This window comes from Solanum lycopersicum, chromosome 7, assembly GCF_036512215.1.
Source record: "Solanum lycopersicum chromosome 7, SLM_r2.1".
Lineage (NCBI taxonomy): Eukaryota > Viridiplantae > Streptophyta > Magnoliopsida > Solanales > Solanaceae > Solanum > Solanum lycopersicum.
Window position 1 is genome coordinate 35,610,129 of NC_090806.1, and position 72,089 is coordinate 35,682,217.

General features: G+C 35.1%; 2 long non-coding RNA genes across 2 annotated transcripts; one reads left to right on the forward strand and one right to left on the reverse strand.

The window, feature by feature from the left end:
• Positions 1 to 12,504: 12,504 nt before the first annotated feature.
• LOC109120770 (uncharacterized) lies at positions 12,505 to 19,244 on the reverse strand. The gene is made up of 3 exons (XR_002028197.3): positions 19,111 to 19,244; positions 16,805 to 16,867; positions 12,505 to 12,725 (listed from the first exon to the last, which is right to left on the reverse strand). It is a non-coding gene; the product is annotated as an uncharacterized lncRNA (long non-coding RNA).
• Positions 19,245 to 23,393: 4,149 nt separating this feature from the next.
• On the forward strand, positions 23,394 to 45,542 carry LOC138337603 (uncharacterized). Its single transcript, XR_011210939.1, has 2 exons — positions 23,394 to 23,483; positions 45,299 to 45,542. It is a non-coding gene; the product is annotated as an uncharacterized lncRNA (long non-coding RNA).
• Positions 45,543 to 72,089: the final 26,547 nt, after the last annotated feature.

The window sequence follows — 72,089 nt, forward strand, 5'->3', positions numbered from 1 at the left end:
AGACATAATCACTAGGTAAAGATTCAAGCATAGCATATCAAAACCATACCACACAATTTAAAATACACAAAGATAAGATGAACATCAACACCACATAATCAAGAGACTCAAGACACTACAAGAAAGTAGGCATAACCTCTACATTCTTCTACCATTTGAGATGAACTTTCTTGTCTATACATTATTATGCTCATATACATCATTTATAAGCACATTATAAAAATTTCTCATGAAAACACCAATTATCAAAATTTTAAAATTCTTTACAGTGAAGTATGATCACAAATTAACCAAGTCTAAGAAATTTATTATCAAGGCATGCCAAAATGAGAGAAAAAATCATATAAACTCACTTAATCACATAAACATAACTTGATCAAATGCACAATGCAAGGAGATCAACTAAATTCATTATCAAATAGACTCCTAAACAACATGCAACATGCTACTATGACATTTCTCTCAAGCTATAATAGGATAGAAGCGAAGAGACAACAATATACAACTCAACTAGTCACCATACTCCCCCACCTAGAAGGAACACATAACAACTAAAGACGGAAAATCATAACCTAGCAATAGCATCACCCGAATTTTCCTTATATTGTAGAACATAAAAGAAATTCCTCTTTAGAGCACCACTATCTAGAATATTTGGAGGAACATACTTGAACTCTCTTTCTCTAGCCGCAATAGTAGGACAATCCCTCACCTTATGACCATCCTTACCACAACCAAAGTAACCACTGATACCGGCTAGACACTTCCCAAAGTGATTCTTCCAATACCTACACAAGTAGGCTTAAAACCTTGAGAACTACCACAACCCTTAATCTTGACCTTGAATGCATTAAAGTCATATTGGTTTGGAGCCCTCTTCTTAAGACTAGGTTGGTGTTGCTAATCAGACTTACCTCTCTCAAGATTTTTTGATATCCTATTACATTTGGATTCGTAAATGGATTGTGCATACACCCTGAGTCTAGACAAGTTCATGTCACCATGAAGCATGTTCGTACTACACTCTTCTTTCAAAAAGATGGCAATATCTATCACAAACCTACTCTTCTCATCGCTAGGGTTAGACACGAAGGATAGAGCATACCTAGACAAGAGAGCAATCTTCAAGTAACACTCTTCAACACTCATGTTACCTTCTCTAAGGTTAATGAACTCCTCAACCTTCACCTCTATCCTTTATAGGGGAAAATACTTTTTTAAGAAGACTTACTAAATCTCTTCCCACTCTATGGGACATGACTCAACCGGCCAATGGTCTTTCAAATGAGTGTACCATACTTGAGAAACTTCCCTAAATTGGTATGCAACCAACTCCTTCTTCTCCTAAGAAGTCACACCTATGGCACTCAATACCTAATACACACCATCTTGAAACCCTTAGGGATATTCTCCCACCTTAGATCCAAGAAATATAGAAGGATTTATCCTATATAATTTCCTCAACCAAGATGTTCTAATACTCTCCACAAGATTCATCTAATGCTCCATATCCCTATTCACATAAGTTATCCTGGCTCAGGCTAGGGCAAGGAGGACTCTCTAATCTCCCTATTAGTTATGCCCGGGGGAACCACCAGAATACATTACCTTCACCCACAATAAGGTCTTGATAAACTTGGCGAGAAACTTGGACACATTGTGGAACTTGTCAACCTTAGTGAACTCGCTCAATCACTTCTTCTTCTTCCACTTTTCTTATAATAGTAATATCATATAAACAAAAGTGAAGATAATAGGAATAAACACTTAGAACCTCAACTCTATGGCATGACACAAGAGTGACGAAGAAAATGAAACTTTATCATCTTGTAGACTCACGTTCATCGATTTGTCGCGACTCACATGAATGAAATAAATTCTACTAAATGTTAATTTAAAGAGACTTTGGATTTATAAAGACAACTTCATAACCTGGATCTGATGCCAAGCTTATTAATACCCGAGAATATACCCTAGAAGATATGGTATTCTCAAATTATGGCACGTCATATTTGTAACACTCCGAAAGTCTAAACCCTAATCTAGAGCCTAACATGACAGTATAAGAGTTGTAAAACTTTCTTAAGGTAAAAAATAATTTATATAGGTTATTTAGAAGGTGTTAGAGTAAAATCATCAAGGAACGTCCATGACGTTTGGAGACTAGTGCGAAAGGTGATAGCGTGCCTTAGCATATTAGGAAAGGATTTAAGAGTCGAAAAATGGTGAAATTGGGTGGTAAGGTGCCTAGATCGTATTTGAGTTAGTTTGTATTCAAAACATATAAGTATGACTCCCCAAGGACCAAAAAAAACGTCCTGGAGGAGGACCTTTGCATTTTGGCCAAAAGGTTATCATCGAGGCGATGTCTATCTACGTGTTGCAAGAGATGGGGCGTAGGTCAATTGACGGAGCTTCGATTTCCTCCACCGAAAAAAACATAGACATTTTTCAAATGGAAAATTTGAAAAATCTTTGACCAAAACGACGGTTGAGGAGGACGATTAGTCCGAGGCACCATCGACTGACGTATGGCCCACAGGTCCGAGTCTCGTAGGTCATGGTCCCTATTTTGCTTCTCTATTTTAATTAGTTAAATTAATTTATTAGGTTGTTTGTTAATTACATAGGGGTTAAGGAAGACCAAATTAAGTTAGTTAATGACCTATATAATGACCCAATCCTAATTAAACTAACCCAACACTCATAATTCCCAAAACATAATTGCTCTTCTTTCTCTGTTCTTTCTATCTCCGAAAGAAACTCCATAGAATACAAAGCAAATGTAGGTTCTAGGGAATAAAGAAAACTACTTTTATGCATCAACTAACAAGTTATCTGATCCTTTCACATTTGGGATTCCTTTCAACAAGGGGTTCTTCAAAAATTTACTTTAAAAAAATGAGTTTAAAGTAGGTCCTCTTCTATTAAGAATTCGATCTTCTAAATTTATTGTTTGTGGTTTCTTTTGATTACTATGATTAAAGTATGTTGCATTATTGTTCAATATCATTGGTTTGTGATAAATTAAACTAGTTTATGGAATAATTGACCCAAGTCCCTAACCCTAGGTTATGAATTAGTGATGATTTGATGCTTAGTTTTTAAATTGACTTTAATATTGTGTTAATTACCATTTATTGATGTTATTACCCCTATTATTGAATTTAATTGACTTGGTTGATAGTAAGACTATGATGATTGCTTGTGAAGGAGATTGGGGTAAGTCTTGTGATATCAAACCTTTACTTCAATAATGATTACTTGTGTTTAGTGATGAAGTTACATTTAAGTATACCTTAAGATGAGATTGATTAGGGTTTGTATGATGTTGAATTGAAATGTCTTGATTATATGATTTTGAGATTATTCTTAAGAAGTTTTGATATCAGGTTAGTGATGAAGTACCTTTGTGCCTTACTATAATTTAATGATATTAATGTTCTAATCTCACATATGAGTGTTGTAATGACAAGTCTTATAATGCAATTCCTATTGAGCTATGACTATGTGTATATAAAGGGTAGACCATATGACCTAAACTAAGTTACGAGTATCAATGAAAAATATTTCATAAGGGACTCTAGCTTAGAACCGAGTGAACTAGAAGTAAGGAGTGTCCCTTCCCACATAAGGAAGGTAGGTTCACAATTGTACTCATGAGATTGGAGACGATAATACATGTATAATAAAGAGGGTCCTCAATATATCTCCTCGTTCCTTATCTATGTTGCCTTTATAGGAATACTAGCTAGTGGATCCACATAAATACTATGTTCATGTTTTGATACTACCTTGACAAGTAGTCCACCTTCTTTTGGTGTAGGTTCCATGAAAACGATTTCCACATTGGCTCATGTGGTCTATGTCAGTTAAGGAAAGATGTTCTCAAAAGTAAAATGGAGTAATAAAGTGGACTCTAACTAGTATGACTTGATGGGTTTGACTTAGTCTGGGTAGGGGTATGGTACTCTACCTATACATTGCACTTGTTGTCCTTGAGGGAAGACTAAGGAGGATGTTCTTATGTTTAATGCTCTTATACAGTTAATGAAATATATATGTTAACTATACACGTTGGTTTCTTGTATGCACATGTTATTGTTCTATATTGATGTATCATGATAATGACTACTCCTAATGTTATGTTATGTGATGTTACATATTACTTGTGATTCCTTATTTAGTTTGGTTGTAAGTTTATGGGGCTTTACTTGGTCATTGAACTTGTAGACTTAATTGGAGGTTTATTAGCATGATTGTTGCTTAGGTTATGATTTCATGAACTCTTATGCATGCTTTGTTGTGGTAAACATGATGTTAGGGTTACACTGATTATAAATTCTATTACGATATGAATATATTGACATTGGCTTAACTTGAGTCTGATGGTCTTGTGTTGAATATGTTATGATCTTAAATAATATATGATTATTGTCTTATATATGTTCTTTATTCTGTGTAAGGCGTTTCAAAGTAACATGGCATGGTTTTGAAGAAATGTCTTTTTTAGCATGAATTCTATGTTGTGTGCATATGATTCCATACATATTACAAGTTATATGCTAACCCCATTTCTCCCTTTTTTCCAAAATATTTAGGTTCTGATCGTTGAAGGTACGTGACAATTTTGAAGGAAGGCTTGGATCATTTCTCCAATTGTTGGTATGTCCTCATGTTCCAAGAATGATGCCTTTCTATTACTCTTCCAATGTTATATTGATATAGTCTAAAGACACTCGTTTCACTCATGTTGTTTCAAGGTTTTGTCGTAATGCCTAAGTGAAAATTATACTTTTGTGTAAGGGCTATGCCCGTATTGTTCTATTCCATTTTGACGGTTTAATATAAGACATCCCTTTAAAGACTATAAGATATATGTTGTCTACATGTGGAATAAAAGTAGAAGACTATCTAATCTTCTTATACGAGGAGTATATGTATACTCGCTATAAATATAAATTTTGTTTGAGGGAGAGGTATAAGTAAACCTTATAAAGTAGATGTAGATAAAAAAAATTAACCTATGAATTGTAATGACGAATGCTAGGAGGTTAGTCTTACTCTTTTATAAGGACGACGACACCTGTTATTTCTAGAGGGTGATCCCTGAATGTGACAAACTTTGTATCAGAGCATGAGGTTGAATATGCCTAGAAATGATGTCTTATTAAGCATTGTCAATGTAGGTTTTTATTCATAATTGTGAAGCGCGTCACACTTATACATGACAAACTATATGATGATTAGAAAATCTCATCTCTTTGTATTTCTATGTTGTGTCTCTAGAGTCATATTACGTTCTTTCACCTAAACCCTATATCATGGTTATAGGTACGAATACTCGAAGAGCAGCTGCTAAAATGGCCGAGGAAGATATGGAAAATATGGGAGCACAATACAACCAAGTGCCTCCATTCAAAGAAGTTTTTATGGGTGATCAAGTTCCGATTTTTCCTCCACCAATGATCGATGGAGAGATAGGGGAACCCTTTCTCACCTTAACCCAAGCCATGACCTCTCAAACTAATGCAGTCACTTTACAAGTCCAAGCCATGACAGACCAAATAAATTGGGATGCCCCCGAAGAACATAGGTGGACCTCGAGTGCCTCAACATGCTAAAAATATGTCCTCACATTTTAGACATTTTACTAAAATAAATCCACCTATGTTCTTCGGGTCGAAATTGGATGAAGACATACATATTTTCTCGATGAGGTCTATAAGATTCTCCATGCTATTGGTGTAACCTTAATTGAGATGGCCGAGTTTGCAGCCTACCAACTCAAAGATATATGACCCAAACATGGTATATTAAGTGGAGGCATAATTGGGTACTAAGAGGTGGTCCGGTGACTTGGGAGACCTTAAAGAGGAATTTCCTTTAAAGGTTCTTTACTAGAGCGATTTGGAAATCTAAGGTGGAATAATTCATCAACCTTCATCAAGGAGTTATGAGTGTATGTGCCTACTCTTTAATGTTTACTAAACATTCCAAGTATGCTCCATCCTTGGTTTAAACTCCAAGGAATTATATGAATAATTTTCTAACTGGGGTGTCCGATGACTTGATTGAAGATTGTCGTTCGGATATGCTTCATTATAATATGAATATCTCTCGCATCATGGTTCATGCTCAACAATGGAAGAAACTACGTTAAGGAGAAAGAGTAGGGATACCAAGAAGTCGAAGTCATATAAAGGTGGTTCCTCTAAGGGTAGGCTTGACATTCAAGACAATCCCATGTTCAAGAAGAGGTTTTCTAATCAAGTTCCTTCCATATTTTGCAAGGCCCGTGATGATAGAGAGTTTATCCCTAAGTCTCAAAATGAAAGAGGTACCAGTTCACAAACTAAGAAGCCAACTTGTGGAAAGTGTGGCTAGAAAAATTATAGTGATTGCCTTGTTCGGACGGACAATTGCTTTGGGTTTGGCAAGAGTGGTCACAAGGTTAAGGATTGCCCTGATTTGAAGGGGAAAGAAAGAGAAAGCAGGCAAGCTCAATCTAGTGGTTCTAATGTGGCTGATCCAAAGAATAATCACTTTTATGATTTTCGCTCTAGGGGTGAAAATGAGAATTCTCCCAATGTGGTGATTTGTATGTTACAATTCTTCTCTATTGATGTTTATGATTTAATTTATTCGGGTGACACATTATCTTTTCTTACTCCCTTGGTAGCTATAAAGTTTGATATTTTTGCCAATATCCTAAATGAACCTTTCATGGTAATCACCCTTGTAGGTGAGTCTATGGTTGCAAGAAGGGTATATAGAAATTGTCCTCTAATGTTTCCCAATAGATTTACTCATGTTGAATAAGTAGAACTTGATATAGTCGATCTCGAGGTAATTTTGTGGATTGATTTCTTGCAAGATTATTTTGCTTCAATTGATTGTAGAACAAGAATTGTCAAGTTCAATTTTCCAAATGAACCAATCTTAAAGTGGAGGGGGGGGGGGAATTCTATTCCTAGAGGTCGTATTATCTCGTCTTAAGCCTTGTAAAATGATATCAAAAGGGTTTTTATACTATATTGTAAGACTAAAACATTTAGACTCCGAAAATCCTCCCGTTGAGTTAGTCGACATAGTGAGGGAATTTCCGAAGCTTTTCCCTAATAATATTCCCAAAATCCCTCCCGAATGGGAATTTGATTTTGGTATTGACTTGTTACCACATACAAACCCCATTTTAATTCCTTTTTATCAGATGCCTCTGGCCGAATTGAACGAGATGAAAGCTAAACTTGATTACTTACTAGACAAACTCTTCATTAGACTTTGTATTTCTTCATGGGGTGCACCAGTGTTGTTTGTGGAAAATAAGGATGGGTCCTCAGAATATGCATTGAATATCGCCAACTTAATAAAGTTACTACTAAGAACAAGTACCTCGGAATGACGACTTGTTTGATAATCTCAAAGGGGAAATCTACTTTTCTAAGATTGACTTGATATTAAGGTATCACCAACTTAGGGTGAGAGGTGAGGATATACATCAAAACGACATTTCATACTAGATATGGCCATTATGAGTTCTTAGTAATGTCTTTTGGTCTCACTAATATCCCGACAGCATTTATAGATCTCATGAATAGGGTGTTTTGAAGTTACCTAGATTCATTTGTTATTGTCTTGATTGACGACATCATGGTATATTCGAATAACAAGGTTTAACACATGGACCATTAAAGGGTTGTATTGCAAATGCTTCAGGAGAAATAACTATTTACCAAGTAAAGAAAATGTGAGTTTTTGTTGAGATCGGTGGCATTTCTTGGTCATATCATCTTTAGTGAGAGAGTTGAGGTTGATCCAAGAAAAACTGAAGCGGCCAAGAATTGGCCTAGACCATTGACTCCAACTAACATTAGGAGTTTTTTGGGTCTAGCGGGATATTATAGGAGGTATGTGGATGGTTTTGCATCCATTGCATCTCCTTGACTACCTTGGCCCAAAAGAGTGAAAATTGAGTGGTCGGAGGCAGGTGAAAGAAGCTTCCAAATCTTAAAGGAGTAGCTTACCTCTTCTCCGGTGTTGACTTTAATAGAGGGTACAAAGGTCTTCATTATATATTGTGATGCATCTTGAGTGGGCTTCGTGTGTGTTCTTATGCAACATGGAAAAGTAGTATCTTATGCTTATATAACTTATGGTGCATGAGAACAGTTATCCGACTCATGATCTCGAGTTAGCGGTCGTGGTATTTGCTATGAAAATATGAAGGGGTTATTTGTATGGTGTCCATGTGGATGAATATACCGACCACAAGAGTCTTCAATATGTATTTACTCAAAAGGAGTTAAATCTCTGACAAAGAAGGTGGCTGGAATTATTGAAGTATAACGACATGAGTGTTCTCTCCCACCCTGGAAAAGCCAATGTAGTTGTGGATGATACAATTCATATGACTCTGGGTAGTGTTTCTCATGTAGAAGAAGCCAAGAAAGGCCTGTAAAATATGTTCATAGGTTTACTAGATTGGGTGTTAGGTTAGAAGGTTCTCCAAACTGTGGTTTTATGGTCCATCATAATTCTAAATCGTCTTTAGTTGTTGAGATGATGTCTAAACAACACCTTGATCAACCATTGATGGAGTTAAAAGGGTCGATTCTTGGTAAGCATATTGAGTCATTCTCCTTGGGGGGGATGGTGTATTTAGGTACCAAAGAAGGTTATGTGTGCCTAATGGTGATGACTTGAAAAATTGGGTTCTTGAGGAAACTTTTGGTTCCTATTATTCTATTTATCTGGGTTCCACAATGATGTATCATGACCTTATAGAAGTGTTATGGGGGCATAGCGGAATTTGTTAAAAATGTCCAAATTTCTAAAAGGTGAAAGCCAAACACTGAAGCTGGGTGGTTTACTCTAAGAAATCAAAGTTTTAACTTGGATTTGAGAAGATATTAATATGGACTTCGTGGTAGGTTTGCCTCAGACGCAAAAGCAACATGACTCCATATGGGTGGTTGTGTATAGATTGACCAAATCCACTCATTTTATTCCCGCCATGTCCACATACTCGACAGAGGGTTATGTAAGGATCTTCATAGATGAGATTGTGTGTCGCCATGGTATTCCGTTATCCATCAGATTTGATAGGGGTGCAAAATTTACATCTAGGTTTTGGAGGTCGTTTTAATAAGTGTATGGTACCAATGTAAACCTAAGCGTTGTTTTTCATCCCCAAATGGATGGTCAAGAGGACCGTACTATTCAAACCCTTGAGGATATTATTAGAGCTTGTATAATTGACTTCAAGAAAAATTAGGATAAACACTTGCCTTTGGTTGAGTTTTCCTACAATAATATTTACCAATCATGTATATCTATGGCTCATTTTGAGGCTTTCTATGGTAGGACATGTAGGTCTCCAATTTGATTGTTTGAAGTGGTCGAGTCTTCACTCTCCAGTCCAAAGTTAATTTATAAGAAGTTGGAGAAACTTCATCTGATAAGGAACCGATCGAAAACAGCCTATAATTGGCAAAAGTCTTATGCTTACCATAGGAGAAGGAATTTAGAGTTTGAAGAACGTGATAAGGTCTTTAAGGAAGACCCTTGCATTTTGGCCAAAAAGTTGTCGTTGAGGCAATGTCTATCTACGTTTTGCAGGCGACGGGGTGCCCATTGCCTCCACCGACCAACACTTATCCATTTTCCAAAATTTACAATTGGAAAACTCTCTTACCAAAACAACGGTTGTGCAGGACGGTTGGTCCAAGGCACCATCGATAGACCTATGGCCCGTAGGTTGGGGTTTCGTAGATCAGGTCCCTATTTTGCTGCTATGTTTTAATTAGTTCAATTAATTAATTAGATGGTTATTTAATTAGTTATGGGTTAAATGAGGTCTAATTAAGTTAGTTAATGACCTATATAAATACCAAATCCTAATTAAATTAACCCAAAACTCATATTTCTTAAAACCCAATTACTTTCTTTCTCTCTGCTTTCTCTCTCCCAAAGAAACTCCATAGAATACCAAGCAAATATGGGTTATAGGACATGAAGAAGACTACTTTTATCCATCAATATTAATCATTTAACAAGGTATGGAGTCCTTTCACCTCCAGGATTCCATTCCTCAAGGGAATCTTCAAAAATTGATTTCAAAAGATGAGTTTCAAGTGGCTCTTCTTCTATAAAAAATTTGATCTTCCAAATTGTATTTTTTATGGTTTATTTTTATTAATATGATCAGATTATGTTTTATTATGGTTCAATTGCATTATTTCATAATGAATTAACCATGTTTGTGGAATAAATCATGAAATTGACCCAAGTCTCAAAACCTAGGTTATGAACTATTGATGAATTGAGTGTAGTGATTCAATTGACTTTATTATTGTGTTAATTACCATTTATTTATGTTATTACACCAATTGTTGGATTGAATTGACTTGGTTTATTGTAAGACTATGATGATGGCTTGTGATGGAGATTGGGGTAAGTCTTGTGATATCAAATCTTTACTTCAATTATGATTACATTTGTTTAGTGATGAGGTTATTTTAAAGTATACCTTATGATGATATTGATTAAGGTTGGTTAACTTTTAATTCAGATACCTTGATTATATGATTGTAACATTATGCTTAAGATGTAATGATGTAAGGTTGGTGATGAAGTTCCTATGTGCCTTCATATGATATAATGATGTTAATGTTCAAATGTCACATATGAGGGTTGAAATAAATGGTTTTCTCATGCAATTCCTATTGATCGATGACTATGACTATATATTGGGTAGACCCTATGACCTAAACTAAGTTATGAATATTAATGAAAGACTTTTCAAAATGGACTCTAGCTTAGCACCGATTGAACTAAAAGTGGGGAGTGTCTCTTCCCTAATAGGGAGGGTAGGTTCACTATTGTACTCATGATATTAGATTCTATAATCCATGTAGCATAAAGAGTTTCCAAACTATATCTCCTAGTTCTTGAACTATGTTTCCCCCATAGGAATACTAGATAATGGATCCACAGAGATGTTATGTTCATGTTTTGGTACAACCTTGGCAAGTAGTCCACCTTCTTTCGGTGTAGGGTTCCATGACACCGGATTCCACATTGGCTAATGTGGTCTACGTTGATGAAAGATGTTCCCAAAAGTAAAATAATGTAATAAAATTGACACTAACTAGAATGACTTGAGGGGTTTGACATAGTCTAGGTAGGGGTATTGAACTCTACATATACATTGAACTAGTTTTCCTTGAGGGAAGTCTTAGGAGGATGTTCTTATGTTTTATGCTCTTATAAAGTGAATGATATATATGTTTTGACTAAACATGTTGGTTTCATTTATTCTTATGGTATTGTATATATTTATATAGTATATGATGCTTACTACTCTTAATGTTAAGTTATGTAATGTTAAGCATTGCTTGTGATTCCTTATTTGGTTTTCTTGATTGTGTAAGGTTATGGGTATTTAATTGGTCATTGCCTTTGTAGACTTAATGGTGGGTTTATGACTAATGGTCTTGCTTAATTTATGATGTCATTAACTCTTATTCATGCTTTGTTGTTGTAAATATTATGTTAGGGTTATATTGATTATGAACTCTATTAGCATATGAAATGTTGACATTGGCTTAACATGAGTATTATGGTCTTGTGTTCAATATGATATGGTCTTAATGAATATGTGATTATTTTCTTATATGTTTTCTTGATTGTTCATAAGGCTTTTAAAAGTAACTTGGCATTGTTTTGAACAAATGTCCTTTTTAGCATGAATTCTATGTTGTGTGTGTAAATGATTCCATACTTAGTACAAGTGATGTGCTAACCCTATTTCTCCCCTTTTCCCCAACATTTTAGGTTACGGTCATTGAAGGTTTGTGACAACTTTTAAGGAAGGCTTGCATAATTTCTCCAAGTTTGGTTGGAGGATGATGCCTTTCTATCACTCTACCTATGTTACATTGTTATAGTCTAAAGACACTCGTTTCACTCATGTTGTTTAAAGATATTGCGGCAAGAACTATGTGGCAATTATACATTTGTGTAAGGGATATGACCATATTGTTCTATTCCTTTTAGATGGTTTAACATGAGACATCCCTTTTAACACAATTATGTATGTTGTATATATGTGGCATAAAAGTAGAAGACTATGTTATCTTCTTATAAGAGGAGTCTATGTATACTAACTATGAATTTAAATTATGTGTAAGCGAGAGGTCTAAGTTAACGTCATGAAGCAGATGTAGCTATGAATTGTATTGACGAATTATAGGAGGTTAGTATTAGTCCTCTTGAAGGAAGACGACACCGGTTAATTCTATGGGGTGCTCCCAAATTTGACAGTATTCAACCTCTCAAAGGTCTTATAAAAGTCTTTGACATTATGCGTATATATATATATATATATATATATATATATATATATATATTAAAAGTAGTGCGGAATTAAAACTTTTTAGAACATCATATAAAATCTCTTTATAGATAAACATAAGAAATTCTAAGTCTCTTTCTCTCAATCTTAGACACATGAATATCTCTTTCTCTCCATCTTAGACACATGAATATCTTTGGTCACGGCTCATACATCAACAAATAGAAATAACAAAGTCTAATACAATGTCTTTGAGAGGAAAAGCTAAACATATTTATGTCCTCTAATTAATCGAGGACATACCACAACTTTCTTGAAAGATTGATAAAATCCAAGTTCACTTCAAATAACTCCTCGCAATTGTCACCTACATATTTAGAGATAAGATAATATATATGGAATTATCACATTAGAATTGTAACACCTTGAATTCTTATGAACAAGACTAGAGACTAATCTATTAAATGATCGCAAAAATGATGTTTCAAGACATATAATAACATAATAAAGTTTGTTTGGAAGTATTAGAGCCTAAACGTCGAAGGAAGACCCTGACGTCCAGAAACTAGCAAAATTGAACTACTAGACATCCTTCTGTTTAGTGAGTGTTTGGTGGTATCATTTTAGTTCTTAATTATGTAAAAATACTTTAAGTAGGTAAAATAATGATTATAGGGTTAGAACGTCTAGTCACAACTCCCCAAGGACTACCCACAGAGTCTTTGAGGAGGACCCAAACATTGGCAAACAGGCTTCCAAACTAGTTTGTGACAGCGAAGATTTGAAGACATCCACGCATCGCACCCTCAACACTAAAGAGGCAAAAATTGCCTCACGACGCGGGGCCTTCACAAAACTCACTGCCTCAAAGTGAATTTCCAAAAAAAATGGAATAGCTCCAGCGAAACGCAGCCACTTCTCAGATTCGTTTGCGTCGTTTTTAAGTAAATTTGACTTCACAAAAACAGCCAATTAAGTGAAGGATACTTTGGGTAATATAGGGGGCGAATATATATATTTATTTAGGGTAAGTTTTAAGACATTTTTACCCATTCAATAAATTTCCCAAAAACAATCTCACTTCTTTCTAAATTTTCTCTCAACTCAACCTCTATTGAAGAGATTCGGAAGCATGAAGAAGGAGACCCATTTCTCAAGCTACTCACTTTAGTTTCATGGGAAATCATCAATTAAGATATGGGGATGTTTATTTATGGATTATTTTCTCCATGAATCCCTTCAAAACTTTTATTTTCAAATTCTATATTGTGACAAAAAACTAGGCCTTTTGATCTATTCATGGGTCCAATACAAAATATTTTTCGTTGTTTTATATGCCTTGAGTTATGAATGTTTTGGGATTTATTGTTGATTTCTATTGTGAAAATATTCCAAGAACTCATGTGCACCCTATGACCATATCTCTTGAATGTTTATAAATGAATTGAGTATATAGGAACATGATGCATTGTAATTGATGATTATCTAGTCATAGAATCTTGTTTTCATGCCTATTGTGAGGTAGATGGGGGTGATCATGATGCTTGATTCCTAACCTTTAAAAAAGGATAAATTCTAGGGTTTTTATATATGATGAAGATTATTGTGCATACACTTAGAATTTGCTTGCAAGGTACATAGCTTATGAAAGGATGCAAGAAAGGTAATTGGATTGTAAAATATAAAATAGGACTAACTATTAAGACTTTTCTACCAACTTATATTCTCATTTTTATAAGTTCTAAAACTATGTAACCTTGTCTTCAAGGTATTGAATTTTAATATATGACTTGCAATACTTCAAAGCCCATAAACGTGATGTTTTAATCTGCAATTTTTTTAGCTAAATAAAACTGCATCTTTAATTTCAGAAATTTGAACTTTTTTGCTCAAGTCATACACATTTTGAGCTAAAACTCGACACTCTTTTGGGCTCAAAATTACAATACTTTTGGTGCTCAAAAGATTACACTCTTTGAGCTTAAAACTCTGCATTTTTCCAAGTTAATATCTGCACTTTTTACGCATAGAAGAGCATGTGTAAGCCTCATTTCCACACTAAAACATCTGCAACTTTTAAGCTAAAATATGTAATTTTAAGACCAAAAATCTGCATTTTGTCTAAAAATCTGCACTTCCCTCAGCATCAAAGTGTGCACTCGTAGGCTATCAAAACCACACTTTAAACACTTCATTATGAAAAAGAATCTAAAAATAAGTTTGCGGTAAAAGAATTATTCCTAAAGTTGAATTTCTTTAAAAGCTAAGTTCTCATAGACACCAAAATGTGTCATGAAATAAATAAATCTTAGTTGAAAAACAATGTCCTTCTAAACTAAATAACTATAATAGACCTAATATTTAAAGGAATGTGGAGGTGAATACTTTACAATCGTTCTTTGTTGTTACAAAACAAACAAAATAAAAGAAAGCATAATATAAGCACGAAACATTAATATTAAAAAGGTTAGTCAAAAACAGCAACACATTTAATATGATTAAAAAGCACATGTTTTTGAAGAAAGAAGAAAGTGTTGGACGCTATTGACGCGAAAATGGGCTGCTAGACATGAGCTTAGGCGACAATTAGCCGAGCAAATCAAAGGTGTGTAAGCACGAGTGATTTTTATGTCATTTTACTAGTACTAATGTTCTTTATTGTTTTTGTTGAGTTGTCTTATTGCTAGGTACCATGAGAACTGGAAGTGAAACCCAACCACCTAGAGGAGGGTTACTTTGGAATCTATAATAGAGAATATGGATGGATAATGGAGAAAGTGGAATGAAAAATGGCCAACATGAAAGTGAGTGTTTAAAGATGGATGATAGAATTAACAATTTGAAGGGTCGAATTTACGCTACTAATTCCACCCAATAGGCTAATTTTCGTGTTTCCACAAGTGGGTACGACCACACTATTTTTCCTTCTATTACACCCCTAGCATTACATGAAACGTCTAACCAAAAACCTATACATTTCCAAACCGATGTCCAAAATACTTATCAATCATTTCAATCCCAACTCAATGAAGAAGCTCCACCAAACTAAAAATTGACTGGTACCACATGGGTGAAGAAAATATGGGAACCAACCTCAAGATGGAGAACAACTGAAAGCCTATGACAATCAAGAGTATGATCAAGAATTGAGAGAAGAACATGATAACCAATATCAAGGGGAAGTCCAAAGAGTTTACTACAACAACAACCATGTGGATCAGGGCCAAGGAATAAACTATGAGGACCAAGGTGAAAATGGAGGTCTTGTTATTTGAATCAACTGTATCAAGACTAATCTCCTACCTTTCAAAGGGGAATGAAATCCCAATGATTTTCTAGAATCAGACTTGGTTTGTGAATGAATCTTCTCAGTCAAGGATTTGACCGACGTCAAGAAAAGTTGCTTTGTAATTTCTCAATTTGATTGATTTTGTATTATGTGGTGGGAATAAATTAAAAGGTATCATTCAATACTTACTGTCCACCGTGGACCGCATCGAAATCTCGTACGAGAGTCAAGTATGTTTCGAAAAGGTCTCACAAAGAGTTACTTGATAAGTTGTACAACTTGATGACAAGAGGCAAAAGTATTGTGGCTTTCTATGATGAGTTCCAAAATTTGATCTTGAAGGTACAATACATCGAAAAATGAAGAGCATGTCTTTATTCATTTCACGAAGTATGGAACAAGAAAATATTTCCCATTATTACTACTCACATGTTTTCTAGCTTGAAAAATATCACTAAAGTGCACAATGTGGTAGAGGGGGAACACAAAGATATTAAAGTACAAAAGTACAAGGGTATTTCATCTTTAAATTATTGGAATAATAACAAGGAGGTGGATGGAGCTCAAACATCTTCGAGTTGGAACAAAAATAAGGATTTGAAGAAGCCTTATGAAGGAAACACTCCAAAGTACCCACCAAGGGAAGAAAATAATTAGGGCTCCAAAAAATTTTCTAAAGTCATTTTATGTCACAAGTGTAAAGAATGGGTTCATATGATGTTTAAATGTCTTAATCGTTTGACTATGCTAGTTCAAGGAGAGGAATTGTATCTTGGTGAGGGGGTAGATCAATAAAAGGGATGTGAAGAAGAAATCCAAGAAAATGATGACTTGCGAGGTGATTAAGATGAGGAACAAGACCTATGTGAGGGAAAAGTCATCTCTGTTGCAAATAGTTTGACGAGGAAGACAACAATTGAAGAATCTTGTCCCCAAGAAGGAGAGTTTACCGACCGCATGTATGCGCTGAGGTGAGTAATGATTAGCAACACAATGACTAATCCAAGTCAATGAACCCTCGATTCTCCACAATCACTGAATAGTCATCTAATAAAATAGAATGAAATCGGGTCTAGCCTATACATCATTTCCAAAATTGAAAAGCAATAAGTAAACTATGAATAATGAAAATCCGCCTTAGTAGCATGAGTACTCACCAATGCTCTCGAACCTCACAATCAACCATTTGCAACGATATTGAGAAACCTGACTGTCGGGCCCTATATTTGGGAAAATATAGGCAAGAGTATACGTTAGTACACAATATTGTACCAAGTATTATAGCTATAAATAAAGCAATTAAATCATTCTAAAATAGGAAATTTCTTGTCATGCAACTGACCAAGATAAAATATGATATAAAAGGGTTAGAAAATATAAGTCGTAAAACATTGTCAATGCAAGATAACATCATTTGGAACCTTTGAACACATATGAGATACTTCTTAAAGTAACCTTAGTTCGTCATTTGCAAAGACCGGGTTCCTTCCTTATAAAAATGTCAACGAGGGAAAAGTTAGGACCAAAAAAACCTCTTCGTAGTGTTGGAGTTTTCTAACCTTGTCCAGATTTTGAAGAAATTAGAGTCATCAACCTATAGGGAAATCTTTTAGCAATTAAGTGGAGTAGATATGAAATCTATTGCATAATCGGTTAGATATCTCGCTAAGGAATCCGTATTAATTGAAAAAAATTGAATTTTGATAAATAAAGCTCAGAGAATTGATCTTAGCATGAAGGGTTTGTAATGTGCATAGTAGGATAAGAGTGTTGTAAAAAAAGAGGAATTGAATTTCTCTAGAAAAGTTTCTATCTCACTTTTGGCTGCTCTAGCGGGATTTGTGCCGCTACAGCCATTCCGCTCTAGTAGAGTGATGAGGATTGGAAATTGTAGATTTTTTGGATTTTTGCAATAAGGCTCACTGGTTCGAAAAAATGCTACATCGGAATTTATGACGCTACAGCGGTATTAGTGTCGATGTAGGGGGAAATTCGCGAATAAAATCGTAATAAAACCTCTAAATGAACTTATTTGACACTCGGCAACTTTTAGAGCTAAAGAACGACCCCTGAGCTTTCATCATTCTTGAAGCTAAAGGAATGTTTTTTCTTCCTGAATAAACTTTTTAATCCGTAGAACGTAATTGAATGGGTTAATGTTTATGGGAGAGGGTTTCTTGATAGATTCTATGGTGTAATTACTCCTAAATTGACTAGTTTGGATCATGATTCTGATCTACGGTTCATAAAAATGTTAGTACTCCGGGTAATCAGCAATTATTTATTGATTTCTGTATTATTGCTTCTATAACTTAAATGCCTTAGTTTTTGAATAATTTCTTTAAGTGGATAGTAGTTGTTGTTCTCTCACCATCTTGTAAGTTTGGGTACTAATTACGTCGGCTTGGTTCATGACATTTTTAATTTGGGAAGTAGACTTAACTTACATAAAAAGCATGTTATCTATAACATGACCCCTCTCTTTCTCCCACACCGAAAAGGGTTATCCTACTTCTCAAGGTAAGGACCATGAACTTCTAGCTTAGGTGGATTAATTAGCTAATGTATATATGTACAATCATCCTATCGGGGCACATATGTATGGTAAGGAGATTGATTTATAAAACTTGGTCTCTACTAACGTGAGATCTTCCATCTCAATATCCTATCCATGCTAAGCATAAATTCCACGAAATAGTCATTTCTTATTTGTTCATGTTATCCGTGGAAGACACGTCATGTTACCAATCCAAGATGAGTCATAATCCATGAAAAAGTATTATACAGTAACCAATCCAAAATAGGTTTCGTTGGGATTGCTCTTAATCATTGATTCATTTAGGGCATAAGAACTTTCAATCTTAGAATCCTTTATTATGTGAGAAAATCTTTCACATCAAACATTTATGTGTTTCATGAGAAATCCTTACAACACCACAATAAAAACATAATCATTGATATTGTACTTTCAAAGTATCCATAAAACATTTGCATTAATTTTATAAGACCATACATAATTTCATATTTACCTAGATTTCAAGGTTTAAAACCAATATTTAATCATCAACATTTAGAAAACATGGATTAGATATGGATTTCATCATAAATTCATATAATTGTCTCAATACATGCATAATTTCATAACACTCTTCCTATGAAATCAAAATCTCTCATCATATGATCATAACATGAAAACATGGGGATTACATGGGTTCATCGGGGAAACTATCATAAAATCATAGTATTTCATCAATTCATGCATAAGAGATTATATTTTTATCATTTAAATCAATAATCATGAGAACCCATAACAATTGAAGAAAATCCTAACTTAATTTGAGATTTCTAACTTTGAGAATTGAGGAATTCGGGAACTCCATGGATGGATTTCTAACTTTGAGAATAGAGGAATTCGGGAACTACATGAATGAAAAATATCATCACCGTGAAGACAATTACTTACCTTCAATGCAGGAATTGAGATTTCACATGAAACCCTATGTTTAATTCTTCTTCAAGCATTGTAGAGAAATAAATATTTGAGAGTTCTTCTTTTTGGTGAGTTTGAAGAGAATGAAGGGAATGGATGAGTTGTGGGGTTAAAATTACTTATGTAGGGGTCTTAGTGAAGGGTAAACGATGTATTATAGAGATAAAATAACAGGAAAAAACCCATGCCCCTAAAAAAAATCCTACCAGCCCACCATCAATGGCCATAATCGACGGACCGTGAACAGGACGATGAGCCGTCTTACATGACTGTCATTTTAGGTTTGAACTTGGTTTTTGGGCCCTTGAACCATGGTTGGTCCACTGATCAGGCCATACCATGGATTCATGGCTAGTGATGAACTTGAATGTGACTAGTCAAGACTACCCTACGGTTCGTGGTCTCTGCAACAGGCTGTGCTTGGCCTCTTTGGCTTGCACCGACAACCTCCTTAAATTTTTATTTTTACCCTTTTTCATATACGGGGCGCTATAATATTTCCCCCTTGAGATCATTCGTCCGCGAATGTGATTCAAGATAGTATGGAAAGAGTAGGAGAGGAACTAACAACTCAAACAACAATGCAAGCTCTTCTAAATGTATATAACCAAGGAGGAATTATCATCTCCAAGATAAGACGTAACCAAAACATCATAAGAGGGGTGAAACTAAATCTAAGCCCAACATGCATGGAATACACATATCAGAGGAGGAAACATTAACTCCAAGCTAACATTCAAGGACGAGACATCCACTCCAAACTAAGAACATACTCAAATGAATATACCTTAGGAGGAAGCATCAACTCTAAGGTAAAAACATGCTCATAACATCATATGATGTAGTCTACATGCAATACATACTCATATGCATATAAACATGCAGAAATCAATCAAATTGACCTATTTTCTCAATTCTTGAACTTTTCATAGATCATACATAGTAGTGAAATCATTAGAACATATAAGACACATGACATTAGAACATATAAGACACATGACTCCAAAACAATTAGTGAACCATGAGGAACACATTGCCTTGAGATAGAGTAGGAGTAGAAGGAAAGAGATGAGGATATGAGTATAGACATGTAATTTTTTATCGAACATAAATTTGTAAAGTATTTTTATATTCCTTAAATGTTTCTAAAGGCTAAGCTAGATATTTTGGTAAGATATTTTGATTTTGTCATATTTTTAGTAAGTTCTTATAAAAATATTTTAAAATAACAAAAAAAGATATGTTTTATTTTTATTTTAGTTTAATAAATAAGATGGCATAATATTTCTTATGTATAACTATTATTATCTTACTTAATTTTTATTTTAAAAATAATCAATTAAATAAATTATATTATGTTATATTATGTTATGCTATTTTATATTATATAATATTATATTATATTATATTGTAGTATTAGAAATAATTTACTCCACTTCCATTTCCACCCAACGTTTACCCAAACACCCCATTTCCTATTCCACACCCACTACAAAACTGCACATAACCCCCAAAAAACACGCTCCAATAAATAAATAACAACACTTGTACCACTCCAAAACACAACACTGACACGAAGGAAGGAGAAAAATAAACGGAAAAATAAATAACAACACTTATACCACTCCAAAACACATCACTTACACGAAGGAACGAGAAAAATCAACGGACTGCACAACACATAAAATTCTACACTATCCTAAGAAAATAATACACGATAAAAAATTTAAACAAAAAGAAGGAAAACACTTCCATTTTATTTATTCTTCTTTCAAATAATAATCGAACATTCACATCTTTTCTTTGTTACCCATTATTTTCATATAAAAACAAATGCATATACCATCACAAACAACCTATAAAAGATTCGTGGGTGTTTTAATCGATCTTCAGTCAAGATCTTACAGATCTTATCTTATTTACATAATGTTAAAATTTATTTTATTTCTTTATTTTATTCATGAAATTTGACGTAACTATGTCATATGTTTGCTTACACTTTTGTTTATTTATAATTTGATTAAAATGAATGATATGTTAAGTGTCATATCTCTTTAATGAATTTACAATTTGATTAAAATGAATGATATGTTTAGTGTCAAATCTCTTTAATGAATTCATAATTTGATTAAAATGAATGATATGTTAAGCGCCATATTTCTTTAATGAATGAAGGTAGCATTACTTTTATTTATTTATTTTATTCATTAGTTGTGATCTCTTAAAATGAATGGATTTTGGCGTTATTCTTTCCTTCATTTCGATACGAATAATGATTAGAACAAAATATTGGGCTCAAAAAATTATCGTTATTTTATTTATCAAATAAAGACTGAGATTTATTATAGCAATTCGTCATGATTTTGTTGGATTAGTAACAAATTATAATATGTACATGCTATTATCCTAGTAACTTTAAGATTAAAAGAAAAAAAATATGTGTTGGTCTACGTTAACTTTTGAGAGTAAATACAATAAAAGAATAAAAGATATTAAAAAATTTATATGGCATGCTAGAAGTTTAGATTTACATTATTACTTTATTTGATTTTATTCATGAAGAACTAATATTTTCTTATAATATTAGATGTGTTTAAGGCATGTTAAACAATATTTGTTTCAACTAAAAATGCGATTACACATATTTGCCATATTTTTTGAAAAATGCACTAAAAAGAAATTTAAGGAAGCTACTCACTTTAGCCAAATTATTTTTATTGTCAAACTTATTAAAGTTAAACTAAATTTTTTAAACTGAGAATATTAGATGATGCTCTCAATAGAAGAAAACAATTATGCTTCTAAGTTATTACTTGTCAAAACCAAGAATGCTAACAAATAATGGCCTGAAATAATACATCCAAAAAAAATCTATGTATAATTGAAAAGCAATCGTTCTAGAAATACGGAAGTCGAGGGATGTCTGGTCACCAAAATTCTTTAACCCAATTTTTAGTTCTCAAAATAAATTTAAGAGTAATTTTCTTTTGATTAGGGATTAAAAAAAAGGTGACTATGAATACCATCATTCAATTTCAAGTCACGAATCTAAAAAATAAACTAATCCCTTAATCAATAACATTATTTAAATTGAAAAAATCCTTTTGCCTCACGAAAAAGCTGTGAGACATCTTTGACCACTCGCTGAGGAATAACTAGAATTCGAGTTTTATTATATTCACTTTTACTTGATTTTATTATTAATTTTTTGATATATTGTCTATGACAGTAATATGTGCTACTTGTTGTTCATTTATTAATTTAATATTAATGAATTTTATTATACATGTTTTCTTTCGTGCATCTCTTCTTACTCTGTGAACATACTTTATATCTTGTCACAAGATCAACTATGCATCCAACATTCTTGTTGAGATAAAGCTAGAGTTCTAGTGAAGGATTTTTAGTTGCATATGTTCGGCGGAACTGGACCAACAATGAAGTTGAAATAGCGTTACTATCAATTATTTGTCCCTCTCTAGCTCGAGTTGTCCACTTGTGTAAGCCAGTCTAGATACCTATCTCCTTCAGGTTTGAACCTATTAAAACTAGAATATAGACATATTTATCTCTAGAAGATTCCACTTATGCATAATTTGTATTTGACTTAGTGAGCCTTTAAACAAGAGTTGGGTTTGTCCTGGGCAAGTATCCCTTTCTTACATAACCACTTAGTTCATTATTTGAAAATGTATTAATTCGAAAAGTTTGATTAGTGGAATGAGAATTTTATTTTTATTTTTTATTCAAAATAAGAAAAAGGAAGAAAACATAAAGATAGTTCTTCTTTTATAATTTATTTTACCTTTTTAACAAAAATGAAATCAAAGTTTTTTAAGTATTTAATCAAAATAAAAAAAAATTGTACAATTAAATAAAAAAGGTTCAAATTATTTTACTTTCATAATAGTTTGAAAAATTGCATTTGTGAAAAATAATAATGAAGTTGTAATATCTCAAAAAAAAATCTTATTGTCCAATCTCAACGAACTACGCCCACCTGATTCTCAACATTATGAGATACCATGATGACCCGAGAGATCATTTTTGAAATTTTATAAAATCACTATTTTACCCCTCTTGATAGTTATACCGAAATATTTTAAATTATTTGTTGAATGGTTTTGAAAATTTAAACAATTATTTAGATATATTTAGTTAATTAACAAATGATTTTTAAATAATTAATTTAATTGGTGGTTAATAGGCCAAATTACTACCCTATATTAATTTTAAATTAAATCATAATTTATTTATTTTCTTTTGGGAGAAAAACAAAATAAAACCTCCCAGGAAGTGTTTTACAGTGTCGAGGACAAACCATTGGGATGGGTAAGTTATAACAGGTAAGAATTTATTTCGTCAAAGCTTTACGTTTGTATATATGGATAACGAGCTTACATTGTTTTTGTTATTATAAATCGATGGGTTGGGAAAAAAAGAAAAGGAAATTGAATCTGAAAGGGTTTGAATTTTTTAACAGTAACAATGGTGGAATTTTTACTTGTGGATAAGGATTTGATTGCCAATAATTGTCGATTATAAGTAAAAAATGATAATGAAAGGAATTTATAATTTAGTTAAGCTTTTATGTATTATTTATTAGTCAGGGTATGAGTTACTCCTCTGAGATTGGGTTCAAATTTTTCATATGGTTGTCATGTTATGATTCATGTTTTAATATATTGTTATATGTGATTAAATAGTAGATATATTGTCCTATACAAATTATATTAAAATTATGATATTGGAGAAGTTGGAACCCTTTGCATGAAATTTTAGACATGATATTTGACAAAAACACAGGACTTGATTTTAGGTTGGTATAAATTTTTTGATCTAGGCTGCACAAATTGTAATATGTGTATTGTATGTATTGAAAACTTATTGTGATTGATTATTTGAATAGATTGTATTGATTAGGAAGTCTAACGAAAGGGGAAGGCTCAAGTCCTAGAGTGATTGTTCGATGATTTAAGACAAGTTAATTTATAAACCATGGTTAAACATATGAAATTCATGTATTTCATTGTAATATGTGTTTCGCGGTGATGAGACTTGGTGACGGGTTGACTTGTCCACATTGAGTAATTCTAGTGTTAAAAAAGGGGTAATAAAATGCAATGTGATTAATTATTTATGTGTGTTGTGTTCAGAAATGTTTAAAAGGCTTGTTGAATCATTGTATGTAATATCATAATTGTGCTGTTGCCATTTGTGCAATATTACGAAAATGGTCATCTCTTCATTATTTGTGTTGAAATGTCATTTGCATTTTTGTGAGACATGGTTTTGACAAGTGATATGTTAATTGGAAAAGAACAAAAAATTAAAGAGGAAGTACCAATACGAGGGATGTATTGCATGCCGCGATGGATTCTTTTTTTTGAGGGACATATTGCATGTACGATGGTTACTATTATCCAGTGTAGTACCATGTGATGCGATGGATGCATGGACATATATGGCCCACATGGTTTCTTTACTGAGAGACAACATGTGTGTGTCACTATGTTATACATTCATCACTATACCTGACATTGCATTTAATCGCATTGCACATTTTTATCATTGAAGAACTTGATCTTGTGAATTGTTGATATTGTGAATGTGTTTTTGTGAAAGTTGTGAGTGATAAATAATGAGCTTGTTGTTGAGGATATGCAATTGTTAGAGTGTTGTATTGACTTGTGTTCTTTGAAAATTCTGAACTATTAGATTGAGATGGTTTTATGCAGGTTGGGTTGTGGAAGATGCGATTGATGACTATTAAGCTTGTTATAGAGAATATGTGTTTGTTAGAATGTTGTTGTTGATATTTGTGCTTTCAAATTCTGAACTGTTAGGTTGGGTTGTTTTATCCAGGTTGTACTTTTGGAAGTTTGATAGGGGTGTAAGGAGTACCCGTATTCTACCCCCTTAGCTTGTCTTTAGAGGGTTACTTGTTGAGTAGCATGTGGTTTGATACTGAACCCTTGCTTCTACAGTTTCTTATAGGTTACAAGCCCAGACCTTTGTGATATATTCTCTTCTTTTGCGAGGCTTCTTGGAGATTTGTGAGGTAGCTCTTTGTCATCTCGGTAGACCTTCTTACTTCTATTTAAGATCTTGTTCTACTCTAGAAACAATGTCATATGAAACTTGTATTTTCTTTTGATTCAACTACAATACTTTAGAGGCTTGTACTGGCACAACCAAATTTTGTGGAATCTTCTAGTTTATTATAAATTTCTGCATTTTATTGTAATAGTTGAGTTTTAGGCTACTTGTCTTGGTGGGATAAGACGAGTGGTATCATATCCTTTTTTGGTTGTGACAAAATAGTATCATAGCTCCAAGTATATAGGTTTCACGTGTGTACAAGTCGAGTATAAATAGATTCTCGAGGACTGGTATAAAGAAGTTTACACGTATCTTCGAGAGGTTCTAGTGACTTTTAGGAAAAATCTTCATTTCTTGGATCTCTATCATGCTTACTGGTCTGGTTTTTAATTCTTATCGCTTCACTCCATCACTTTCACTAATAGTGATGACTCATATAAGTAGTTGATGTCCTGACTGCTTTGAATGTTAGATATAATATTGTGGTGGAAGTAATATACTTATAGAAAAGATGTGTGATTAGATATAGACTATTCAACAATTTGACGGGGTTGTGTAAGGTTAGTTACCATCGTAAACTAAATAGCACCTATGTGGTATATATGGTGATTAGATTGGTTTAACAATTGAAAGTCACACGATTAAACGGAAAGCTAGATAATATACATGTAATTTTGGAAACTACAATTAGTAAAGTGATAATAGCATGAATGAGTTGCTAAGAAAATAATGAGAATAATGATGCACCAATTAAGATTAGAATTTCTACTACAATAATATTGATGCTTAATTTATCAGAGTTATGAAGTATGTTACTTTTGATATTTACCTAACATTTAAAAAAATACATATAGATTTGATTAGATACAAAACTAATTTAGTAATATTTTACAATAATTTGATGGGTAGAAATGTGTGGCCTATTTTTATATGATCTTCTCGGTATATATCATATGTTTTAGTGATCGATGTAACAGCCTTTCATGATTTGGTACTGGTGGTATAAGAAAATAGATATGTTGATTATTAATTATAATAATAAATACGTAAGGAGTTATCAATGTATCACATACTCGTATAATAAGGTTCGATGTCGCATTCATATTTGAGAAATCAACTAGCTTGTTATGGAAGATAAATGAGTTAGGCATTATATTGAAAGGAAAGTTATTGTGGTGGATAATTGTTACGGTATTCATGTATTTAGTTAGTTAAGTGTATATCTAGGATTTTATATGAGTGGTGATTTCATCATAAGCTTCATCAAAGTGGATCGGTATTAGGATTACAAGCTTGTAGGTAAAGTAAGTCTCTACGAGTACACTTGTAAGAAGGTAGTTGAGAATTTTAGTGAGAAACTGTATATAAAATTAAGTTAGTCCTTTGAATTTGATTGATAGAGCTGAGTTTAAGGCGTCATATATGCCAAGTTGACTTTGTAGTGATGGAAAGGGCTAACTGAGCATGATACTGTTAGGAGTTTGTGATGAACTATGATTGGAACACAATTATATATATGTTCTATAGGTTAAAAGACTTTTTTGGTAATGATTACTTTTGAGTATCTATGGTATGGTTTACTATTATTTTGTGAGTGGAATGGTTGAATGGTAATTTTTATGAGGGGTTGGGATGTAACTCGAATAGAATTTAAAGAAACTAGAGTCATAATGTAAAAATAAAGGGATGTACTGTGGCCTTTGTGAAGTGGTGAGAGCATGAATATTTTCTCTTAGGTCAAGGGCTAAAGAGGTAACGTCAAAGGGATTGAGGATTGAGATATATATAAATGTGGTTCTATCTATTTTATTGTAAGGATAGTGTTATGTATCATTCATATCATTTAAACATTATTGGATAAGATTTGAGAAAGAAGTATACATATATTTGACTCGAGTATGATGATAAGTGTGTTATTTTTTTGAGTTTGGTAACTAGTACAATTGAAAGTTTATGGAAGGATATGGGAAGATCGATGGAGAGGCGATCAATTATAGGCTAAGATACGTCAATTCATAAATATCATCAATGTATGAACTAATATTGATAGATAGTTGTATTATCTTACACGGTTGGAAAAAAAACATGTTTTGAATTGTGTGTATGATGGTAGAATATTTTGTGAAGGTGTGGATTAGTAAGATAAGAAATGATCGATCACACTGATTTTGACAATTTATAAGGCTTGTACATGGATGGAGTCATAAAGTGTGTTATTTGATTGTTAAACTACTTAAGGAAGGGTTTCATTAAAAAAAATTTTTAGAGTAAGAAGTAAAATTTCGCGGGTTGTTGTTCAAATGATAAGATTGATAAAAAAGTTAGCGAAAGGAACAAGATTCAAGTATATTGAAAAGTTCAAGGTGTTAGGATTTGCGTCATGGGAGGAATCAAAGAAAAGGGAAGGAATACGACATCTCGTAAAGATCTTTGATACGAATTTGAAAGGTTGTAGTAATTTTTATCGTTGAGTTTAGAAATGATTATGCAAGGTGGACTTCTTCGGTACAAACGTTTTGGGGGTTTATCAATGACTTTATTGAAGACTAAGTTTTGATGTGGCTGATAAACAATAATTTGTGGAAGATTATATTGAGTTATGTCAAACTAGATTTTTCAAGAATATAATGGTAACTTATGGATGTTAAACGGCGAGGAGTTAGAATTATTCGTAGTTAAAGAGGATTCTATGGGGAATGTAGATACTTTGTTGATAAGACGATATAGATTGTTATGATGTACTACATAGGAATTTGATAGTGTTTAGAGCCTATGAGATTAAAGTATGCAGAATTATTGGATTAACCATGGATTTCTTTGAGTTTTGGCATTATGTAACATCTCATAACTCGAAATAGCTAAGAAACTAAAAATAATCACTTTTAGAAAGAAAGGGAAAAATCTGGAAAATTTAATAAGTTAAGAAAGTGAGTTTTGGTCATTTTCGAACGACCATAACTCCTTGCTCAGGATGAGTTAGAGGTGGTTCTTGATATGGTTAGATAGTCGTTGAAGAGATCTTGCCAACGCCATCGAGTTTGCACATTTTCAATAAAATATGAGGGAGATATGCCTATCAGAAGTTGTGTTGTTGAAGTAAACAAAGTCTCAATCCAGATTTATGGAAGGAAAAACTAGTCTTTTCACCAATTAATTTCCTATTTCATTTTAGGTATTTATTTGGGATAAAAAAGAGTTTTAGTTTAGATTAGAAAAATCAAAATCGCTCTTAGGGATTGGAGAAGAGAGAGTAAAGGGCGAAAAGTCAAGGATTCGCTAAAAAATCCAAGGTTTAACATGTGAAATTCGTCTGCGATGATCCCTATCAAGGTATGTGAATTTTTTTAGCATTGGGTCAATTCACCCAAAAATCTATCTTGCTTCAATACTTTGGTTTTCGAATTGATTAAATGAGAGTAGTGAAGTTCTTGAAAGACATGGATAAATTCTTGATTGTTTGAGTTGTTCATTTCCTATTGTTGAGTTGATTCCTAATTCCTAGTTATTTTTCAAGTTAGATCTATTGGGTATTGACGATACTACTAATCCTAAGTGTTTGGAAAATAACTATGGAGGTTTAGGAAATTTAGGAATATAAAAAGAGAGAATAAAATTGTCAGATGCATCTAGGCAATACTAGGCGCGGCGCACCCAATCTGCGGCAGAGGGACTAAGGCGGCCCGCCAATAGTGTACCAGAATGGTGCCTCAGACCAAAAGGTCTGGCATGGCGCACCGGAACGTGCTCAAATCAGCATTTTTTCTAGATTTCATAGAGATTAAGCCCTTCTTAGGTGTTTTAATACTTCCTAATAATTCTAACTACTCTATATAAAAATCATCCAGAAACACTATTTTTCATCCTTGAATCAATAACTCCAAATTCAAAGAAATGTTAGATCCAATATTGGAGATTTCCTAAAGTCCTTTAATCAAGACTTTTGCAAACACTAAACTTGTTTTAAAGACATAAAGATCAGTTTTCTTAAGGACTAAAGATAAGAAAGAGAAGTTCATTTCGAGTTTCATAAGTCTTTCAAAAATATTTTTAGTGTCAGTTTAAGACTTAAGATCGAGTTGCCTTTAGAGCAAAGTGAAGTACTCCTACAAAGCACTATATGGGAACTAAGTATTCTCAAAAGAACATAAAATGTGTTTCACATTTAAAATGAAAGGAAACTAAGATTTCCAAAGAGCCTTCGGGCTAGTTTTCAGTTTATGAGAAATAGCTATCCAAATGAAGCAAGTAAGGAAATTGATATTTCCAAGATAACATTTGAGAAAAATATTTTGATCACTAATATCAAACCATATAATCAATATGTTTTTAAAACAGAAGAGCCAGTATATTTTGGGAGTAGTATTGAGCACCGATATGATGGAGAGTTCAGACGACTCACAACACCCATAAACCATGTAGTTACCATGGTTTAAAAGGGTCATACAATTTATATGAACCCTTTACACGGTAGACTAGTAGATCCATTAGGTAGTTCAACTCTTATACCTTTGGCCGGGTATAGGATGTGTTGGCTGCGAACTGTAGCTCTTAAGTAATACTTGTTGGTTAGAGAAACTCCAACAAAAGTATTGTATTTTATATACATTAGATTATATTTTTACATACATCTGAGAGTTACTTGTATCCTTGTGTACATTCAGAGTTTACAACATGTTTTCAAATGATTTTCTTTATATTGCACTTGTTTTAAATTACTTTTTATTGAAATGAGTTAGTTATTCATGAGTTGAGTAGAGCCGAGATAAGTGTTTCGTCAGAATCTTTTTTCTAGCCTGTGTTATGTTAGCATTTCAACTCGCATACTCGTACATTAAATGTATTAATGATAGTTGACCTGCATCATATAATGATGCAAACGTAGGTAACTAGGATCAACATCATTAAGCACCTCGTTGATCTAGCTGAGCACTCGGAGTTAGTGGTAAGCGTCCTTACATTTATGAGGACACTTTTATTGCTTTTAGTCTTCTTTTTTTAGAATGTTGTTGTATGTGTCCCAACATCCGTCTCAATTTTAGAAGGCTTCACAGATATGTAGTTAGTAGTTTTGTAGTCCTTACCTAATAATTCTTATATTAAAGACTTGAATTGTCATTTTGCTCCAAGTTATATGTTAAACTATTAAATCATTCAATTTATCTTATTATTCGGTTTAGCTTTGTACGTTCATAATAATTGCATTGAGTTTTGTCTTCCGCTGAGCTAAATAAGCCAGACCAAGGGCCGCTCAAAGTGATAAATGGTCATTGAGTGTCGTCCATGTCCAGGGTGAAGGCTCGGGGTGTGACACATTTGGTAAATAATGGCATCAATGGTAGTTAAAAAATATATTTGAATTTTTGTGCAAAGTAGACATTGGGTTTGATTTTCAATTAACATACCTCGATGGAAAACTATTTTTATATTTGAAATAAGTACTATCAGTCTTGTGTGTGACTCATATTTGTCATGTAATGCTTAAATGAATGAAAGGGAGCCATATTTTTAAGTTTCTAGAGGCCACAATGTGTTTACTTAGAAGACTTTGATACTACTAACAATTAGAGAGTAAGGTAAATGGTTGGTGTATTATGATTCTTGTTGTTATTAAGAGTGTCATGTTCAATAGAATACTATTAGAAGTATGTGAGGTTTGCTAAATTGAGTATTTTTAATATTGTAATGGAGAACTGACCGGTGGATTATGGATGACTAGAAAATTAAAGGGATAGAGTATTACGAATGAAAATGTTTGATATGGGGACTATGAAAGAGGTGTCTAGTGTTATTGGAATTTGATTCTGTACATTCTAATATGACCATCTACTTTGATTTGTATATGGTTTGGAGTGTGAATAGTTGTCTACACCGACACATGTTATCACTTCTGTGGGTAGATGACTAGTCGTGGATTGGGTGTACCGATCATATAATATCATCTTAGAACGTTAGGATGCTTGGATAGAATTAATTATTTAGATATGCCATATGTAGTGTTTTCTTTGGATAGTTGAAGTATACGAATTGTTCTACACGCACACCTTGCATATGAGAACTTATATAAAGCTACGAAGATTTCGAATTGTCTAAAAGTGATATTAGAGATTCTACATTTTAAAGTGCGTTGCTTAACATGTGTTTACATGATAATCCTCTTATTTGGGTTAGGTAAGTTTGATCCTCCCTTGATGAGTACCCGATATGCAAAGATCATATTTTTAAAACTTGAGCTCCTGAAAAATATTCTCTTGTGGGAAGGAATCTTGATAAGATTTTTGATGGTTTGTGCATTATGAGTATCTATTGGTTGATTTATTTTAACTCTTTGTAATAGTCGGTATTGATTAAGCATTTCATTATGGTTAGGTAAGAAAAGATTCGTCCTGATGATTGTGTTATGATCTATAGGGTTTTGGTTCAGATTGGGTGAATGAGCTAGTCTATGTCTTGGTAATAACTCCTAATATGTAGATCATATCATTCATAAGTGTGTTCTTAGTAGTTGATCTTGATTGATGGAGTGGTCTTATGAAGGATCTCACTTAGATAGATGAACAATGACTGGTAGGTCATAACTAAAACTTTTGGTATCATTGGTTATTGTTCCTTGTTCTAGTTTATGTGCGAGGACGAACATGGTTTTTAGTGGTGGATAATTTAATGATTCGGCATATAATTTTTGAAATTTTTATAAAATTACTATGTTACTTCTCTTGATACTTATCCTGAGTTATTTTGAATTAGTGGTTGAAGTGCGCTTGAAAATTTAAACAATTTATTTAGCTATAGTTAATTAATTAATGGATAATTTTTAAAGAATTATTTAATTGGTGGTTAATGGATCAAATTACTAAGCTATATTAATTTTAATTTAAATCATAATTGATTTATTGTCTTTTTGTGAGAAAAATAAAATAAAACATCCTAAGAAGGGTGTAACAATGTCGGCGACAAACCATTGGGATAGGTAAATTGTAATAGGTAAGAATTTATTTTCCAAAATCTTTATGGTTTCATATATGGGTAAAGAGGTTACATTCTTTATATTATTATTTATCAATGAGTTGGGAAAAAGGAACAAGAAATTCAATTTGGAAGTGTTTGAATTTTCAAAAGTAATGACGGGTGGAATTTTAAACTTGTCGACAAGGATTTGATTGCCAATGATTGCCGATTATAAATAAAATATGATTATTGAAGGATTATAATTTGTTAAGCTCTTATATATTGTTTGTTAGATAGGGTTACTTGTTATTTCTCTGAGTTTTGGTTCAAAATTTTCATATGGTTATCATGTTATGATTTAAGTTTTAATATACTGATATATGTAATTTAATAGTAGGAGAAGTTTGAACATAACCTAGGCTTGAAATTTGAAAGTTAGAGGGTTAACATGATAATTGGCATGAAAATGTTTTAACTTTATTTTAGGTTGGTGTAAGTTTTCAGTTCTAGGATAGACCAATTGTAATATGTGTGTTCTTAGATTTGAAATGTTTTTATGATTGATTATTTGATAAAATTTGTCACGACCAGGGAGAACGCCCTAGACGTAACCGACATCTTCATCCACAAAGAGTCCTTAAACTAGACCTTAGCTTACATCACACAAATCATAGGTCGAGAAAATGCAAAAATTTTAAAAACTTATACATAGTGACGTATACTTAGACTTATCGTTTATCATATATGGAGATAAACTTGTCGCTTATTGATGTATGCATAGACTTCTTATTTATGCAATATAGCCAATTCATAAGATAGTCTAATAATTTGTCTCACATTAAACCATCTCAAAGAGAATTACATTATTGAACATAGCCCTTAAACTAATATGATATGCCACATATAGGCTTGAAACAAAAGTCTTAGAATAAGGAAAGAATAAGTGTCTTTTAGACATAATCAATATCATAGCTAGAATAGAAGAATGGCAACATCCAAAGAGTTGAGGGCTCACTAACAAATTGAGAGATGTCCAAGTCTTCTTTCAAGCAATGTGGATACCTCAATGGACCGAATCTACACATTTCTAGAAATATGATGAATATGGGATAGTACAAACCACATGTACTAAGTATGGAAACATATGCATGTAAAACCATTGGAATCATGCACAAAGGGACATTTTGTTCAAAACCATACTAAGTCCCTTTCAAATCCTTTTATGCACACATAAGAGCATATAGTAGTCAATAATTATAACATCACTTAACACAAGTTCATATCCAACACAAGACCAACATCACCATAAAGTCATATCAACGTGAATAGCTTCAACATAAGGTCATAACAACAATTCACATTCAAGAGTTCATATCATCGAATCATAAAATATTCTTAACAAGAATCCTATCCGAAGAATACAAGTTTAATGCTCAACTGAATGGCCATAACCCCACATAATCAATTAAACTAGAAAAGAGACCATAAGCAATGTCTATACTTCATATAACTTCATATCATGCATAATCATCATACATATCAATTTAGACAAATATCATGTTCATCATATGAAGCCAACATCATATAAAAACTACATCATGTAAAGTCAACATTATACATTTCATTCATAACATGAAAACATCCTCCTAGGACTCCCCTCAAGGACAACTTCTGAAATGCATAGGTAAAGTCACATACCCTTACCTAAAGTAAGTAGAACCCTTTAAGTCGTCTTAGTTAGAGTTCACCTTTATTACTTTCATTCATTCATTTTACTTTCGAAACAATTGCCTTAACCGACATTAGACCATATGATCTAAACATGGAATCCGGTCCCATGAAACCTTACACTAAAAGAAGGTTCCTACTTGAAAAGGTAGAACCAATCATGAACAACATTCTAGGTGGATGCACTAGCTAGTTTTCCTAGGGGGTCAACATAGTTAAGTAACTAGGAGATATACTAGAAACTAATCTATGCACATTGGCATGGTAGTCTCTATCTCATGAGAATTATTGTGAACCTACCTACACCTCTCATATCTATTTTGCTCGGTGCTAAGATAAAGTCCCTTTTTGAAATGTCTTTAATACATAGGATACTAGCTCCTTGTATAATCAGGTCATCATCTCATTAGGCATTGCATGAGAACTTCATTTCATTACAAACCATCATTAGTGAAATCAACACATCATAGTCATAGTAATAGGCACACAAGAGAGTCACATTTAACCTTGCAACATCATACCCTTACCATGATCTAACATTCAACATATCCATAACATGCCATAAAATTCATCATCTCATCATCTTCCTATTCTATTAATTTAATCATACTTTAATAGAACATAACCACCAAGAATAAACCATCATTATTGAAGTAGAGAACTTATTGTCGTAGAAAGTCTTACCAATAACTTCCAAAACCTTCATCAGGATCATACCCTCAAATCAAAAATATTCATCCATAAATTCACTTATAATCAAAATATAATAGTGAATTAAATTATAACATATTCAATTCTAACATCTCTAATAATCCACAAGTCCACTTCATAACTATGATTAGGGGAAAGTGTTGATGCATGAATTCTTTCATTAGACTAGGTCAAAGACTAAGACATACCAAAGTTAATCAATAAAAACTCATAATCTATCAAAAATAATCAACAAAATACAATACTAAATCAATTGGATAAGTAATTGGATGAAAATCGTAATTTTAGACATTTTTGGAAATCAATTATGAAGAGCCTTTTGGGAAAAGGGATCCTAAGAGTGAATAGCTTCCATACCTTAGGATTACTTGAATAAATATGGAGAAAAAATGAGTCTTGGATCCCCAATCAAGCTTGGAATTTGTCTTAAATTGCGTTCTGTAGAATGGAGAGAAAGTTGAAAGAAGTTGGAGAGAATTGGGTTTAGGGAAATTATGAGGTGTTAAGTCAGATAATGAGTTAGGGTGAGTTATATAGTCCTAATTAACTAATTACATTCGTCCCTAACCATTAATGAATTGACTAACTAATTTCCTGAACCTTCTAACTTAGCAGAAACTAGATAGTAAAGTGGGGTTCAAAACGAGAAAGCCTCGTCTATGACTCGTGGACTAAACCACGACTCCATAATGGTCATCCGTGGTTTGTGTTAGAGACTGGATGTTTGAGAAATCTTTCAAAAATGAATAATTCCCAACCTACGACCACCATCGACGGGTTGTTGACCCAACGATGGGTCGTTGTTTTGTTCCATCCTTAACAACTATCAAATAACAAGTTTTTAGTCAAATGCAAGGGTCCCCCTCAAGGACCCTTAGGGTGGTCCTTGGGGAGTCGTACCCCAACTTTTCAACCCTAAACATACTCTAATATGTGTTCAACAACTTTTTACCAAATTTTACTAAATTCCGACACTTAAAACCCCTTGAAACACACCAAGGCACACTAGCTCCTCTTTTACAAACCTCCGGACGTCTTGGTCGTTTCTTGACGTTTTGATTCTCATACTTCCTAATTAGGTTAAATAAATTTGTTTAGTATTATTATTATTTTAAATTTAGTTCATCATGTGAGTCTCTAAACTAAGTCATGGATTTTTAGAGTGTTAGGTCTCCAATTAAAATCTAAATCTTTTTATAGGGAGAGAAAAGACTCAAGACTAGCATCCCAACCAATAACAACAACAATTACATAAAATCATTATGAGTTACTGCCCATAGGAGTACTCCACAACTGCATTTCACGCATAAAAATAACATTACACATAGCAATCAATTCACAATTCATAACATATAAGAGCTCAACACTTCACATCACATAACGAGGAACTGCCTTCTCAATATCAACATGAGCTCAACATAAACATCAAGAGTTACCATGCAATCTAACATGCTCACTACAATTCTCGTAAAGACTAATATATACATGCTTGCAAGTGCAAGTTAAACAAGAGAGCATTTTTTAGTCATAAAAACTAACTTTAGCATGAACCTTTAAAAAAATATGCACATAACAAGGAAGCAAGTAAAGTTTGACATTATTCATAATTTTTCATTTTAAGAGGAATTACTAACCTCAAGTTTAACTAGGAGTAAGAGGTAAGACTAGAGGATAGCGGGACTTCATGTCGGCCTCGGACTCCCATATTGCTTACTTAACTATGTGGTTTCTCCATAGGACCTTTACGGAGACCACCTCTTTATTCCTCTACTTCTGTACTGCGAAATCTAGGATTTCGATCGAACCTCTTCATAAGAAATGTTATGATTTGCTCCTAATCCTTCAATAGGGAGAATGGACAACGGATCACCTACACATTTCTTAAGCATAGAGACATGAAATATAGGGTGAATCAGAGCTAATTCACTGGGTAAATTCAAGTAATAAGTAACCTTCCTGACACGTTTCACAATCTCATAAGGACCCACATATTGAGGACTAAACATCCACTTTTTACCAAATCTCATCACCCTTTCATAGGTGAAATCTTCATGTTGACACAATCATCTACTTCAAATTCAAGGTCTCTTCTTCTATTGTCATCACAAGACTTTTGCCAACTATAGGTTGTTTTCAATATATCCCTTACCATCCAAACCTTTTTAAAAGCCTCATACATTATCTCGGGAAATGGAAGTGAAGACTCTCCTACCTCAAACCACCCAATTGGATACCTACATCTCCTACCATAGAGTGCTTCAGAAGCTGCTATAGAGATACTCAAATTGTAGCTATTGTTATAGGAGAACTCAATCAACGGTAGGTGATCGTCCTAATTAACCTGGAAGTAAATAACACAAGGTATTAACATTCTTCTAGGGTTCGGATAGTAAGTTTCACTTGAATACCTAGACCCTTTTAAAAATACCTCAAAAAATTAGAAGTGAATTGGGTACCCACCTCTATCTGAGATGATGGGCAAAGGGATCCTATTCAAACTCATAATATCATTATGGTAAAGTCAAGCATACCCCGATGCCGAATAAGTAGATTTGACAGGAATAACGTGGGCATATTTCGTCAATCTTTTAACAGTCACCCATATTTAGTAATTTTGCCTTCGAGTTCGAGGCAAACCAACAAGAAAGTCCATATTGATATCTTCAAACTTCCAAGTAGGAACATTCATCACTTGAGTTAAAACACTTACTCTTTGATGTTTGGACTTAATCTGTTCACAATTATGATATTTAGCCACAAAATCTGTTATGTCTTTTTTAATACAATCCCACCAATGGACATATTAAAGATCACAATATATTTTCGATGCAGCCAGATGAATAAAATATCAGGAACCATGAGCTTCTTCCAAAATTTTCCCCCTTACACCTTTCATATCTGGTACACACAATATACCTTGGTACATATATTACTTTAAACGAATTCTTTTAATTTCATTAATAGAGGATCAACATGTTGCTTAGACTTCACCTCCGCCACTAAAGATGATTGGAAATTATGATGAACCATGAACCCTCCTTTTTGAGAATCTTTCAATTAAACACCCAAAAAATTCTAATCTATGCACCTCATTCATTAAGTCTTTAGCATCATCAGAAACATAGGCTACACTACCTTGACCTTCAACTTAGAGCATTCAAAGCCACATTGGCCTTGCTAGGGTGGTAGAGAACACTCATGTCATAGTCCTTCAAAAGTTCCAAATAATTTCTTTATTGGAGATTTGACTTCTTTTGAGTGGACACATATTAAAGACTCTTATGGTCCGTGAACACATCCATGTGAACACCATATAGTTATTTCCTGCATATTTTCAAAGCAAACCACTACGACCTCTAATTCATGGTCATGAGTTTGATAGTTCTTCTCATTCACCTTGAGATGTCAAGAGGCATAAAATCCATTACCTTACCATGTTGTATGATGACAAAAACAAAACCTACTAGAGAAGCATCACAATATACCACAAAACTCTTGGTTCCCTTCGCTTAAGTCAACACCTGTGGAGGTAAGATTATCTTTCAAGTCTAGGAAACTTCTTTCACAAGATTTCGACCATTTAAACTTCACTTTCTTTTGGGTTTTGGGTTATTAAAGAGTTGATGTTCCTTGAGGACTTGCAATACAACCCTTAAATGGTCAATATGCTCATCTTTACTCCTAGAATATACAAAGATATCATCAATGAAGACAATCACAAAAGAATTAAGATAACTTCAAAACACTATTCATTAGGTCGATAAAATCCATCAGGGTATTAGTTAGATCGAAATACATAACTAGGAACTCATAATGACCATACCTAGTTTTGAAAGCTATTTTAGGTATATCATTCCCTCTCACCTTAAGTGGGTGATGAATCGACCTAAAATCAATTTTTGAAAAGTAGCTTGCCCCTTGGAGTTGATCAAACAAGTCGTCAATGTTTTGGTGAGGATACCCATTCTTTATGGTGACCTTGTTTAGTTGACGGAAATCAATGCACATCCTAAGTGAACCATCCTTATTTTTCACAAACAACACCGGAGTATTCTATGGTGAAATATTAGGTTGTATGAAACCTTTATCTAGTAAAACTTTGAGTTGAGCCTTCAACTCATTCAATTGGGCCGGAGCCATCCGATAAGGAGGAATTGAAATAGGATTTTTATCCGTCAATAAGTCAATACCGAAATATATTTCCCATTCAGGAGAAATCCCGAGCATGTCATCGGGAACGATTTATGGAAAATCCTTCACTATGGGGATCAATTATAAGGAAGGAGTTTCGGATTGTAGGTCCTTGACTCTCACAATATGGTAAATACACCCCGTACATATAATAATACAAGCCTTTAGAAACGAAATAATTCGACCTCTAGGGATTGAGTTCCCCCCTTCCATTCGAAGATGAGTTCATGTGGAAATTGGAACTTAACTACCCTTGTTTTACAATTAATGGAAACAAAACAAGCATGTAACAAATTCATCCCTAATATGACAAAAAAATCAACCATATCAAGTTCTACCAAATCAACGAATGTAACTCTATTGAGTAATAATATAAGATAACTCCTAAACAATCTTTTAGCCACAACGGAGTCACCCACCACGTAGTAACCAAAAAAGGTTTAATCAAAGCATCGAATAGATCATCAAACTTTTTAGCTACTAATGGAGTTACAAAAGATAAAGTAGCACCAAATCTAGTAAAGCATAGACATTTATGGAAAATAATTGTAACATACCAGTAATCATATTGGGAGAATCCTCTTGATCACCCCTAGAACGGAGAGCATAGAAGCGGTTCTTCTTAGGCGCAACGGAACTAAGACCGCTTGCTTGAGCTTGGTTACCCTCCTTTCCTTTAGCCTTGATAATAGGAAAATCCATCACCTTATGACCACTCTTTCCACACCTAAAGCACTTATCTGTCCCGACTAGACATTCACCCATATGCTTCTTACCACAAATGGAACATGTAGGTTCCTCACATTGTGAATTTCCACTTCTTCCTATTTGGGACCTAGAGTTAGACACTCTATCCTATCTATCCTTGTGGAAATTGGAAGTAACTTCATTGGAGGCCCTCTCTTTGAACCTAGTCTTCTATTGAAATTCCAACATTCAATTAGAAGTACCTCCTTCTTATGGCCTTGCCTCTTGAACTCCCTATTCTTCCTCTTAAGACTAGTCTCTTAAAATTGTTGAGCATGCACCATCAAAATAGCAATGTCCATATTGTCATGAAGCATTTCCAAATGACACTCTTCCACAAGATCTTCAGAAACACTCGTCACAAAATGGTTCATTTCATCTCTAGTATTCGACACCAACAAAGAGGCATACTTTGACAACTTAGTGAATTTGAAGTACTCTAGCACACTCATATCCCCTTGACAGAGGTTGATAAACTATTCAACTTTTTCCTCTCTTTTCTCCTTTTGAAAGAGCCTACCAAGAAACGCCCTCCTAAACACTTACCAACTTTTGGGACCCGCTCTCAAACCCAATTGTCCAACTATTGAGTGTACCAACTTTGATCCACATCCTTAAGTTGATTTTCTAGTAGCTTGACCTTCTCATTAAAATTCACTCCCATAGCATACAAGATCTTGTAGACCTCATTAAGAAAGTCTCGGGGTTCTTAATTAGCCTTAGACCCAAAGAACATAGTAGGATTCATCCTAGTGAAGTCCCTTAGACGAGAAGTCAGTGTACTACCGATTTGTTCACACAAGGAAAGAATAAGTATCTTTTTGAAATAGTCAATATCATAACTAAAGTAGAAGAATGACAACATCCTCAAACTTAAGGACTCACCACAAACTAGGGAAAGATGTCCAAGTTTTCCCTCATGTGACCTTGATACCTCAATTGACCGAACCAACATATTTTTTATAAATATAAAGAATCTGAGTTAGTATAAACAACGTGTACTAAATATTGAAACGTGTGCAAGTAAAACCAATGAAATCATAGACGAATACATTTTGTCTAATACCATGCTAAGTCACTTTATCACACAAAATAGCATATACAAGTTAATGATCATAACATTACTTGAGACAAGTTCATATCCAACACAAGACCAACATCATCATTCAGTCATATAAACATGCATAGCTTCAACAATGTTCATAACTATAACATTCCATAAAATATACCCATCTAGTGAAGGACCTATTAATTTTTAAAAATATGTATTGGGGGTAAATAGGCATCCCAATGCCCAATATTTAGTAATATTTGGCATATTAAAAAAATTATGGGCATAGAAGAAAATATTGGCTTAAAAAGGTGTTAGCCAATTTTCTAACATTAGTAACCTTGTTTGGGAAATGTACCTGCAATAACGACCCTAAGCTAAAAATCAAGTTTCATAATAGTAACACATTAGGTACTAGGCATCCAAGTGTCAAGCCTACTACCATATCACATGACCATTAAAATGATCATGTAGATTAAGTAGTGTCCAAGGACATAGTGAGGATCCTTGGGAAAATGAGTAAGCATTCCCAAATGAACATACATAATAGTTAGTTATGAAAGTACACGCAACCCATGTGCACGAACATGGGGAGACACGGCCAAGAGGGGACCACCCTAACAGAATTTGGTAGGGTAGCTATGGGGCAGACATGCACATGGGTTCATTCTAGTGGGGCCTAGATCTCTAACTAATTATGTCTAACCTGCTTCCCTAACTAACTAACTTACCTATGACAAACAACAATAAATTACCTAGTACACTCGACAACCTAAAACCTAATTGGGTGACACTAACCTAGTAACTAGTTGAAGAGACAACCTAGTAACAAACCTAGGATTGTCCATAGGGTTGGTTATGGTCCTAACAACATAGGGATACCTTAGTAATTATCCTAGGCCACCTAATTTGTAATAACCCTAAAAATGAATATGCTAAGTAATGCTTAATGTGTCTAGAATATCCACGATTACACCGGGTTCACACGGATTAATGCACTTAGATCGGACCTCTGAACCCTTGCTACAGACAAGTCAACTAACTCGGGGAGTTAACTGAGCTAGGAAAGTTTGGTTCCAACCATGTAGGACTCTCGAATACGAAGATTAACTTGAAGGAGTCATTACCGAAATTAAAAAGGGAAAATCTTAGGTTTGGAGGATCTAGGGGTAAAATGATCTTCTTCTACGATAAAGTTAGTATCATAATTACCGTAAATGTATAATTAATTATTTAATTAATAATGTGGAGGGGCATTTTGGGGAGACAGGGCTGAAAATTGGCTCTTGAAGTGAAGTCGTGCTCCACCGAGGTTCTAACCTAGGTTGAAGCAATGAATTAAATTATTTTTAATTTATGTTGATAAATTAACGTAATTAATTTATATTTATTATTTATTGTATAATTTAAAATAAAAGAAAATCATATTTTTAATAATTAAAGGAAAACCTTAATTGACTAAGTCCTAAAATAGACTCCTAATCCTAAAAAGACTCTCCTCTCCCACACTCATTTCTCTCTCTCTCTCTCTCTCTCATGTCTCTATCACTATCACTCACGATTCTCTCAGCCAAATAGCTTCAAAAAACAGTAGGTAAACCAAATTTCTTTCACACTTGAAGAACTCACAACGAATATATAAGAAAACAAACGAAATCAATCACGTAGGCAAAGATAAATTTGTCCGTCCAGTTGGTGTTGTCTTTTAGGGGATTTGGACATGATCTTGGATGAAGTTTTTGGGCAGCAAGTCAAAGGTTTAAAGTCAAAAAGGTATGGGTTGTCTTCTCTCCTGGTCCCTTTCCCAAGAGACCCCTTAAGGTTCAGATTATTCAGTCCAAAAAATAGGGTTGTTCCCCATTGCATGTCCGTGTCACTAGCTCCCATTGAATCATAGGTTGGTTATGTTTGATGGTAGAAAACTAGGGATGAAACGTGTTTTCGTGATGATTATGTGTTTATATTTATGTTCAAAATTATGTTAGTTATGTTGATGTTTTTATGAAATTATGTGTACGTGTGTGTGCAATGTGAACCGTATCTATGTGCCTCGGGTTAAGGCTTTAAAAATGTGATGTTGTGGTTGTATATCATGTACAAATGATTATGTAAATCGTGATGTTCATATGAGTTGAAATGTGTCTGATTTGAGTGATAATCTCTTGGATAAATGAATCCATGAAAATTGCACCTAAGAACGTATTAAATGATCTAGGAATTATCCTATGAGATTATGTATAAATGTTGAAGAAAGTAGGCTGCAAATGTGATTAAAATTTCCAGCATGTTGATGGTTTAATATCGGCTAATGTTGAAGTTTAGGAGAGTTCCAATATAATGTTTAAAATATGTAAGGTCAGTTGGGATTGAACCCAAGACCTCACTATAAGAAAGCTATGAATGAAAGAAAAAGAAATGTGAGGCGTGGGAATCAAACCCAAGACCTCTTGGCAGTGAAGGAGAGTAAATAAAATGAAAGAAAAGAAATGTGAGGCATGGGAATCGAACCCACGACATCTAGGCAATGAAGGAGAGTTAAGAAAATGAAAGAAAAGAGACGTGAGGCATGGGAATCGAATCCACGACCTCCTAGGCAGATTCAAGGAGAAAATTAAAAGAAATTAAAGAGGGGCTGTGGGGGTTCGAACCCACAATCCCTCTACCAAAGGAGAGAAATTAAAAGTAATGAAAATTAAAATTAAATGAGGTTGTGGGGGTTCGATCCCACATCCTCTTAGTTATATTAAGAGAATAATGAAGAGAGAAATTAAGGGAAAAATAAAATGAATGCATTGGGGCTCGAACTTGGGTCCCCAAGCCGTATGGATCACATAATGTAGATGAAAAAAGTAATTGTTGTCCAAGGGATTTGAAACTGGGTTCCCTTGCCCAAATTCCGTATTGATACATAAGTTATACATGAATTAAATATACAAGAATAATGCTGCCTACTTAGATAAAAATTGACATCTTGGCATACATATAAGATTCATAAGTCATGTACCACATAATCTTAGGAAGATATGAATCACTTAAACGAACTATGAACGAAGCCTCATGGCTTGTTTTTATAAACCCATACTCTAGCATATGTCTAAAAATAAGTGAAGCTGAGATGTACACAATAAAATGATAAAATTAACAAAGAAATGATAAAATAAAGAATGATATGATGAAATGAACAATGAAATGTTGAAACCCTAGAAGGGTTAAGTAAGGGTGTGAAACGCACTTAATGGTCAAATGCATTGGCATATGATGAAATGAAAAATGAAATGATAAAATGAACAAATAAATGATGAAAGAAACAATGAAATAAAGAAACCCTACAATGGTTAAGTAAGAGTGTGAAAGACACTAAATGGCTAAGTGCATTGGCATATGATTAAATGAACATTTACGTAAAATGGAGTGAGTAATTATGAAGAGAAAATGTGCTAATGTTAATGAATGAGGTGACAACATTATATGAGGCTAATGCAAAAGATGAGAGCAGTCTCAAATGAGCCTAAGTAAATGTTACCAATACGTACTCACCTATTGGAGTGTAAAGTTAATAAAGAGACCATTCTTTATGAACACTATCATGAAAGTATTGAGATAAACACACTTAATATTAATTATAAGATGAGAAATCATCTATTGAGATATGATGTCCTCATACTAGAAGCCTACTTTCATGATGTATGAGTTGAATGTAATGGAACTTTAAACTAAGCACTGATAGACTAGTTATAAGCGGTAATACCTTCTTTCGGGAAAGGTGGAGGTTCGCGTAACTCTCATGAGATGAGACTGTCCGGCATGTCGTATATGGGTCTTCTTATATCTCCTACTCTTCGAACCTATACTGCCAATATAGGGATCTGGCCGGGTTCAATTCTCCTGTACGCTAGCATATTTTGGGTCACTTTGGCCGGTGATTCAACCTTTTTTTGGTGTGGGGGAGACACTGTATTTCATGAGGCTCACATGATCTATGTTAGTTAAAGTTAAAGATCCCCATGAATGAATGAGGCAAACCTCAAATGATACACATAATTAAATTAATGATACCAATGGTGTTAGGATAGGATAATCAAGAAGTGAGCTAGACTTAAGTAATGAACCTAGGACTTTTTTTGATCATTGCACAGCGAACCCGATGAAAGTCTTAAACTACATCCTAGTTATAGCTTGCGTTTACCTTAGCCTCTAAATGAAATAAAATGAAGTACGTATGAATGAATAAACAGACTATGTGTTTGCTAAATAAGGCTCCCTAGTTGAGGTCTCATATGTTGAGTCCTCATTTTTGGGGAGACTTGATGTCAAGTCCATGATTCTAAGGTCTCATCGCATATGAACGAATGATATGAAAAATGTTTTGTTTTATGTGAAATATGTTATGTGCTATGTGCAAGAAGTTATGTGTTGTGTGCAATATGATAAATATGATGATGTATGTTATTCTCATGGCATGACTTTCCTAATCCAAATTTGGAATGTTCACTCACTTTCCTAAACCAAATTTGGAAAGCTCACTAACTTTCCTAATCCTAATTTGGCAAGTCCACTGACTTGACTTTCCATAATTATATTGTTAGGAAAAAGATGTTCTTAATCATGCATTTACTAGGTGTGTGAATCCATATACCCATAATTAGTACCAGTGTATACTAATCCCATACAACTCAACAATTTCAGGTGCACGCACAGGTGGATGCTAGAGCTACAGGTTGACGCTGAAACTATCTGGATCTGGAGCATTCATCTAGACTTCGTAGGCCCTCATTCTTTCGAGGATGCTTTCCCATTATATTCTAGCTTAGGTATATAATTGAGGTAGTGGAGTATGTTCCACTAGCGTTTCTTTCTGCTTTTGTTCAGACATTGTATTGGTGCCATATTGGCAAGTATTATTAAATGTTATATTAAACTATTTCTTTTATTTGATGATCTTATTGTTAGATGGTTGATGGTGAAAAATTATGAATCTAATAAAATGATGAGTATGTGTGCTAAGAAACAAAAAAATTCAAATTTTCCACTAAAATTAACCTAGACGAAGTAAGAATGATGTAAGTAGGTTGTTTGTGACCTCTGAGAGGTCAGCAACGGCAGTCTCTTCTGGGATCTAGACTTTGGTCGTGACATAATTAATTAAATTAGCAAGCCAATTGATTAAATTAAAGGGGTCAAACTGAAATTCTTACACTAACCTAGTACAACTCAAGAAACATCCTAGTACTTAACCTAGGATGGTCCAAAATGGTTAATTATGGTTCCAATGATTTAGGAGTACTTTAGTAATTACTCTAGGTTCCTTAATTAATTAAATTAGCCATTTAATTAATTAATTTAAAAGGGGCGAAATGAAATTCTTAGGAAATTTTTCAAATTTGACTAAGTGTTGTGTTTTCCTATTTCTAGTCAATCTAGGATGGTTTTTTAGTAATTAATTGAATTAGCAAGTTAATTAATTAAATTAAAGGGGTCAAACCAAAATTCTTACACTAACCTAGTACAACTGAAGAAATATCCTAATATTTAACCTAGTATGGTCAAAAAGAGTTAATTATGGTTCCAGTGATTTAGGAGTACTTTAGTTATTACCCTAGGTCCCTTAATTAATTAAATTAGACATTGAAATAATTAATTGAAAAGGGGCAAAACGAAATGCTTAGGCAAAATTTCAAATTTGACTAAGTGTTGTGTTTGCCTATTTCTAGTCAATCTCGGAGGGGCTTTTTAGCAATTTATTTATTTATTTATTTATTCAATTAACTTATTAAGCCTTATTTGAATGAGTCAAGATCAGTTCCTAAACCTATAAACTTATGATCAAACACTTATAAAAGTCGACGCTAAAGCGCTAAACAAAAAGGCAGAAGGTTCATCGACATTCTTAGGTGAATTGAAGATGTTTTTCAAGGTTTCGTTCAAGGTGGTATTTGTAGATTAAGTTCTAAATAAGGTATGTTTTTTTGTCCTCGAATTCTTTCTCCAAGAGTATTTTCCATATACTTGAATCTATGAATCTCGAAACTAGGGTTGTTTCCAATGTTTTTGTTGAATGTCCTTCCTCCCTAGTATCCTTGTTTCCATTTCCAATGAGTATATAGATGTAGTCTTGATCATGTTGTTGGTATGTGGGCTGGCTGATATTAATGTATAGGGATCTTTATTTGTAAATGTAGAATGAACCTATAAGTTATACTCATATGATTTTAAGTGTTAATTACATGAAATAAAGAATGATGCTACATTAACTTGCATCCGAAAATGCTAGTCTTGATGTGTTACTGTGATGGTGTGTATATCTACTGTGAAACGTGACTTAATGAAGATGATATGTTCATTAGAGTATTCATATGAGGCTGTTCGAAATGGCTAATAATGTTATGCCTAAGCTATCATATAATATTGACTAATAATCATTTCATTATTTTATACTTGAATTAATGTTTCGCTTATGCCAATAAAATGGCTAACAATACATTGTTCAATAAATTGAAGGGAATTGGATTATAATGTTATCTTTAAATAATTATAAGATTGGCTAATGGATAATGTATAACAAATTAAACAAGAATGAATGTAACTTTGGCTTGTCGTAATAAATTGGCTATGAAGTCCTCTTTAAATTTTTTAGGTCAATTCCAATTTTATGCCAATCACATATAACCAGAATATTGGAATTAAAACTTAAGCACATATAAGATAATTCAATTAATCCATATCCAAGAGTATGTCAATCATTGGGACAAGTCCCAACATGCCCTAACCAAATGAAATATGAACATAAGTATTCCATTGAACGAAGTTCTCAACGTCCGTAAATGATGATATGAAGCTACCAAATGAATGTAAACAAGTAAAGTGAGTATTAACATAATTAAAAAGTATCTAAGTTAAAAAAGAGACCAGAATGAGGCGTTAAAGGAAGTGAGATAAGTCTCACTTACACCTAAGATACTATGTTAAGTTACTCACGAAGAGAGGTGTTAGAATTTGTGAGACAAGTCTCATTAACACCAAAGATTTTATGTAAGCATAAATTCACATTTCATCAATGTAAATAAAGGGATGACAAGTCATCGATAGAGTAAGTAAACATCAATCTAGAAGCAAGTTCCCTTAATGTTTTAGTCAACTCTAAAAGATAAGAAGATAAAAGAAAGTGAGCAAAGCACCGATAGACTATCTATGAGCTTGTTCTTACACGTGTAAGTATCTTGAGATAAGGATCCACCACAGTTGATAACAGTTTCTCAATATCTACTAGTTTTTGAACAATGTCTAGCCAACATGGGAGCTAGGCTGTAGATTCCACCTAAGAGAGTTATATATGTTTGGGTCTCAACTTGGCCAGTGAGATCACCTCTTTTCATGTGGGTAAGACACCGGATTTCATGTTTATCTCACATGATATATGTCGGTTAATGGTCAAAAGGATGTTCTTGGTTCAATTTAGTCATGAGACACCCCTTTTCTGTGTGGGGTAAACACTTGACAGGGATTCACTTTAGCTGGTGAATCACCCTTATTTGTGTGGGGAAGGCACCGGATTTCATGTTAACTTGCATGATCTAGGTTTCACTTTGATCAATGAATCACCTCTTATGGGTGTGGGAAAGACGATGTATTTCATGTAACTTCAAATGATCTTAATGCTATGGACTTCACTAAGGAAATAACAAGAAAGAAGAGATGTAAGATCAAGACGAACTAAAACAGTAAGAGTTATGAATGTCAATGGTGCTAACAATGAAGTTTTCAATAAGTAAAGAGTATAGCCAAGAATGATCCTCAAGTTATGAAGATAATCAAGCCAAATGAGATTTACATATAATGACTTTACATAATTTGCAAAAGATCATATACAAGTGATATTGGCTTATAATGACTTCTTATATTAGGCCAATAATACAATACTAGGAATAGTAACTAAAGATGGTTAATGAAGATTCCATGGCCCAAATTGTAGTTAAATCATTTCCTTAATCTCTTGAATTACTTACTTGATTCTTTATAGGTATAGGAATATAATGAATCATTGAACATGTAAGTAAAACATAGGATCAAAGGATATTTTTGAAATAGACAACAATAAGAAGAAAAAACACAAAAATAAAGTAAGTATGGGAAAAAGGGGCTCTCGTGTTTAGAGGCATCAAAATCCAAAATTTTCGCTCGAGTTGTTCTAAAATTATGTTGATGATTCTAAGGTCTTGTATTCATATAGAAAATTATTTGTGTGCTTTGAATGAATTAAAATACGTCATATTTGTACCACAATTCACAAATAACGAATTAGGAAAGTCTAGTGATGTCACTTTCCAAAAATGGCATGTTGTTATAGGAAGAGCTTTCCTTGATCATGTATAGTCCTTATGTGTATGTGTTCATACACCCATAATCATCACAAGTTTGTACTAAACCTTTACTATTATTATCTTTTTAGATGCAGGTTAGGGAGAAGGTTGAGGACTCATTGAAGCTGTTTGGCTCATTGTTCTCCGGACTTTGGTAGGTCCTCTTGATGTTCGAGGAGATACAATTATTCATCTACCCTACTGCTTTAGATCCTAATGTATTTTTGTTAGAAAATATTATATTGAATGAATGCACTATTTTTTGTATCAACTCTACAAGCGCACTATCAATTAGATACACAGTCCAGATGACCTAAGTTAGGTACCAAAGTGGAAAATGTCACATAGAGGAAGGTTCCAAAAAAAGGACAAAGAAAAGCTAGAACAAATAAAATGAATAAATCTCCAATAAAAAGGACATGAAATGAGAAAATTCAAAAAAAAGAAGAGGGAAATAAATGAGGAGTAGCTTTAAAAAAAAGAGGTAAAATGCGAAAATGAAAACATTTGAGAGCATACTATAATTTTTAAGGAGAAAATAGTCATATTATCCAAAATGAATATCCTACCATCCCCTTAGCCTACATTACAAGCCAATGACAAGTCTTATTTGATATATTTTTTTGTATTCTCTCATTTATGGATACTTACATGATGGCCAAACATATGGTATTTCAACTTCATGCATTGAACATCTTTCAGAGTGTGAGTGATTTCTAATTTGTCATATGATAAGAACACTTCTATTATGTGTGAAGTAGGACTTCATTTGTTGTGAGATCACTTGGAAAATGAGGATATAAAGAATTTTATTTCTTAATTTAGGCAAGATAAATTTATTTTGTAAATGCATAAGTATGTTTGAGAGACCATTTGAAACTATAGAGATTACTCAATGTTGATCTTAAATTTTTCTAGAAGTAGTTGAAAGTGATTGATATGCATCATACTAATTGTTGGTACCGACTAAAGTCAAGAGATTGTAAAAATGAACACATTAATTTTCAAAAACAAAAATCCTCAAGAAAAAGAAAAATAATTGTTGATTCATATGAACTACATTTGCCCGATATCTTCTAATCAATATAAATAGGAAGTCCTACAATTGGCTCAGTCTAAATAAATATATTTTATATCTTTGAGAGAACAAAATTGTCTTTTGTAAAAAAAAAATTAAAAAATCTTAATTTCTCAATTTAAAATTGGGTTAAAAAAATCACCCACATTACTAGGGAGCAACCACCTAGATGTAGGACATAGTACAAAAAGGACACTAGAACAATGGGACGTAGTATAGCAACAACCCTCACAAAAAATGGAACATAGTATTGCAAGGACCATTCGGAAAAATGGATCATAGCATAGCAAGGACTCTCTGAACAATGGGACATTGTATAGAATGGACCGTCACAAAGGATGCGATGTTTTGTAGAAAGGACCCTCCTGAACAATAGGACGTAGTATAACAAGGACCCTCGTGAACAGTGGGACGTAGTATAAGAAGGGCCCTCCTTAACAATAGGATGTAATGCAAGGAACCTCCTCAACAACGAGATGTAATATATCAATGACCCACCTAAACAACGGGGCATAATATAGCAAGGACCCTCATGAACAATGGGATGTAGTATAACAAGGACCTTCCTTAACAAGGCAAAGTAGTATAACAAGGACCCTCATAAAATATGAGATGTCGTATAGCACGGAACTTCCTGATAAATTAGCATAGTATAGGAAGGACCCTCCTAAACTGTAACATCTCGTAAGTCGTAATAGGCAAGAGTAAACTTAAAAAACTAAAATTTATCAGTTTTGGAAAGAAAAAGCAAAATCTAGATTATATCCTAAGTTTAGAAAACTGATTTTTGGCCATAATTTCTAGCTCAGGATGAGTTATAGTAAGTTCTTTATATGTTTGGAAAGACCTTGATCTGAGTTTGAATAATTTCAATATCGTATGACGGCGATATGCCTTTCAGAAGTTGTGTTGTTAAAGTGAGGAACGTCCAATTCTTGATTTTAGTAAGGTAAAACTTGTCTTTTCACCCATCTATTTCATGATCCATTTTAAGGGTTTATTTGGGGTTAAAATAAGTTGTAATTCAGCATATAAAGGTTATTTATGCTTCGGGCTTGAAGAAAAGAAAAGATAAGCAGGAAAAATGGAGAAAAGATCATAAACTCATCAAGAACGTCAAGATCTTCGAGTGGAATTCATCGGGGTGATCCCGATTTAGGTGTATGAGATCTTTCTGTGTTGGGTTAGTTCACCCGCAAACCAACTTTTTTAATTCAGAATATTTTGAGTACTTTGAATGATGAAAAGTTATGTTATTGAACAACATTGTTGAAATCGTGTTGATTGAGTCGTTACATGCCTTTAGTTGATTTGATTCGTCTTTTTGGGTCTAATATATTAGGTATTGTGGTAATTAGTGGTCCTAAGTTATTAGAGAAATATCCATGGAAGTTTAGAAGGTTTAGGGATGAAAATTGGAGAGGAAAAGTCGAACTTTGAATTAGAGATGAAAATTGGAGAAGAAAAGTCAAACTTCCCATCTGACAGGCCTTGGGGGCCACACCTTCCATAGCCCCTCAGGACACGCTCATTCTGACAAGACCTCACGCCGTGCGAACCAGATCTTCTCAGGAAAACCTCTGTCTGTCAAGCTTTGTAACTTCACGCCTCTCAGATTAGCAAGGAAACTTGGAGACCCCATTCTTTCCCCATCTTTTTGTACTAGTTCCTACGTGATATACCACATTCTTTTAGTTTTTCCCAAAACTATGAGGTACATATAAACATCATGAAATCATCCATAAAAATGATTTCATGCACCTTGTCTCCATAATCCAATAAAGTAAAGTTATGATCAAAGTCAAAAAAGATTTAAAAAAAAGTCAAAGTAAGCTCCCAAAAGTTTTCAAGAGTCTTATACAAACATTTTAACTTTTTTTTAAGGCGTAAGCTACAAGTTTATCAAAGAGTAATGAGTTGAGTAAAGTTCTCAAAAGTTATAAGGAAACTAATGATTCCCAAAGAATTAAGTTACAATTTGAGCAAAGAGTGTAAAGAGTTGAGTTTCTTTCTCAAAAGTTATAAGGGAACTAATTATTCCCTAAGAGTACAAATGTGTTTACATTTTGAGCAAGAAAGGAAGCTAGACTTGCAACACAACCTTTAAAAGCTAAGTGTGAGAAAATTACCTAAAAACAAAGAAGAAGTTGTTTTTAAAACATATTACCTAAGTATTTTCATAGTAGTATTGAGCAACGATATAGGACGTGAGTTCATATTAACTCAAACCCCCATAAAACATGAAGCCGACATGGAAAGATGAAGGATCATACTTTTTAGAAGAGTCTTTAGTTGTTTTTATTATAAATTAGTAGATCTACTTAGTAGTTCAGGTTCTATACTACGGGTAAGGTATAGGGCGGTCCTCTTGAAACGTGAGGAAAGACGTTGTACAATCTCTTAGGCTCATACTAATGGTTGTCGGTAAGAGAATGTTACATAGAACTATATTATTTCATATATAAGTAAAGTTGAATTTGTTATTATATTTTCTTTAACAAACTAAATTGTTTTACTGTTTTAAGAAGATTTATATATATATATATATATATATATATATATATATATATATCACGTCCGTTTTAATCGTCTTACATATATACATTGAGTTTAGTATTAATTACTTGAGTAGAGCCTATGTAAGTTCATATTATTCTTTCCAAGATATAACTTGTAATTTAGAATTCCAACTCGCACACTCGTACATTAAATGTACTGATGCCAGTTGGCCTTTATCGTCTTATAATGTATGTGCACGTAACAAGGATCAACATTTTACAACACCTCGTTGATCATGCTGAGCATTGGTAGTTAGTTGTGAGCCTCTTTTCATTTTAGAAGACATTGTTATACGCTTTCTAGTAATTGATTTATAGGATATTGTGGGTTTGTCCCAACATCCTTTTTGATATTGTACAGGCTTCATAGATACTTAAATTGTTTTGAGTCTTTTATTTTTATATTTAAGATTACTTTTTTATGAGAAATAATTGCTAGTTTGGCAAAAATTATTATTTCATTCAGTTATATCACGAGACTGGTTTATTTGAGTTAAGTCTTCCGCAAAGTTAAGTAAGCCAGACCGAGAGTTCTCTCAAGACAATTAATGGTCAATGGGTGCCGCCCACATCCAGGGTATGGGCTTGAGGCGTGACAAACTTGATAGCATAGCACATAGTTCAAGATTCCTGGGGAGTCTATGATGTCATGTGTGTGGATTCTTAGTCATCGGTGTGAAGCACACCACATCTATTACAAAAAGTCTACAATTTTTAGGAATTCCTCACATTTTTCATATTCCTTTTTGTTCATTAGAGTTTATATTTTAAAGTCTGTATCTTAATTGTGCTTATGCATTTATCAAAAAACTATGCCTCCACGAAGAACAGCACGAGGTTTCCTAGCTAGGATAAATGTTGAACTTCAAGAACAAGAGTTACCCAATTCACCTGAGTGCAACCTCAAGGGGAAGTTAGTAATCCTGAGTTTCGGGAGGCTATTAGGATGCTGAGTCACATTATGACTGACATGGTTGGTCTAAAGAGAGATTCTTGACAAGTAGAGGTTGAAACCTCAAGGATTCTTGAGTTTCTTAGAATTAATCCTCCCAGTTTCACTAGTTCGAGCACTATTGAGGATCTGGAAAACATTGTAAGAAAATTGAAGAAGGTATTCAATTTGATGCATGTCATTGGTGTTAAGAGAGTTGACCTAGCTGCATACCAACTGAAAAATATGGCTCGGATTTGGTTTGACTTGTGGAAGCTGAATCGCATAGATGATAATGCACCACATCGGAATTTGGATTGTTTCAAAGAGGCTTTCATGGTTCGTCTCTTTCCACGATAACTGAAAGAAACCAAGGTGTGAGAGTTCCTTAGAATGCACCATATCCGAATTGGACTTGTTTCATAGAGGATTTTTGGGGCGTTTCTTTCCCTGAGAATTCAAAGAAGACAAGGTACAAGAGTTCCTTACTCTAAAACAGGTATCTTGGAGTATTCATGAGTATGGATTGATGTTAACCTAACTGTCTCACAATTGATCCTGAGTTGGTAAAGGATATAAGGTGGTGAATAAGTTTGTTTGTCACTTTGTTGGGTCATGCATCTAGGAAAGAGGGTATAGCTGCAATGTTGATCGGTGACATAGACATATGCAGATTGATGGTCTATGTGCATCATGTTAAAAAAGTGAACTTTGGGAAGCAGAAAGGTGGTTTATCTGTCAATATTTTGGGCATGCACATCATCTTTTAGAGCATACGCGCCCAGAAAAAGAGGTGAGTATAATGACCAGAATTCGCGTAACTTCAAGGCTAGACAAGCCGAGTCCCAAGGTATTATGGCAAAAGGAGGTAGTTGGACTCCTGCATGTTGTAGGTGTAGTAAAAACCATACAAGTAAGTGTAGTGATGGTCAGTCAGGTTGCTTCAAGTGCGGTCAAGAGGGTCACATTATGAAAGAGTGTACTAAAAATAAATATGGTGGTGGAAAAAAGGTCAATACAGATAATATTCATCAGCTGCTCATCCAGAAAGGGATGCACCTAGAGTAGCTACTTCCAGCATTGGCGGAGGAGTAAATTGCCTCTATGCAATCACTAGACGCCAAGAGCAAGAGAACTCGCGACATATTGTCACAAATATTATCAAAGTCTTTGATTTTGATGTTAATGCTTTGTTAGACTCAAAAGAGAGTTTATCTTTTGTAACTCATTATGTTGTTAACAAGTTTGAGATTCTTCCTGAGAAACTTTATGTGTTACTACCTCTATTGGATAGTCTATTCTAGCATAAAGAGTGTATCATGATTGTCCTATTTCTATCAATCACAAGAAAACTATGGCTAATCTAGTATTGTTAGCGATGATAGATATTGATGTCATTCTAGGTATGGACTGGCTTCATGTCTGTTATGCATCAATAGATTGTATAACTCGAGTTTTAAAGTTTCACATTCGTAATGAGCCAGTGATGGAGTAGAGAAGTAATTTAGTGGTGCCTAAGGGTCATTTTATTTCATACCTTAAGGCGAGAGAAAGTTAGTTTCAACAGGATGTATCTATCACATAGTCTAACATAATGACTCAAGTGCTGAAGTGCCCTCCCTTCAGTCAGTTCCTATGGTAAAAGAATTTCCAGAAGTATTTCCAGATTATCTACTTAGAGTCCCTCCTGAGATATAAATATACTTTGGCATAGATATCATTCCAAATACTCATCCTATCTCTACTCCGCAATATATAATGATAGCAACAAAGTTAAAAGAGTTGAAAATTATATAAAGGTCTTATCCAATAAATTGTCTCACCTTGGGGTGCTCAGGTCTTATTTGTAAAAAAGAAAGATGGTTCCCTAAGATGTGTTAGACTAAAGCCAATTGCATAAGGTTAACAGAAATAATAAGTATCCTCTCCTAAGGATAGATGATTTTTTTAACTAACTTTAGGGTGCCACCTGTTTCTCAAAAATTAATCTCATATAAGGTTACCATCAGTTGAAAGTTAGGGAATGTGATATTCCAAAGACAGCTTTTAGAACCAGTTATGGACATTATGAGTTTTTGGTCATGTATTTTGGTGTGCCTAATGTGCCAGCAACATTCATGGATCTCATGAATAATGTTTTCACACCTTATTTTTATATGTTCTTTTATCGTCTTCATCGATGATATACTAATCTATTCATGGAATGAAGAAAATCATGCTAGTCATCTGATATACCGTGGTTTCACGATATTTTTAATTTTTTTACTTAAGTTTAGTGTGTGTCGAAAAGACTTTTTGTATTGATTTTTATGTAAGTTTCTCTTTATTTGCAGGAAATCTGTCTAAAGATGAACACAGAAGTTTTTGAGCAAGAAATGCAGAAAAGTTACCACCTACGGAGCTTGTGACGGTCCATAGGTGGCATCGTAGTGATGCTGCTGAAGGAAGATGGGGAAGTCTGACCTAAGTGTCAAATTATGAAATTCATGAGCATGACGGTCCGTCCTGCTGGTTCGTCGTGATGATCAGAGAGTAGTCCTAGTACCCAAATTCCAAGAAGTTTTAGTGTTATTGAACGGAGACCCTCCATGGACCGTCTTGCTTGAAATGGTCCGTCATACCTGTTCGTCGAGGGTAATTAAGAAAGCAGCAAAAGGATTTGTAAAGTATAGGATCACGGAGGCCACAACGGCTAATCATGACCACAACGACCCGTCATGAGGTCCGTCGATTCGTATGCGTCTTGACAGATTTTCAGCAATTAGGTTTTTATTTTTTTTATAAATAGTTGGAAAAACCTAGTTTTTGGGGTTATGCTCTTTGTTATTAGACTTTTTGATTTTTGCACTTTTGGAGAATCTTCTGTCCTTGAATAAATTCAGTAATTGAGACACTTCTTTTGAAATTCATTGTTGGTGCGTTTATTGATTAATCAAATGAACTTCTGGATTTTGTTCTTTCTCATTGAAGTAAGTGCATGAATTCTTATATTACATATATGAATATTGTGATTATGACTATGGGTAACTAAACTCCATAACTAGGGTTGTGGGAACTATGGGCGAATAATGAGGTAAAACCTAACTAAAATAACAATTCTAAAATAGTGTCTTCCATGTATTGATAATTCTTTTGTTTAGAAGTCGTCTTAAACTATGGACAACATTAGAACTCTCCTTAATGCTACTTGCCGAACCAAGGAGGTAGTTAATAGGAAAAGAATTATCAACATAGATTTAAAGTATTCTATCTAATAAGCTAGTGTTGATTGGTACAAGGTAATAACTTATTCAAATATCGAATACAATGCTTAACATAAGGTAAAGGTAAGGGTTAGTATAGAAACATACGTAGCCAGATCAAGGTGCGAAGTGAAATTTTCTAGATGCCGGACCAAGTATTTAGAAATACATAACTTATCACTTTACATGTTGGATACTAGGAAAGAATTGTTATAGTTAGAATTATCAAGTTAGGAACCTGTGGGGAACACTTAAACCATTGTTACTTTGATTAATTGATTAAACTCCAAGGTTTGAATTTGTTAGTTGTTACTTTAATTTAGCTAGTTATTTTCATTAAGTTAGAAATAACCCCCCCTTTTTATTGTCTTTTGTTTTCTACAGAAATCATTGATTAAATAATAGTAATAATTGATTAAGGTTTAGTCTGAACTATTTTCCTCGTGGGAATGATCCCAACCTCATTAGTTGGGTTCTTTACTTGATACTACCGTTTTACTTCTTATTTGAGAAGTAAGTTTGAGCGTATCAAATTTTTGTGCCGCTGCCGGGGAAAGTAGCTTTTAGATTAACTTAAACTTATTACTATAGTTTAGTCGATATTTACTTAATTTTACTTTGTTTATTGTTTTTGATTCTTGAAGAACTATCTTCCTTGTATGCCAAATACACGGAGCGGAAGAGAACCCTTGTTTCCCTAGGATCACGAATTAAAGCGTAAACTACGCAACCTGAATAGAAACTTGGGTATTAATAATGATGATCCAAACAAGAACATCCCAGCTTCGCTAGATTTTCATGGTCAGTTATTACCCGATGATCTGGGTGAAAATCAACAAAGGGGACAGAAGCCCACTCCACGCCCTCAAGAATACTACAGAGGCTATGATAACATTGCAGATTCTGATGGGCCACTTGTCTTGCCCCCTCTACCATCAGGGCTAGCTTTTGAGGACACACATGCCCATATATCTAAGGTAAGGCAGTGTGTAAAAGTTGTGTAGAGACCTGATTTGGATTTGGATGTAATAGGGCTAAGAGTATTTCCCCTCTCAGTGACAGAAGAGGCTGCTATTTGGTTCACTGAGCTCCCTTGTAACTCAATTTTCACTTGGAACCAACTAAGCGACATTGTCTTAGCAGGTTACTACCCGGTCTCCAAGAAACAACTTTGTGGCACTACCAGGAGAGTCATTTACTAGTTGTTGGGATAGATTCCCCTCATTCTTGAGAAGCGTCCCCAATCACCGCATAGATGATGATTCACTAAAGGAGTACTTCTATAGGGTAAAAGATGATATTAATAAAGCAGTATTGGATACTATAGAGGGTGGTTCTTATGAGGAGTGTCCTTATGTTGAGATTGCTGGAAAGTTAGAGAAAATCTCCAGGAATAATAAAGCATGTAGTACTAGGAAGTCAGCTACCGGGAGAAATACCTTCACACTGCTATCCACTCACAACCCAGCCACAAATGAGATTCTTGAAGAGATGGCTCGGATAAGAACGGAGCTTGGGTTGGTATTAAAACATGTCACTAGGGTGCAGAAAAGATAAATGGAGTTAACTACTTTTCTAAACCACCACCACCAAATGATGAATGTTATTATATGGAGAGTTCCACTGCGGTAAATGAGCAGATGGGGAGTTTTCGACCGAGTGACCAAGTCTCAAATCAGGAGAATTGGCACCAAGATCAAGGAAACGAAGGTCGAATCTATGGTAACTACAACCGTGAGGGTCATTATGTCTGAGATAGAAACTACGACAACAACTTCAACAGGGGTAACTATGGTAAGAGAAATGATAGAAATGGGCCCTACATCCCTCATAAAAAATTGTGAAGTTACTCCAATGGATGATGGAGATAGTATGGCGGGAGTTGAGGATATGTTGCACAAAATAATAAGGAGGTTCGATGCTAGTGATGAGCACATTAAATAGTTAAGGAGTGATTTAGCAGGTATTAGGCAAAAAGTTGACACACATGCAATATCGATTGAGCAGCTTGAGTTTCAAATGACCCAATAATATGCGACTATGAACACACGGTAATCGGGCACTCTTCCTAGCAATACTGTCCAAAATCCAAAAAATGATGGACAATGTATGGCAATCACTACCCGGGATAGTAAGCAAACCATTGACCCACCTATGTCGTCTACTAAGGAAAAGATGATAAAACATAATGATAAAGTGGTAGAGGTTAGTGGTAAAGTAGAAGATAACATGGGGAAAGATGCTGATGTGACTACAAAGGTAACTCCCATGCCTAGACCCCCTTTTTATATAAAGATTAGTGAAAAAGACTGAGGATGGTAAGTATCGACGTTTTATAACAATGTTGAAGTCATTTTCTATCAATGTCCCTTTGGTAGAAGCTCTAGAACAAATGCCCGGTTATGCCAAATTTGTGAAAGATTTGGTTACAAAGAAAAGATCGGTCACTTTCGAGGATGATGATAGAATGCATTATTATAGTGCTATTGCTACAAGATCTCTAGCACAAAAGAAAGAAGATCTGGGTGCGTTCACTATTTCTTGTACAATCAGGTCATTACATTTTGCGAAAGCATTATGTGATATGGGGGAAAGCATAAATATTATGCCCCTCTCAATTTACAAGAAGTTTGATTTCGGTAATCCAAAGCCCATTGCAATGTGGCTAGTGATGGCCGATAGAACAGTAAAAAAATCCCATAGGGATACTCCATGATGTGCTATTAAAGGTGGAGTCGTTCATATTTCCAGTATATTTTGTTATTCTTGATTGTGGAGTCGATTTTGAAGTGCCTATCATTCTTCGGAGGTCATTCCTTGCTACGAGTAGAGCCTTAGCTTATATGGAATAGGTGTAGATGAAATTTCGATTGAACAATGAAGAATCGACCTTCAACATTTGTAGGTAAATGAGGAAGAGTGGTGAGCTCCAATCAATATCTTCTATATCCTACAAAGAAAAGTTGAAGCAACACCATTACCTAAAAATTGAAAAACGAGAGTTTATGGTTAGGGATTTGGTGCTTTTAAACAATTCTAGGTTGCGTTTGTTTTCGGGCAAGCTCAAGTCCGAATGAATTGGCCTTTACTTTATTACCCAGCTATTCCCTCATGGAGTAGTTGAGGTAGAAACAAAGAAGGGTGTGCGGTTTAAGGTGAATGGACAATCAATAAAACTATATTTTGATCATTGTTCATGAAATTAACGAGTCATACTATCTTGATGAATGTTGAGTAATCAATTGTCCTCAATCGTGCCGCGACGTTAATTCAAGTGCCGGTAGTGAGGCAACCCAATACTTATAGTTTATCTTTCTAGTAATGGTAGCATTTTCTACTAATGGGTTTGAAATTTGTAGCCATATAACCAGGAAATTCTGCAGAAAAACACTCTGCAACAGTCACTGACGGACATATCGACGAACCGTCATGCATGCGACGGACCGTCGCATGAATCCGTCGTGCCAGGTACAACTTTCATTTATTTTAAAAACTAGGGCACACGCGACGGAACCAATGACAGACAATTGCATCTGTGACGGACCATTGTAGTCAGGGATTTGTTGCGTCATTGATGAGCGTACCCGACGCAACCCGGCTGGGTATTCTAAAAATTCTTAACATTTTAAAATACCACCCCTTCAATTCAGCCATCCTTCCCTCTTTCTGCCATTTCCCTCCCTTTCAAACTTTCAACATACTTCCTCTCTTCTCTATCAACTGATCACTTCCCCAATTCCACAAATTCCTAAAATCTACTATCTACTAGTCGGAGTCTGCTGCTATGGTTCTGTTCTTTCTAACCAAGTGTCTCACATGCTTATATTTCTCTTGTTCTCAGGTATGTGTCTCTGATTTCTACCCATTTACATTGCATTTTTTGTTTTTCAATTAGTATTAGCCTATTTCTTATTGATGGGTCTTCATTCTTTGATCAAATTTTGTCTGACCTAGGTTGAGAATCCTCATATTGCCTTGTTAAAACTCTAGAAATAGGTGCTTTAGCATTGCTATTTTACATGGTATTTGGGTTAGAAACATATAGTTTAAAACCAAGTATTCAATGTGAGTCACAAAGGATAAATGTGGCATCCTCAGTTAATTCACTGAATGACAGAACGAGACCCTGATGATAAAGCGTCGTACCCACGACGGACCGTCATAGGGTCCGTTCTGACGCCCGCAACACCCCACTGTCCAATTTTCTCAAAGTGTCCACCAACGGACATATGCGACGGACCGTCGTTCCCATGATGGTCCTTCCTGCATAACCATTTTGGCTGTTCGAGACCCTATTCCTCAGGGTTTCCAACTTTTTCTAACTGTACTCTGATGGAAATCTAAGACGAACCATCATACCCGCGACGGTACATCCCGTTCTGGCTGTCAGAGACCCTATTTCTAAGGGTCTCTCTTTTTTTCTAAGTGTCCTATAACGAATATCTACGACGGACCATCATAACCGCGATGTTCCATCCTGCACAACCGTTCTGGTTGTAAGAGTCGTTATTTCTCAGGGTCTCCAACTTTTTCTAAGTGTCCTCTTACGGACATCTACGATGGACCGACATACCCGCGAAGGTACGTCCTGCACAAGCGTTCTGGTTGTTAGAGACCCTATTCCTAATGGTCTCCAACTTTTTCTAAGTGTCCTCTGACGGACATCTGCGACGAACCTTTATACCCTCGACGGTCCCTCCTGCACAAACCGTCATGACAGTTAGAGACCTCTCTACTAACGGTCTCCATACTTTTTCTATGTGCCCCAAGACAGACATCGATGATAGACCGTCATTATCACGATGGTCCCTCCTGCTTAAACATCATAACAGTCAGAGGCTTTCCTTCACGGGTCTCGACATAAACATAGTTTTAAGTAAGACTTGACGGAACCCATGACGGTCCGTCGTACTCACGACGAGTCGTCACCTAGTTCGTCGTGTTTCACTATTACTATATAAATGTTGTTACAACTTTTCTCTTATATTAATTTTGTGTCATTTATGCTTGTCTTGTTTGCTCATTGTAGTACTAATAATTATTCCTTACAGGTACTATCTCTAATGGCACCAAAACAAGATCGAGCTTACGCACGTGGGTATTCAAAGTTTGTCGCCCTGTCTTCCCTCTAGGTCATAGGCTCTGATGATGAGCATGATCCTGAACACGTGCCCCCAAGCACTACCACTCCATCACGAGCTGCACAGGCAACAAAAGCTACGCCCTAAAAGGTGGCATCCGGCGTAGTCACTGCCTCTTAGTCTGATGAAGAGCGGACAATGACCGGCACACCTTCTGGGTCAGCTACACATGAAGAAGGAGTGTCTTGTTCCTTAGGAGTTTCGTGGATGGAGGATGCCTCCGGGTCAGCAGAAGTCCCTGCACCTACAACAGTTGCATAGTCTGCCTCGTTTGATGAGGTTGACACTCATGATTCTACTCTAGGCTCACCGCCTAGTGCTCTCACCTGGTGTGTCGACGAGCAATGTCAAGTGTATTGAGACGCCAACTTTCTGAATGATAAAGTAAAGGCGTCATAACACAGAATTTTACATTAGAGAGGCAGGTAGTTACGGGAAGTCTCCCAACCATGCAAGAGATCCATAGTCTCTTCACGTGACACTGGCTAGAGTGGAAAACTCCTGCTTTTGGCCGCTACAGTGATAAGATGGTTCGATAGTTCTATGCCTCGTATGTGGCTACTCTCCGATCATAAGTAGAAAGAAAGGCTGCCCCCGCCAAACAGGCTCCACTTTAGCATGTGCGAGTACGTGGCATACAAGTTAATATCTGACTACCAGCCATTCGTCGGTATCTGTACGGAGAGGATGTTGATGCCAACAGGACCCCTCTCACCCTAGTTCGACTACCAGTGGAAAGTAGTAAAAGATAGTCAATTCTTGTGTGAGCCATCGTTGAGAGAGGCCACAAAGAGGTGGATGTCCCTACACTTGTCTATTGATGGAGAGGGTTCCGACTGGGTGACGGAGTGGAAGGGACCCATCAAGAAGGCTAACTTGACCTTCACGGCTAAGTTCTTTATGGTTAATGGTCCACTACTGCCTTTCCCTCACGGATGCTGATAATATCATCACATGGGATCGCGCAGTTCTAATGGCGGCGATGATAGCCGGGTTTGAGGTGGACTTCGCTTCGCTTCTACAGTCAGTCATGCACGAGAGGGCTTTCAAGGTCACAACTACTTACCTGTTTCCGTGCATGATATTTTCCTTATGCAGGTCTGCAGGTGTGCCCATATATCATATTTATCAGCTAAAGACTCTGCTGGGTAATGTTGATATCGGCCTCATCAGGGATGAGGCCAATGAGTTGTCTCCACACAGACGGCCCCGTCAAAAGTTACCTCCATTTTGTGAAAATTTGGCTGATACGGTAGTACATGCTCGAACGGCTACGCAGTCTGCTTCCGAAACCACTGAAACTACCCTGGTCGAGTCTATACCGGGTATTAGCACTGCCCCTAGCTCCTCTCGCTTAGCCCCTTTTCCCGCTCTGGTCCGGCTTGCTAGGGTTCGGAAACTAGAGGCACAGATGGCTACACATTTGCATCACATCCAGCCTTGGATGCAGATGTCTATTGCTGAGGCACAAGAGCGCTTGGAGAGTAAAATGGTCCTGCACACAGAGAGGAAGATCGCTAAGGTTCATCAGCGCTTGGATGTTTTTGAGTTGCGGGTGCTATCCTGGACAGCCTCTCATGTGGACGTGTTGACCCTTCAGGATGCGTTTGAGATTCTGTGAGCGGACATTGATATGATCCTAGAGGCTAGGGTTCCTGAGTTTGAGGCCCCTTCTACAGAGCCTACAAAGGACGCAGTGATGGCGGCCTTATTCACCACTTCTGAGATTTCACCACCTCCTCCTCGAGAGAATGCCAAGAGGCGCAAGGGTCGAGAGGAGAATGAGCGCCGTGAGATTGAGGCTGCTAGGAGAGCCTTGCTTGCTGATAAGGAGGCGGTTGGATCAGGGCTGTAGAGTCAGCTACTGGAGCATCTAGCTTCAGAGATGTGGCGATAGTAGGAGGCACTACTGATTGTGATATTGCTGATGAGGACACTACAGAGGGTGTCCAGACTACAGAGGTAGTGGGTTCCGAGGAACCGGACCCACCAGCCTGCTGATCGTCGACGCTTTACACCATAGGTTTGCTTTACTTACCACTCTCGTATTTTAATTTTTTTATGCATTGGGGACAATTGCATATATTTTTCTTGGGGGTTGGGTAAATGGAAAGTGAGTGCTAGGGTGAAGCATGAGTAGCCTAATTCACGATCCTCTTTTGGGGTTTTCTTGCTTGTGTTCTTTTTCACCAAGAGACTGATTATTTTATTGTTGAACCGGCATGTCTATATCTTTTGTACAAAGGTGAACTCTGAAGCATGATAGCTAAAATGATATCCTAATGTAATGAAAATGATGCATGACTGGGCATAATAATTGATAAATGTGAGGCTCTAAACATGACATAGAGATACATCACTGCATGACCTTAATTCAAAAATTTGAACTAGGTGTCTGATAATTTGGTAGAGTAATGAGATGTCAAGTGAGTGTGAGGAAGATTGGAAACGTCCACTATTTGTACTGAGCTAGAACTTGCCTGGTTAGTCCTGCTAAACGTAAGCTGTAATAGACAATTAGGAAAAGATCATAGGCCCTTGTTCAATATAGCCAATTTTTAGCCTAAATAAAAAACAGAATGAAATTAATACCACTTTGATCCAAATGATTTGAGCTTAAACTAGACCTTTCTTTTTCACCCTAACTGATCTTTTATGGGAATAGTGTGTTGGCCCTAGCCTCTTCTTGTACATGTGCACCTCAGCTTATGCCAAAAGCATAAGTTGAGGGTGGCTAATGCAATAAATAACCTTTTAATGGCCCTGACCCAACTTTGGGTATTTTGTACTTTCACTCATGGCAAATCCATGAGTTGAGGGTGGCTATTATGTGGAATGCTCAGGAAAGTGGGGTTGAAAGAACAAAGAGAGAGAAAGAACAAAAGTTAAGTGACTCATAAAAAAAACAATTGAAAGAAAAAATACAATCAAGAAAAGAAGAGACTCACTTACACAAATGAAGAAAGAAGGGAAAATACCTAGTTGAAAGAATATGAGAAATTGGCCGAAATAAAATGATAAAAAGTGGTATGTTTAGCCGATATGTCAAGGAGGGCAAAAAGTCACTAATGTGTACCTAAATATACCCTTACCTAACCCTGAGCCTATGTTACAAGCTAAGAAAGTCCTATCGTGATACTAAGAGTTGTATGGAGAACTTAAAGCAATGAAAATAAGGGCAAGCTTATGGCAATACGTATGAATGAGTTATGAATTTATTCTGAGAGTGAGTGTTGAAAATAAATTCTTATACTCAAACTGAAATCATTGTGTGAAAAATGAGGATGTTATTTTAAGGTGAGGACAGTAGTTGCAAATACTAGAAATATTAGCACCTTGGTGAGAAATTGAAGAGGATATGTGTCAGTGTGTGGTGAGTCAGTTTCATGGTCTGATTCCAAATAATTCAAGCCTAATAGTGATAACATAAATAAAAAAAATTAGACTGATGGGGATTGATATGCAAATGATTGCGAAAGCTTAAACATGGATACTATTGTACAAAGATTTTGTAGTGAGTGATAGTGCGTCGCTCGAGGACAAACAATGAATTTAACTTGAAAGTGTTGATATACCGTGGTTTCACGGTATTTTAAATGCTTTTTCCTTAAGTTTAGTGTGTCCAAATTCCTTTTTGTATTGATTTTTATGTAAGTTTCTCTTTATTTGTAGGAAATCTTTCTAAAGATGAACACACAAGTTTTTGAGCAAGAAATGCAGAAAAGTTACCACCTATGGAGCTTGTGACGGTCCTTCGAGTTTGTGACGGTCCGTAGGTGGCATCGTAGTGAAGCTACTGAAGGAAGATGGAGAAGTCTGACCTATGTGTCGGATTACGAAGTTCATGAAGGACCGTCATATCCACGACGGTCCGTCCTGCTGGTTCGTCGTGATGATCAGAGACTAGTTCCAGTACCCAAATTCCAAGAAGTTTAAGTGTTGTGGAACTTACACCATCGATGGACCGTCATGCTTGGAATGGTTTGTCATATCTATTCGTTGAGGGTAATGAAGAAAGAAGCAGATAGATTTGTAATGTATAATATGACGGAGGCCATGACGGCCTGTCGTGACCACAATGGCCCATCACAAGGTCCGTCAACTCGGACGCATCTTGACAAACTTTAAGCAATTAGAGTCCTTCATTTATTAGGTATTTATTTTTTTTTATAAATAGTTGGAAAAACCTCATTTTTTGGGTTAGACTCTTAGTTAGTAGACTCTTTGTTATTAGAAATGGTTGTTGTTAGACATTTGGAGAATCTTTAGTCCTCGATTAATTTCAGTAATTGAGACACTTCTTCTGGAATTGATCATTGGTGTGTTTGTTGATTAATCAAGTGAACTTCGGAATTTTATTCTTTCTTATTAAAGTAAGTGCATGAATTCTTATATTACATATATGAATATTTTGATTATGACTATGGGAAACTAAACTTCATAACTAGGGTTGTGGGAACCATGGGCGAATAATGAGGTAAAACCTACCTAAAATAAAAGTTCTAAAATAGTGTCTTGCATGTATTGATAATTCTTTCATTTAGAAGTCTTTTTAACGGATGGCCAACGTTAGAACTTGCCTTAATGCTACTTGCTGGAACAAGGAGGTAGTTAATAGGAAAAGAATTATTTGCACATGTTTAGTGTATTCTATCTAAGAAGCTAGTGTTTATTGGTACGAGGTAATAAGTTAGTCAAATATCGAATACAATGCTTAATATGAGGTAAAGGTAAGGGTTAATATAGAAACACACGTAGCCGGACCAAGATGCGGAGTGAAATTTTCTAGATGTTGGACCAAGGATTTAGAAATACATAACTTATCACTTTACATGCAGGATACAAGGGAAAAATGTTATTGCTAGAATTATCATGTTCGGAACCTGTGGGGAACACTTAAACCCTAGTTACTTTGATCAATTGATTAAACTCCAAGATTTGAATTTTTTAGTTGTTACTTTAATTTAGTTAGTTATTTTTATTAAGTTAGAAATAAAAAAAACCTTTTATTGTCTTTTGTTTTCTAAGGAAATCATTGACTAAATAATAGTAATAATTGATTAAAGTTAAGTCTGAACTATTTTTCTCGTGGGAACGATACCAACCTCATTAGGTTGTTTGTTTACTTGATACGACTGCTTTACTTCTTATTTGAGAAGTAAGTTTGATCCTATCATCATCAAAGGATAAATCTTTAAAATTTGAAAGATAAGGAGTTTTATGCAAAATTCTCTAAGATTGAGTTTTGTCTAAACTCTGTGGTATTTATAGGCCACATGTTTCCGGCGATGGTATTAGTGTTGATACCCAAAAGAGAGAAGAAATTCAGAGTTTCCCTATAACAACATCTCCGAAATATATAAGGAGTTTCTTGGGTTTGGCTCTCTATTAAAAAAGGTTTGTTTAGGGGTTTTCGTCTGTCTCATCTCCCTTGACTAAATTGACTCAGAAGATAGTTACATTTTAATGGTCTGAAGCTTTTGATAAAAGCTTTCAGGAATTGAAAAAGAGGTTGACTACTGCCCCGTTGTTGATATTACTAGAGTTTACTGAAGGTTTTGTTGTGTATTGTGATGCATCAAGAGTTGGGTTGGGCCTTGTTTTAATGCAGAATGGCAAGGTTATATCTTATGCCTCCAGACAATTGAAAGTTCATCAGAAGACTTATCCAACCATGTCAAAGAGTGGGCTGTTGTGGTATTTTCCTTGAATATATTTTGTAACTAATTGTACGACATTCATGTTGATATATTCACATATCACAAGAGCTTACAATATTTGTTCACCCAGAAAAAGCTCAATCTCAGACAAAAAAGGTAAGTAAAACTAATCAAGGATTATGACATATGTATTCTTTAGCACCTAGTAAAGGCTAATGTGGTTGCTAATACTTTAAGTAAGTTATTCATGGGGAGTAAAACCCATGTTAAGAAAGGAAAGAGGGAGTTAACCAAAGACTTGGACAGACTTGCATGTCTAGGAGTCAGACTTATGGATTCTACAAATTAGGAATTGTGGTGACTAATGGGGTTGAATCATCACTAGTCTCATAGGTGAAACAAATGCAAGATCAAGACCCCATCTTGCTTGATTAGAAGGAGAATGTTCATAAGAAAATTGTATTGTCTTTTGAACAAGGGGGAGATGTTGTGCTAAAGTATCAAAGTAAATTGTGTGTACCTAGAGTGAATGGAATCCAAGAGAGGATCATACGGGTTCCACCATGATGTATCGCGATTTGAAAAAGGTATACTGGTGGGAAGGTATGAACAAAGACATTACTGAGTTTGTTGCCAAGTGCTCGAATTTCTAGCAAGTGAAGTGGAACACCAAAGGCCTGGAGGATTGGCTCAGAATATAGAACTTCTGGGAGATGATTAATATGGACTTCATGGCGCCGTTGAAATAGCTCTATATGAAGCTCTTTATGAGTGATGATTTATATCTCCAATTGGGTGGTTCGAAGTCGATGAAGCAGGGTTGATAGGACCAGCTATAGCTCACCAAGCCATGGAGAAGCTGAAGGTTGATACGCTCAAACTTACTTCTCAAATAAGAAGAAAAGCAGTCGTGTCAAGTAAATAACCCAACTAGTGAGGTTGGGATCGTTCCCACGAGGAAAATAGTCTAGACTTAACTTCAACCTGTTATTACTATTGTTTGGTCAATGAATTCCTTGGAAAGTAAAAACAATAAAAGGGGGATTTCTATTTCTAAATGAATGAAAACAACTAACACAATTGAAAGAGACATTTAACAGCTTTCAATATTGGATTTTAATCAATTAATCAAAGTAACTAGGGTTTACGTCTTCCCCACAGGTTCATACGTTGATAATTATAACTATAACAATTCTATGCAAGTATCTTTCATGCAAAGTAATAAGTTATGTATTTCTAAATCCTTGGTCCGGCATCTAGAAAATCTCACTCCGCAGCTTGGTCCTGCTACGTGTGTTGCTTTCCAAACCCTTATCTTTACCTCATATTAAGCATCGTATTCGATATTTGACAAAGTAATTACCTCGTACAAATCAATACAGGCCGATTAGATAGTATATACTAAATGTATGTTGATAATTCTTTTCCTATTATCTACCTCCTTGGTCCGGCAAGTAGCATTAAGGCGAGTTCTAACGTTGGCCATCCGTTAAAAAGACTTCTAAGCGAAAAAATTATTAATACATGCAAGACACCATTCTACAATTGTTATTTTAGTTAGGTTTTATCTCATTATTTGCCTATGGTTCCCACAACCCTACTTATGGAGTTTAGTTACTCATAGTCATAATCACAATATTTGAATATATTAAATAAGAATTCATGTACCTACTTCAATGAGAAAGAGTAAAATCCGAAAGTTTCTTTGAATAATCACCAAAAATCACCAACAATCAATGATACTCAAAAGTCTAACAATACAATGTTTTCTAATATGAAGTCTAACAATGATCCAGAGTCTAACTATATGGAGTCTAACTTCAAAAACGAGGTTTTTATAAATGTTTATGAAAAACTAAAACCTAATTAAACAAGGACTCTATTTGCTAGAAATCTGCCAAAACGCGCTGGGTCGACGGACCTCGCGACGGATCGTCATGGTCACGACGGACCTTCATGTACTCCGTTGTCCCATACATATGCAATATTTTCTGCTGCTCTTCTTCATTATCCTCGACGGCAAGTATGATGGACCGTCATAGGCACAATGGTCCGTCAAGGGTCTTCGTTCCAAAACACTTCAACTCTTGGAACATGGGTACTGGGATAACTTCTCTGAACTTCACGACGAACCTGCTGGACGGACCATCATAAACACTACAGACCGTTACAAGCTTCGTAACCCCACACTTGGTCAGACTTCCCCATCTTCCTTCAGCAGCTGCACTACGCTGCCACCTGCGGACCGTCACAAGCACGACAGACCGTCATAAGCTCCGTAGGTGGTCTCTTCTGCATTTCTTTGCTCAAAATCTCCGCATTCAGCTTTGGACAGATTTCCTATAAATTAAAAAGAAACTTATATAAAAATTAGCACACAAAGGTTTTTGGACACACTAAACTTAAGGAAAAAGTATTTATAATCCCGTGAAACCACGGTATATCAACACCCTCAACTTAAATTCGTTGTTTGTTCTCAAGCGACGCGCTATGACTCAATACAAAATATTTGTACAATAGTATCCATTTTTCATCCTTTGCAATCATTTGGCTATTAATCCTGATTAATCTCATCAAATCTATGCATGCTATCAGTATTAGGCTTGAATTATGTGGGATCAGAACATGACACAGACTCACCATGCACTAACACCTGTCCTCTTCAATTTCTCACCGAGGTGCTAACAATTCCGGTATTACAACTAGTGTCCTCACTTTAAAACAAAATCCTCATTTTTCACACAATGATTTCGGTTTGAGTATAAGGATTACTTTTCAACACTCACTCTCAGAACAAATTCACACTCATTCATACCTATTGCCATAAGTTTGCCCTTATTTTCACTGCCTTAAGTTCACTATACAACCCTTAGGATCACAATAGGACTTTTTTAGCTAGTAACATAGGCTCAGGGTCAGGTAGGGTATATTTACGAATACTTTAGTGACTTTTTTCCCTCCTTGACATATCGGCTAAACCTTCCACTATCTATTTATCTCGCCCAGTTTCTCACCCTCATTTCACCTTGCTATTTTCTTTTCTTTCTTCATTTGTGTAAGTGACTCTCTTCTTTTCTTGCTTGTATTTCTTGTATAATTTTCTTTTTCTTAACTCTTCTTTCGACTAATTCTTGAGTTACTTTACTTTTGTTCTTTCTCTCTCTTTGTTCTTTCAACCCCACTTTCCAGAGCATTCCTCATAATAGTCACCCTCAACTCATGGCTTTGCCATGAGTCAAGGTACACAATACCCAAAGTTGGGTCTGAGTCATAACGAAAATTGTTTACTGCATTAACCACCCTCAACTTATGCTTTTGGCATAAGCTGAGGTGCACATGTCCAAGGAGGGACCAGGGACAACACATTGTTCCCAGAAAGATCAGTTGGGGTGAAATAGAAAGGTCAAATTTAAGCTCAGATCATTTGGATCAAAGAAGGATAAATTTCATTTGGTTTCTTTTATTTAGGCTAGAAATGGGCTATATTGAATAAGGGCCTATGATCCTTTCCTAATTGTCTATTACAGCTCACTTTTAGTAGGACTAACCAGGCAAGTTCTAGCTCAGTACCAATAGTGGACTATTCAAATTTTCCTCACACTCACTTGACATCTATTCACTATACCAGATTATAAGACGCCTAGTTCAAATTTTAGACTTAGGGTAATGCAACGGTGTACCTCTATGTCATGCTTAGGGCCACACAATTATCAGTTACTATGCCTACTCATGCATCATTTTCAAATTTATCAGGATATCATTTTAGCCCTCATGCTTTAGAATTAATCTATGTACAAAAGATATAAACATGATGGTTCAACAGAAAAAGTAATCAGTCTTTTGGGGAAAAAGAACACAAGCAAGAAAACCCAAAAAGAGGATAGTGAATTGGCTACTCAGACTTCACCCTAACACTCACTATCCATTTACCCCAACCTCAACAAAAAAACATAAAATTGTCCCCAATTCATAAAAATTTAAATAATAGAGTGGTAGGTGACGCAAACATGTGGCGCAAAGCGCCGTCGATCAGCAAGCTGGTGGGTCCGGTTCCCCTGAACCCACGTCCTCTGCAATCTCGACACCCTCAGTGGTGTCCTCTGCAACAATTGCACCATCAGTAGTGCCTCCTGCTATCTCCACAGTGCGGGAGATACACGGCCCAGCCGCTAACTCTGATGCTCTCATCTGGTGCGCCTCCTCCTCAGCAAGTGAGGCTCTCCTCGCAGCCTCCATCTTTCGGCACTCCTTCTTCCATGCTCGCGCCTCGTCCTCTACTTAACCCCTACGCCTCTTGGCATGCTCTCGAGGAGGAGGTGGTGTAATCTCTTAGGTGGCGAATAGGGCCGCTAGCACTGTTTCCTAAGCAGGCTCGACAGAACGGGCCTCAGACTCCGGCACCCTAGCCTCTAAGATCGTGTCGATCTCTGCACGAAGACTGTCAACTGCAGCCTGAAGAGTTGACACATCCACCGGAGGGGCTGGTCGGGCTAGTACCCTCAACTCAAAG